General features: G+C 36.5%; 3 protein-coding genes and 1 long non-coding RNA gene across 4 annotated transcripts; 1 reads left to right on the forward strand and 3 right to left on the reverse strand.

Moving 5' to 3' along the window:
* The first annotated feature begins 13742 nt into the window (after positions 1 to 13742).
* Positions 13743 to 14514, forward strand: LOC149846719 (putative calcium-binding protein CML29). The gene has a single exon (XM_089996522.1). It carries the CDS (start codon positions 13767 to 13769, stop codon positions 14232 to 14234), a length of 468 nt encoding a protein of 155 aa, XP_089852648.1. The 5' UTR covers positions 13743 to 13766; the 3' UTR covers positions 14235 to 14514.
* An 8504-nt stretch (positions 14515 to 23018) lies between these two features.
* LOC149846720 (partner of Y14 and mago-like) lies at positions 23019 to 31197 on the reverse strand. Its single transcript, XM_089998124.1, has 5 exons — positions 30775 to 31197; positions 30534 to 30647; positions 26539 to 26781; positions 23358 to 23502; positions 23019 to 23251 (listed from the first exon to the last, which is right to left on the reverse strand). Exons 1-4 carry the CDS (start codon positions 30943 to 30945, stop codon positions 23359 to 23361), a joined length of 672 nt encoding a protein of 223 aa, XP_089854250.1. The 5' UTR covers positions 30946 to 31197; the 3' UTR covers positions 23019 to 23251; position 23358.
* A 10017-nt stretch (positions 31198 to 41214) lies between these two features.
* LOC149846721 (uncharacterized) lies at positions 41215 to 50058 on the reverse strand. The gene is made up of 5 exons (XM_089996521.1): positions 49720 to 50058; positions 47233 to 48169; positions 47027 to 47122; positions 42127 to 42263; positions 41215 to 41630 (listed from the first exon to the last, which is right to left on the reverse strand). Exons 1-5 carry the CDS (start codon positions 49926 to 49928, stop codon positions 41456 to 41458), a joined length of 1554 nt encoding a protein of 517 aa, XP_089852647.1. The 5' UTR covers positions 49929 to 50058; the 3' UTR covers positions 41215 to 41455.
* A 10497-nt stretch (positions 50059 to 60555) lies between these two features.
* On the reverse strand, positions 60556 to 66249 carry LOC149846722 (uncharacterized). The gene is made up of 3 exons (XR_016430312.1): positions 66180 to 66249; positions 64407 to 64775; positions 60556 to 60857 (listed from the first exon to the last, which is right to left on the reverse strand). It is a non-coding gene; the product is annotated as an uncharacterized LOC149846722 (long non-coding RNA).
* Between the last annotated feature and the right edge of the window lie 5840 nt (positions 66250 to 72089).

Genomic DNA, 72089 nt, shown 5'->3' on the forward strand with positions numbered 1-72089 from the left:
AACATATATGGTCAGCCACAAGTTCCAAAAGCATCTCAGAAAATTGCTGCTGAAGTTGATTAAGAGATTCTTCCTCTACAAAGACAAGGAGATTGGGATGCAAGAGATTCTTCCTCTACAAAGAGGAGGAGATTGGGATGCAGCAGTACAATTGCTTGAGAAAGCTGGGGACCCTAAAGCTCATCTTTTGCCTTCAAATGATTTTTTTATTCGGAGAAACCGCTCCAGGCACAGAGACCAAACTGCTTTGGCCCAACCTGCTGTATTTATGGTCTCTGTCCATGTCAACGTAAAACTTTGAGGGCTTACCCCTTGACCCCAGGGAGTCGCCAAGCTTGGCAGGGGTGACGCCTGTGGGATTTGAACCTAGACTGCCCGTCAAACGGTCTAGGCATCTGCTGTTGGTGTGTCTTATTTGTTATGCAGTCTACTGGCTTGCTGCCATCTGCTTTTCATGTACCATAAGATTTATTTAGGGAGCAGTTGGAATCCAGTGTATCCTGTTCTTCAAATGGACTATCTGAGGATTTGGACTATGACTTCATATGTTTTTTTTCCTTTCAAGTCAAAGAACGGAACTTTACCGGATGATTGATTTGCGCTGTGAAGAGATACTAAAAGGTGCTCAAACTGAGTAATTGCCAACTCTATTGTATGAAAGTAACCAAGTAAATCTTAAGCTATCTCCTCAACTCCCTAAATGCCTTGTCAACTCCTTTCTTCCAAAAAGTGATTGTGGGAGGAGTTTGACCCTAACTCCAACCACAACTACCAGGTTGTAAGCAGAGTCTATCTTAAGGTAAGTTAAGAAAATTAGCCCTTATCCCTGCCCCCACTTGAATTAATTAACTGGAAACTTTAGAAACAAGCATATAAACCACATTTATACGGTTATTTACTAAACGACATTGGAAATCTAATAGCATATTTCATTTAGCACTGTACTCATTTAGTAGGTTCTCATTTCACACACATACACACACACACATATATATATATATATATATATATATATATATATATATATATATATATATATTGATTAAGATTTGCTACAATTGTGCAAACGACTTAGCAAATAGAGTGGAACTCCATTGTGTGTATTTTTCTCACATCTAACTTCATAGATTTGATCTTCATGTTTTATTTAGTGGGAACCAGCTTTTGGATTGTCGGAATCCGATCTTTATATAGTTTTTTCTGGCGATCCAGAAATCAATGGCTATGAAGGCATTGCCTTTTTTTTACTCATAAAAATATATTTTTTCATAAAAAAATGATCTAAGAGTCTCTTCCTACTAAATCGAGCATGTTGAACACATCTATTAGGTTAGATTGTGTCAAAACAACTCGCATTGTGAGATTCAAACTAGATTCTAGGTACAATTGATCGCACACGGTAATTTATAAGTTAAACGAGATATTTATGTTTTTATCCTATATTTATCATGAAAATGTATGGTTTTTTATTTTTAAATATTTTTTAATTTATATTTCTTGTAAAAAAACAATTTTTATATTTTTAATTCATTTTTATTGCAGAGATGTTATCAAAATTCGAGAATTAAAAAAAATTCAATTTCTTATGAGTTTTTGGCTGCTGTTATTTTGCCATTTTAAACTTTTGTCACTATGATTGTACCAAATATAAGCCTATATAAATATATATTTATACATGTATATATATAGAGAGAGAGGGGGTAGCTGCTAACTGCCCAGCTAATTGGGTTTTAAAAGGGTTTTTCTCATGTTTTACCTAAAATTGATTGTACAAGCCTCTTTGGCATGATCAGATTATTAGGAAACAATACTTGGATCATGTTTTTTCAATAAAAATCTTAGACCGTCCATTTTTTAAGCCTTATAAAAAACTACATGTGTATCAAAATCAGATGACCAAAGAGTCGGTTCCTATAAAATCAAGCATGTAGAACACATGTAAGGTCGGATCTAAGGAAAACACAGAAAAACATTTCAAAAGCTCAGTTAACTGAACGGTTTGCTAGAAAAGTGATTAACTACCACCACCTCTCTCTCTCTCTATCTATCTATCTATATATATATATAGATAGATAGATAGAGAGAGAGAGAGAGAGAGGTTTTAGACTGTTGAACAGCCCTCCTCATGCATCTAATCCAAGGCTGCTATTATTTGGTTGATAATCTCAATTCAACCAAAAAAAATGATCGAATTTGCCAAGGCCCTATATACCCTGCATTAAACCAGAAAAGCTGTCAACTTGATTTGAATCAGCCTGAATCAATCTTGATAACTTTCGTATCAAATTCAAAGGCGGGAAGTCAGACTTAGTAAGGATGTAAATGGTGAACTGGGCTTGAGCACGGGAATTAGTGATTCGACCGAATTGGATTCAGATTCAATCATATATGATAATACTGAATATGGATTCGTCCGATTACCAATAGGATTAAAATTTGGAAGATGCATACGGAATCTCAAAGTATTAATTTTATAGTACCTGTTTATCTAATTTGACTAGGCTAATAGGAATTCAATTAAATATTTGTCTCGAAATCCAATCCATTGACGGCCACTTGTAATCACACTAAAATAAAACTTGATGAGGGGGAAGCAGATCAGGTCATGCTGAACATGAGCTTTTTGCTCATGCCAACATCGTGGCCGTCTGTTTGCATTTTGGATGAATGCCACTTAGCATATAACTGTTGTGTTGACTTTTTAACTTTTCAAAATACAAAACGGACGACCACGATGTTGGCACGAGCAAAAAAGCTCATGATCAGCATGACCTGATATGCTTCCCAATGAGGGTGGTGCGAGGGTTATCGTCTCCATGATAAATTTTATTACTTTTAAGTAATGCCCTCGAACAAAACTTTGCACAATTAGCTTACTTAGAAAATTGTCTTCTTTTAGGCTCTATTTGGGAGGTTGAAAAAGGTGATGGAATGGAGAAAAAAAATGGGTGATGAGAATAGAGCAGAAAAACTCAACACATGATATTAACGTGGTTCGGTGAGCGATCACCTACATTCGCGATACTCCACTCAACAAATCATGTGGAGTTTTTCACTATTTAATTATATTACACGGCTATCGACTTTACTTAGTCAATTTTCTAGATTCTTCTTTTCTTTGTTACATTTGATAAGATTGATATCGTGATCTCTTTCAATTCTAACAGTATTATCTCCTTTTGTATTATCAATAATCCTGATATTATTGATAATCTTGGTCTCCATCATATTAGCTCCACATTTGGCATTGTTGATTATCTTGGTCTCCACCGTATTAGCCTCACATTTGGCCTTATCATAACCACCTGTTAGAGTCTCATTATCGTGCCCGATATTATTGTGATCTCCATGGTCATCGTAACCGCCTGTTAGAGTCACATTGTCAACATTATTGTGCCGGATACTATCGTCATGATCTCTATTGTTAACATCAATAACATCCTTTTTAGGTTGTAGTTGAAATTGGAAGATGGGAGTCCCATCTCCATTCTCATCTCAACTTTGATCACCATTTCCATATCTCAAATCCAATCTTCAAAACAATAGTATGGATAGGTGGGATTTACTAATCTCCATCTTTTTTCCCATCTCCTGCTCCCAAACTGAGTTAGATGCATTTTCATGTAGGTGGGTAGTTGGTCAACCATAGAGGGCCTAGAAGCTCTATCTAGGAAACCAACCAACATGCATAATTTGAATGCTTAGACAGATGCGACCGCAAAGAGTCCATGTTTAAAAGAATTAAATACAAAATATGATCATGAAGCTATTGGATATACTATCCTTGCTTGATGACAACTTTTTTTTAAGTAATTAATGACAAATGCTTGGGGTTTAAGGTTGAATCATAGTTATGACATATGAATTGGGTGCAAGAAATGATTGTCTAAAAACTGTCTTATTGTGTAAAGCATGAAGCGTTTAGGAAGCATAAGAGAAAAAAACAAGTAACAAATGTTAATTCAGTCATGGTCATTTCAGCTGTCGGAGACAAAGAATGGAAGTGGTGGAGAGTGTTATTGAGAGAAGAGGATTTTTTCTGAATCATCATTGAGTCCTGAAGAAAGAATATTGGGGAGGCTTTTGAATAGGTTTTAGAGATTTTCCTTTCTTTCAAAAAAAAAAAACAGGTTTTAGAGGATCATCATCAAAGAGTAAGGATAGAGGAGGGTGTCATTGATTTTCTAAATTGTTTTTCTAGAATTTAAAGAATGTAACTGTTGAAAATTTTATGTGATCGTGATTATGATCATGAACTGTTGTTCTGGTATTGCATGTAAGTATGACTTGTGCAAGATCTTATTATGGTTTTATGTTTTGGTTGCATGATGAGCTCATCTGAAAACTTTTATAATTATGTCAATTTGGACCCGAGAAAAAACCCTAGCCTCAGAACTTTGGTTACACTGCATTTAATATCTCGCAAATCAGGTTAGAAGTATAATCTTGGGTGAGTTGGGGTGATGCAATGTATCTTATTCTTTTTTTTTGCAGTAAAGTTTCTTGAAGATGAGGCCTTCAAGAGATGGACCTACTTACGACACCAATATGGAAAAATCATTCGAAGAATCGGCAGAAACTATGGAGCATGCGACACACATGCTTGCAGTAGACCAAACATTGTCTCTCTTCTAGTTAGACAATTTGATATGTACGGGGGTAGGTAGCTTTATTGAGAGACAATGGTTAATAATTACACTCGTTAGAAGTCTTCAAGATATGATTGGCTACGTGAACTTTGGTCTTAGACAATCAATGTGCCTTATATTGGTATTGTATATTTATGTACTAGGTGAGCAAAACTTTTCTGATGCTCGTAATGGTAACTAACATTAGTGCATTATATTAAAGTCAAACCTTTAGTACATTTTTTAATGTGGTCTTCAAAGGTATACTAGTAAATATAAATATATTAAATCAAAGTCATAAATTTTTAAATAAATTTTTGTGTAAATTTTGTTTTTGAGACATATTTGTAATTATCAAATTTATAATCAATTTGGTTTTGGTATCTCTAAAATCTCTGTAATTGTTAGATATTTTAATTAAAAATATTACCTAATGAGAGATGACCTTGTTAATTAAGAAAATGTGGTTGAAAGTTGGCATCAACTGAAACTCTTTTTCTTAATGAAAGGTTGGAGTCTTCATACTCTATAAATAGAGGATGCCACCCTAAAGAAGAACAATTGAGAAATCCTTCTAGGTAGCCTTGTGCTATGTTGCCAAGAGGCAAGCTCATATTTGCACTATTCGGTGTACTCTTAAACCTAGTGTGAACACAAAAGCTCGAGCCCAATTCTATTTTGATGGTGGTTCAAGTTAAAGTAAGTTGATATAAGCTTGTGCCTTGTTTTTTTTCAATCAACATGGATTAGAAAGCTTTGGCTAGTTAAATGTACACTTTCTTTTTTTCTTTTTTATTGTTATTATTGTTTTATGTATATTATTTATTCAAATTCGCACTTGAATCCTATACATATTTTTTGTATCATACCTGAAATCAAATAACACTTAACATAGTAAGCTTGTGAAAGCCATAATATTGCAACCATGTATCATAATTTTGTGGTTTTTGATGTGTTGAAAAGCTTATTCAATTCTTTAAATTCTAACTTTTTAATCAAAAAAAAAAAATCCCCCTCTATATTGTTCAAAATTGCATGATAATTAAATGATTTCTGTGTTGAGTGCTTATTTAAATAAGCTTGGTTATATTTTTTATCTTCACAAAAATAATATTTATAATTATTGATTATAATTACATATTTATTTTTAATTGCCAGTATCTATTATTTGAATTTTGATTCATCTAAATAAGCTTAGATATTTCAATTGATTATTTATGATTATATATACTAATTTAGAACATTGATTTGGTCATGAAGATTTCATTATCATATTTAAATTGGTATGTCATATGGATCATGTATAAAAAAGTGTATAGTTAATTTATTACCATAATTTTGTTAAATAAAAAATATATTTATTTCTTATATAAAAAAGTAATGAAATTTTATACTTAATTGTAATCATGTGAACATGTCACACTCAAATGATAATATTCCTTGTAGTATTTAAATTTTATAAAGTTTATAGGTTATTTTTTAGATTTTGTCTTACCACATTTTTCAACAGTAACTATTTGCAACGAGTGAATCTTGGAGTCCTGGATTATGATAGGTTTTGGAAGGAAAACCTACAAGATTGGTCTTGTTCAGTGTCAGATGTTTGATTGTTATGAAATCCTTGTAATTTGTAATTTGGTAGAGGGGTCTGTCTAACCCCAAGCTTGCTAATCCCAAAAAAACATGGAGGAATATAAAAAGGGGAAAAACATATAAAGTAGGGTAAATGAAAACACTATAAGAGAGTCGGAAATGTTCTTTCCAAGAAACCATTTTAGAAACGAGAAACACTGTGTTTCTGAAACGTTTGGGAAACACCAAAAAATTCATGGGAAATGTGTTTCTCATGATGTGGGAAATGCATTTTCTACCCCATGAGAAATTGCTTCCCAAGTGTTTCCCTTTTGAATACATTTTTTTATTTTATAAATTTATTATATTACTTTTTCTTAAAATTTTCTCATGTATTTTCTGGTTCATTTCCTATGCATTTACCATCCATTTTCTGGTTTGTTTCCCATTTCCCATTTTACATGCACCTGAAAAGCCTCATTTCTTGTTTCTGTTTCCCAAGACGTTTCTCATTTCCGTTTCCTTTCCTGACAACCTTGATACAGAGCCTATGTTTTACTTACATAGATATTTTCTGAATATTTACTTGAATAAATCTTTGATAAAAGAAAAATCATCACCATATATTGGTTTTGCAATAAAAATATTGTTTAAAAAAGAAAAACAAGTCTTCTAACCTGAGAAGCGCATTTCCAACGTCATTCTAAACAAACTGAGTTTGAGCTGGCTCTTTACAATAAATACATAATTTCAAAGCTGAAAGTAATAGGATTTGAACTCTAAACCCATTTAGCTAGGTTCAAATTGACTCACATACAGAAAAAATACATGGCAACTCAAAACCTGTTGCTTGAAAGCTAGACACTTTGACTATTTATTTCAGTACTACATTGTATGATATATAGTATATATGAAATATATTCACTGCTACGTGAAAAAAAATGTTCATTGCTACTTAATGAGAGCTGAGCCAAACACCTATTGTTTATGTTTGGCTTGCTGAGTTTACTTTACGAGTTTGAACAAGGGTTTTAAAAGTCAAACATGAGGAACGACTCATCTTGTTTCCTAGCCCTAGCTAGGTGTTATGACATAAGATTACTTACATTAGGAACCCTTTGAGAGAGAATGAAATCAATAAGTTTTTACTCTATTGGTGGTCCTAGAGTGCATGATGCAGACCAAAGTATATATGAGTGGGCAAACAGAATAGTGCCTATTTAAAATAGCTTTCAGAGGTAGGCTAGGTAAAGGAGGGTGATCGTGAGGCCCCATCCAGGGTTTTCCTCGCTTCGGCAAGGGTTCCTAGTCTTAAAAAAAATAGTGAGATAGAATCTTAGTGCCTATTTAAAACAACTTTCATAGGTGGGTCAGGTAAAGGAGGGTGATCGTGAGGCCCCATCCGGGGTTTTTCTCGCTCCGGCAAGGGTTCCTAGTCTTAAAAAAAATAGTGAGCTAGGATCTTTGTGCATATCCAAAGATTAAGTCAACAGGGTTATCTTCATGCCACAATGCAAAAATCATAAACATATGAAAGCCATAGAAAGAGAAAGGTGGCAAAAAAATCATCTTATGCAAAACAATCTCTTCACTGGCTGGCTTTTTATGTCCAATATGATAGCCAGGTGACTTTAATTTCATTAAAAATATGTTCAAAATACTGTAGATGACCACATATATCTAGTTGAGTAAGGGATCAATGCAATTCACAAAGAGGGAAGGGATGTTATTGGTTAATCACGCCTTTGGGCTTTCCCCCTCTGATAAATTTTAACAAGTTTTATATAATGATATATATTTTCTACGGTCGACTGCATGTACAATCTTTTCGATATAAAAAATACAAAAAAGTTCACACGCACAACGCACTCATTTACCTGGTTCGGCCAACAGATGCCTACATCCACGATGAGCTTGCTCCTGATAATTTCTCATTGCTACATAGAGAGGAGGATACAACAAATATATAATGCCTTTTCATATGTGCAGAAAGGCAAGAGAACAAATGGATTAGGAATCAATCCTAACCACTTAACAAAAAAAATGATAAGGATAGACCTTATCAAGGAGGGAATCAACATACCTTTTTGGATAGGTCCTCTTTCCAAGGATCACATCCCTCTACAATCTTTTACACTCCCCCTCAAGTTGGTGAGTTGATATCAATTAGCCCCAACTTGTCATATATTCCTTTGAATTTGTCCTTGACAAGAGCTTTAGTGAATATGGCTGCCAATTGATCATCACTTCTAACAAATAGAGTTGATATCACTTTGTTTTAAACTTTTTCTCTTACTACATGATAGCCCACCTCAATATGTTTGGTCCTTTCATGAAATACTGGGTTTTCCCCAATATGTATGGCTGCTTGGTTATCACACCTCATTCCCATTGGCTTTGTAACTCTGATCCCCATATCTTGAAGAAGTTGTTTCACCCAAACTAACTCACAAGTGGTTGACATCATAGCTTTGTATTCTACCTCGACACTTGAATGAGCTACAACACTTTGTTTTTTACTTCTCCATGTAACGAGTTTTTTTTTCAACTATAGTATAATAACCCGTAGTAGATCTTCTATCACTTGTATCTTCAGCCCAATCTGCATCACTATATCCAACAATACTACGATCGTTATTTTGACCCATGAGAATTCCTTTACCAGGAGTAGTTTTGAGATACCTCAGTACTCTGTTAGCCACTTCCAAGTGTGAGGTTTGAAGAGAATGCATATACTGACTAATAACATTGATGAAATATGTTATGTCTGGCCAAGTGATAGTCAAATAAATAAGTTTGCTTATCAACCTTTGAAAACTTGAAACATCATTAATGAGTTCTCCATTATCCTTTTTCAATTTTAGATTGACCTCAATAAGAGTCTCAGATGGCTTACATCCTAACATACCAGTTTTTTTTAAGAGATCTAAAGTATACTTCCATTGACATATGAAAATCCCTTTTTCGGAGTGAGCAACCTCAATTCCCAAAAAATATCTTAATTTTCTTAAATCTTTAATTTCAAATTTTTTATGTAGATACTCTTTGGGATCGGCGATCAAAGACTCATCATCACCTGTGAGGATTATGTCGTCGACATAAACCAATGCAATAGTGGTCTTGTTGTGTCATTTTATAACAAACATTGAATGATCAACTTCACTTTTAACAAAGCCAAAAGAAATAAGAGCTTCACTAAGTTTAGTGAACCACGCCCGAGGAGATTGTTTTAGTTCATACAAGGACTTTTTGAGTTTACAAAACAAATTTTTACCTGAGTACTGAAGACCCTGAGGGATTTCCACATACACTTCTTCTAGATGATCGTCATGGAGAAAGGCAATGTTTATATCAAGTTGATATGTTTTCCAACTTTTATTTGCAGCGATGGAAAGTAAAATTCGTATAGAACTCATCTTTGCCACGAGAGCAAAAGTCTCTGTATAGTCGACACCCTCAACTTGGGTGTAACCTTTAGCAACCAATCTGACTTTGTACCTTTCAATTGAACCATCACTATTATACTTAATCGTGTAAATCCATCTACACCCTACGGGTTTTTTCCTCAGAAGGTAAATAAACGATGTCCCATGTATCATTTTTCTCAAGAGCTTTTAATTCTTCCTTCATTGCATTCTTCCAATTTTGGTCTCTTTTAGCCTCTGGATAATTTTGTGGTTCACTTTGTGAATATATTTTGCAAAGAAAGGCAAAATGGTTGTCTAAATTTTTTGAAAAATCAATGCAACTTTCAATAGAATGAGTGTCAGGACTTCTTGCAAGATATGTATAAAAATCCCTTAGATGCACAGGAGCTCGTATAACTCTAGATGATCTGCAAGGTTGCTCGGTAATTTGGTCATTATCAACATTGGTACTAATTTCAAGAAGTTGACCTTCATCAGCGTTTTTGGGATTATCTATTTCAAGACTATCAACTATATGGTAAAACAATATTATCTCTCAACACATGCTCCCCCTGAATCTCATCCATTATTTCATTTTCTTTAGCTTGAAAATAAGTCTCTTTTTTGAAAAATTCTACATCTCTGGACGTGTAGAGTGTTTTATTTTTTGGATCATAATATTTGAGACCTTTCTTAACAGTGAAATATCTCCCAAAAATGATTTTGATAGCCCATTTGTCTAATTTGCTTAAATGGCCTTCTTGGATATGAACATAGCATTTGCAACCAAATACTTTAAGATGAGTTAAGGACATTTTCTTTCCCCAAATCAACTTCATGGGAGTTTGATTTCCAATTGTTGAGCTGGGTATTCGGTTAATAATATATGCAGCAGTGGCAATGGCCTCGTTCCAAAAATATTTTGGCATATTGCTTTGAAACATGAGGGCACGTGCAATATTAAGTAGTTGTCAATTTTTTCTTTTGGCAGTTCCATCCTGTTGTGGCATGCCTAAGCATGTATTTTGTGGTAAAATGCCTTCTTGAGCCATATATTCTCTGAAGGCTTCATTAACATACTCCCCACCATTATCAGACCTCAAATTTTTTACTTTGACATTGAATTGAGTATGAACCATGACACAAAAATTCTTGAAGGCATTTAAAACTTCACTCTTATTTTTCAAAAAATAAATCCACGTAGCACGAGAATATATTCGTCAATAAGGGTAGTAAAATATCTGAATCCTAAATAAGAAGAGTTTGGGGCTGGCCCCTAGACATTTGAGTGAACAAGTCCAAATGCCTTATAGCACCAATTTTCAGAGGTATCAAAAGGGCTTCTTGTTTGTTTTGCATATTGACAGACATCACATGAGCTACTATCAATAGGTAATGACGGGAAAATAGTTTTTAAAACTTTGTCAGATGGATGACCTAATCTCTGATGCCATAACCTGTGAGAATTACCTGATTTATGCACATTAAAGACCATGGGGTTACTTTCAAGTATGTATAACCCATTCTGCTGTTGACCTTTACCAATCACCTTCTTACTTTGTATGTCCTGAAACACAACTTTGTATGTCCTGAAACACAACTTGATCAACTGAGAAAATCGTCAAACAATTATAAGACTTAGTTATTTTACTAATAGAGATCAAGTTAGCTGGAAAATCGAATAGCAATAGAACTTCTTCCCTAGTTTTTCCTTCAAGAAATGAGGCATGACCTATTCCTCGAACCGGCACAAGAGTATCATTAGCAATGCAAACAAGACTCTTATAAACATAATGAACATTATTGATCCACTTATCATGACCAATCATATGATCAGTAGCTTCTGAATCAAGTATCCATTTATTTGAACAAGAAACAACATTATAAGCTATAGAAGTACATGAGGTTTCTTCTTTACTAGCATGTTGGTCAATGTTAGACGATATGGACAAATTTGAACGAGTGAGTTGCTGAAGCAGTTTGGCAAGATCATCCATATTGGTAACTAGTGGACCTTCCTTTTTTTCACTGTTTTTACTTTTAGCCAGTTTTCCATAAGTCTCCCAACATCAATCCCTAGTGTGACCATTTTTTTTTGCAGTAGCTGCACTTAAACTTTGGTCTATTCCTATTATGATCACTGTTAATTTTGAACTTAAAACCAACAGGATTTGCAACAGTGAAAGTAAATTTATCATGAGTTTCCTCCTTAATTTTTTGTTGGGTTCCCATAACAGTCTTACGAGTTTCTTCCCTTTGAATTATAGAGCAAATGATGTTTAATGAAAGGAGAGTAGTAGTCATCAAAATTTGACTTTGTATGCTCTCATATTCTTGACTCAATCCAGCAAAAAATTTAAAAACCTTATCTTTTTATTCTCTTTCTTTCAACACATTAACGCCATTAGTAATAGGACGATAATGGTTGAGCTCATCCCACGTACCTCTTAAGGTATTTAAATAGCTATGAAAGGGTTTATCACCCTTTTGAAGTTGGGTAATTTGTTGTTGAAATTGATAAATTCTAGCAACATTATTTTGTTGCCCATAAAGTTCTTTCAAGGCATTCCATAAATCCATAGCGGTTTCAATGAATAAATAACCTTATGCGATGTTGGCTTCTATGGAATTCAGAAGCCACGCCATCACTAGATGGTCTGAAAATTGCCAGTCATCATAAGTAGCGTCAGATGTATCAGGTTTGGGAGTTTTACCTGCAATATGTCCCAACTTTCCTTTGCTACTCAAAAATAGCGTAGCAGCCTTAGACCAAGGTAGATAGTTATTTTCATTGAGCAAAGTTGAGGTGATCTTCAGGATGAAATTTTGTTCTTGAACCAACATTTTTTCTGAGTTGGATGAGATGTTAGTTGAGATGCCATCACTAGCCATTACTCTAGTAGGAGAGATACACCACATAGAACTATGGTTGGTTCTTTAGCTTTGATACCGTGTTCAATATAAAAAATGCAGAAAGGTTCATACACACAAAGTAATTTCTCATTGCTACATAGAGAGGAGGATACAACAAATATATAATGCCTTTTCATATGTGCAGAAAGGCAAGAGAACAAATGGATTAGGAATCAATCCTACACTTAACAAAAAAAAATGATAAGGATAATCAACATTCCTTTTTGGATAGATCCTCTTTCCAAGGATTGTATCCCTCTATAATCTTTTACACAATCGAGCTAGGATCTCACGGGTGCAGGTTATTCCAACTTAGTCAAACACCGTAAATGTGTTTGTTATGATTGATTTGCTGGGATCAACCCTCAAATCATGTTTCTTGAATGAAAATATATATTTGAAATAAAAAATGTTGGTGTATTTTAGGCTGTTGATTTTTTAATTATAAAACAACTTTCACACATCCGGCAATTCAAATGTCAATAATATATATATATATATATATATATATATATATATATATATATATATATATATATATATATATATATATATATATATATATATATATATATATATATATATATATGAGTAATGCATTCCTTAGGCCCCTTTTCGTTAAGTTTTAGGCCACGTCAAAATTTGTAGTTTTAAGTATTTTTCTCAGGTCTAACACCGTAGATGTGATCTATAGGTTTTGCTTAGTGGGAACCGGCTTTTGGATCACCGGAATGTGACGTGTATACAGGTTTTTCCGGTGATCCAAAATCAATGGCTATGAAGGTACCAGTTTTCCCAACTTATAAAAATATGTTTTTTCATCAAAAAAAGATAGATTCAAGAGTAGATTCACACTAATTAGAGCATGCTAAACACATCTAACGGTTCAGATCTTTCATTAAACACATAAAACCTAATGGGTAGAATGAGAAATGAGGCCTAATATGTTCATCTCTCTCTCTCTCTCTCTCTCTCTCTCTCTCTATATATATATATATATATATATATATATATATATATATATATATATATATATATATATATATATATATATATATATATAACACATTTGTCTGCACTCTGCACATGAGAGAGAGAGAGAGCACTAAAAGTAAAAGGATGAGCTCGCATATAGAATGAGAATCCTTCTTTTTCTTTTAGCAAGGACCACCAATTCTAGATTCCTAAACATAGCATAAAAGCACAAGGCCAGTGAGGGAGGTTCATCCACGAGTTGCTTCAAGCCATGGCATCAAGAACCTCACCTAACCCTGATATCCTAATCCATGTCCAGGAGCTACTGGAGGCATTCACAGCCTTCGACAATGATGATGACGGCCTTATATCAGCAGCAGAGCTGGGAGGCATCCTGTCGTCGATCGGTTACACGACCACCGAGCAAGAGGTGAGGGAGATGATCAGGCAGGGAGACACAAATGGTGATGGACTGCTAAGCTTAGACGAGTTTCTAGAGGTTGGCCTTAAGGACGTGGACTTGGGGAGCTTGGCCTCTGTGCTCAAGTCTGCTCTTGAGATGTTGGATGCAAAAGAGGGTGGTGAGATCACAGGTGCTATGCTGTATGAGCTTGTGAATAAGCTGGGTGATGGGGTGACCAAAGAAGAGTGTGAGGCCTCTATAGCTGCACTGGATGTGGATGATGATGAGATGGTAGGGTTGGATCACTTCAAGATTATAGCAAATGCCCTTCTTTAGATGATGTAATAAGAACAATTATAACCCAAAAGCATCTAAGTAGGCCTAATTAGTTGTAGTATTAATCTAAGTTGTCCTTTTCTGTCTTTTAATGTACTGTATCTTGGTTGGCTTGCTTTTGTAATATGTTTGCATAGAAACCATGATACTTTGGGGTTCATGAACTAAATGTCAGGTTTAGCTAATACAAAACTCGTAACTCATGTGAACGGTGGTAGAAATGTTGATCATGATCACTATTTCTCATCATAATGAAAGACTAGACTAAGCTTATGGTCAATTCTTCTCTGTTGTCTGTGGATAAAAATCGTGGTAGAAATGTTGATCATGATCACTATTTCTCATCATAATGAAAGACTAGACAAAGCTTATCGTCAATTCTCATCTATTGTACGTGGAATGTGGATAAAACTCTCTCTCTCTCTCTCTCTCTCTCTCTCTCTCTCTCGATCGATCGATCGATCGATGGTGGCAATTCTGTCAAAGGCCCCACAATCGTATTCAGAGTTTAGAGAGGCAGAGGATGTGGTGAACATTTTTTTTGTTTTTCTAAGTCAAGGGAAGACCCAAACCCTCGTGGGAACACCAGTAAAACTCTCTAAGTCCTTCCCGACGTCATGAGGTACACCCAGCTTTGGATTCTGCAAGAGCGCACACGCTTCTGTTCGAACTTGGAATGCAGGGTTACCACTACCTTCTGCCCTCTCCAGCTACCGTGTGAGCAGGTACTAGAACCTCTAAATCACAGGATGAACTTTGATTTTTGGTATTGAAAAAGTTTCAAAATAAATTATTTTCTATTATGGGAATGTACATAATACATTTGTTCATGTATTGTTTCCCACAAATAACCTTTGAAATGGGTTTAGTCGTATATGTAAGAGAAACGTTTGGTGGTTTAAATGGAATCTTTTTACTATTTCTAATATTTTGGAAACCCTTGTTTCTTAAGGTGGTTTACAGTCACTACGCATACGCAACACACAAGAACAGATGTGCCGGTTGTCCACACGCACGCACGCATGCCTCTAAGGGCGCTTGAGGCACAATGTAGGGATTTGATGGTGCACTAAGTCCGTTTTGCCCAAACCAAACCCACCTCGACTTTTTGGCTGAGAAAACTTTGATTTTCAGTTTCTCACATTGATTTGACCCGTTTGAGAGCATTTAAATGGCGATTATGAGTCCTTTCAAGATCATTTTCATCTATTTTTTAAAACATTGGATTTATGATGATTCAATTTCATTTATCACCCAAAACATTGTTAGCCATGTGAACCTACTACTTATGCTATGTGAAGCACGCAAGGTCTCAATAAAAAGAATATTTGCATTAACATTTTGCGGACCCGATGAAAGTTGCATAAAGTTTCGCATATGAAATGCACAAATCTTCTAAGATTCTTAAGCCTTGTGTGAACCTTCTAGAATTTAAAAATTCAAGTTCAACGAGTTCACTTCTTACATTTGTGGCAGTCTTAACATTTGCGTAGATGTCATGCAAACCTTCTTTAATTAAAAACTCGCTTAAAGTCAAGATGCACGTGCGCAAATGTTTATATGAAATTTACAAATATTAGTTGTTAATGTTCTTGTTTTTTCATGTTTCCTGACTGATTGCAAGTTCACATCACACTACTCATTAGAGTTAATTTTCTGTAAAAAGTCAAGCTAAAAATAAAATTATCGCTTTCAGGACTCACTGATAACCATGCATTAAGTTAAATGGTCTTTGGTAATTATTTTTCTATTGTCTCATCTTGTATTTGGATGGGTTATCCCGGTAATTAAATTTAAATCAATCTACATATAAACCTAACAAATATGTAAATCTGCTAATACTTACATCATTATTCAACAATGTCTCCATGCCAAAATCATTCATTATTCAACAATGTCTCCATGTCAAAATTATACTCGTGCTCTTGTTGTTGTTGTTGCTCATCGAGTTGGTTGTCATCTAGCTGTTTTCATAGCCAATTACAATTGAATATAAATAAATACATATAATATAAATAAATATATAAACACAACTTATTTTATTATATTATAGTAGTTTTTCTATCATATTTTTATTTATGTGATTTATCTATTTCTCAAATAACTAAGATATACATAGAAGACATAAGAATTATAAATTTAAATTCATCAACTCTTAATAATGACATTTGAGTATTTTATTGAAAATCTCTTGATAAATACATAAAAGCAATTCATTCAATAATTCTTAAAAATATATACACAGACAAAGAAAAACATACATAATTTAGCAACAAGAAATACCCAAACATATTGTTATGTGTTCTTTCTCTTGTGATCAATCTCACCACATATATTGCACTTGGATGGCACAATATCACCTTAGGTTGCCCTAGTTTACGCATCACCTTTGGTGGATAGACTGAAATAAGAATTGTAAAAGGATTGTGTACGACATTATCCGTCATTAGCAAGAATAAAAATGTATGATATGCAGTTATATATGAATCAACTTTGAAGTGTTTGCTACAGTAATTTTCTGGCAGCTTGCCCCCATATAAAAATTATTTAATTACATATTCACATGGAATCTCACTCACTTGCCAAAGGTTACAAGAACATTCTCTATTTTCAAGTTTAACGTTGTAATTGTGAGATCAATCATGGGCCTCATATAGACGTTGATGGTAATCTACGACAACCATACATAATTGTTATGTATTTTTCTCAATGCCTCTATATTTTCTTTTACCTCAGACACAACAATGCCTGATATTTTTTTTTCTCAAATAGTGACATTATTATGATACAAAGCATCTTAAAAAGAGTCACTAGGGGCTTGTTACATATGAAGAGAATTCAAGAATATAAATTCTCTACTATATTAGATATTAAACACCCATATATTTTTTTTCTGAAAAGTGAAATATAACCCAAATCATTGGTTTCATATCTATGTTAATATAATCATGTGGCTTGTTCTAGATCCTAGATTGTTTCAAGAAAATATTTGCATTATTGTCATATGGTTGCGCTCTATGAGTGATGCACCAAAACTTTTAGCAAAATTCATTGTCAAGTGCTTCATGTAATATCCAATATCACAATTATGACATGTGTAGGGAACAACATACAAGAGCCCTAAGTGTCTACATGATATAACTATTAATTTTTTTTCTTTCTAAACTTTTCACAACATATGAATTTTTGTTTCATACAATTCAAAAACCATGTTTATGACTTCTTATCTATAACTACAAATGCTACAGAAAACATCACAGTAGAATGATTAATATTGTGCACTGACAATAATATACTCATGTATTTTTCTTTTAGGAATGTATCATCCACCATAAGAACTAAATGACACCCTTTTAAAAACTCATTGATGCATAGATTAAATGATAAGAAAAGGTACTTAGATGGATCTCTCATATCAATCTCAATGGCCCCAAGAGTTCATGGGTTTGCCTTTATCAAATGATCCAAATAGGCAGAACATGTCTTAAATGATTCTTTATATGTACCAAATACTGCTTTTATGTATTTTTATCAACACCATGGATGTTTATAATTAATCTACACATCTTTCGCGTGAGTAATGTCATTAATGATTTTTTTTGGAGTAATATTTGGATTATCATGTGTTTGTAAATAACACCTAAAATCTATGCAAAAATAAATTTTTTTACTCTAAAATTGTTCAATGAACTACCACATATATGCCTTCTTTCGTACGTCTTCACTTGAATCAATGATACTTTGTGCACCTTTATGTAATTATTCTTTTAAGGGTAATCACTTATAGTATATGGGTTCTTTTTCATGCATACAAGAGACATTATATTACTACAACTCTTTAAGAATTTTGTTTTATAGTTCTAGCATATTACATGATCTTTCAAAATTTTACAATATTGTTTTAGATCATGAAACCTTCGATCGACAACAATGACTTTGTTGTTTGAGTTTGTTGTTAGCCACTAAAAAGATTCTCGGTCAATGAGTTTTTTGTTACAAAACTCGTCAATCATTTCAAATGTCTTTGTTTCAATGATTTTTCATTACTCTTATTGTATGAGAATCCACTAAACCAGAACCATTTCAACAATATCTTATTAGTAGGAAAAAAAATTCTACTACCCAATAAATGCTCATATGGCTTAGACAACATACCAAGAGTTTGACTTTTCAATTGTCATTTGTATGTCATTAATTATTTCATGTCATTTGTGCCTTGGTCATCTCCTATACTTTCAGAGTCACCCTCAATCGACACAGTATAATGATCTTCATCATCCGATTTTTTGTTGTCTTCATGATTGTTGCTACCACTAATTAGATGTTTGAATATACAAACTAGATTACAAGGCATCATTTTTATCTCTTCATTTACTTGCATATATGTATCATTCTCGCATTTCTAAATTTCATAATTAACCATAAAATTAATACCTACATCTTAAGCATAAATTATACAATCCAACAACTTGTACCTAGTTATATCATCTCTTTTAAAAGACTGAATGTTATCTGCATTATTGTAATAAATGTCAATAGCACTGGTTTAGTGGTGTAGCTGCATATTCTCTACACACACCTCTGATCATGTATAATGGTGCAAGTTGTTCATTATATGCACATATATCTATATCCCTAATTGGTTGGGGCAACTGCATGTCCTTCACGTGTATATTATGAACATCAATATTGCCAATCGTTTGAGAGAGTTGGATACTTGTCTCATGATTGTCCTCAATAGATATTAGTTGAAATAAATCAACTGCTTCTTGCAAGTCACTTCTAACTGTTTTTTTGTTTCACTTTGTCATATTGTCCAATCAAAATTATTGAGTAATCACTATTAAATAACAAAGTCTACATCATTGTCATCCAAAACAACAATCAATCTTTACTAAATTCTTATGTTCACAATTTTCATCTTGAAAGCTCAGATATTCTTCGACATATCCAGTTTTACAAGACATCAAAGTTATAAATTCTTTAAAGCTACTATTTTTTGGCACCATTATAGATCTTAAAAAAAAAATCATCACTGAGACAGTAATGTATTTAAACCCTTTTTGAGGCCATCATTAAGTGCATACACCAATCACACAACATATCATCCATCAAATAAAAATATCATGTAATAAAATATCATCCATATATCCTTCATACATTCAATTAACACAACTTCCTACACCAACCATGGTTGTTATCTCACACACTGACATGCAATCACTTCAACATTAATCCCATTACTCCAATTGAATGCTTGTTCATAGTCAATCTCAACCCCATTACCAAAAAAAATTATCAAATATCAAATAAAAAACAATCAAACAAACATAAATCAAAGGCAACAACCAAACACAATTACTATAAAGCCAACAAATTTTATATATATATAACCCTAAACTTAGATAATCCTAGACGTATAATCTAGTGTCAAATATTGAATAAAAAACAAACAAACAAACATAAATCAATGACAACAACTAAACACAAATACTACAAGGCCAACAAATATATATATATACACAAAAAAACCCTTAAAAAATATATGAAACTCACTTTTCTTTTGTCTAAAGTTTTTAAGGATCGAAAGACGAAAAAACTAACCAAAAAGCTATTGCAACATCACCAGAATGTTGCAAGATGAATTGCACAGAAATCACAGCAATGAGAGAAGGAGAATGGTTAGGGTTCTGACAAGAAACAAAAAAATATACAAAAAAAGAACAATCAATGACTTATATATGAATCAGAAGAAAAAAAAACAATGGTAAGGAGGTTCACAACATATGTTTATAAAAGTTAGGACACACATTTGTGGATGTATGTCCAGATTTTATGTGAGTTTTTAGTTAAACGAAGATTGTATGATATTCACAGAATGTGAACGTACATTTGCATATGTACATCCAGACTTTTGTGAGTTTTTAGTTAAAGAATGTTGGTATAGTATTTAAGTAAAGGTTGTGACGTTTGCAAATGCGTAATGCAAACTTACAATCAATCACTAAATATGCGAAGGTAAGAACATTCACAACTAATATTTGCAAGACATTTGTAGATGTACGGCTTGACTTTAAACAAATTTTTAATTAGAGGGTCACATGACATATATGTGAATGTCTAGACTGCCATAAATGTATGGAGTGAATATGCTGATCTTGAACTTTTAAATTTAAGGTTTGCACAAAGCTTGCAAATCTCAGAAAATTTGAGTATTTCCATATACGAATCTCTTATGTTGAGATTCAAGTTAGCCAAGTTCGCAAATACTTTATGTAAATTCTATTAAGTCTACAAATGTTCATGCAAATTTCACTGTTATTGAGATGTTGCATGCTTCCCACAACATATACATATATCACACAAACGTTTGCTAAAGCAGAAGAGTAAAAATATCCTAAAAAAATCGGGAAACAAAATTTTAAACATGGAGGGGTTTGGCAAATTGCAAGGCATTTTGGAAATCACACCATTTTACTAAGATAGTAGTCATTTTTTGTTTGCTAAATCCATGACTATTATAGAATCAACTTTTTCGTCAGCAAGAGTCAATTTTCAAACATAGCTTTAATTTTCTTGGATTTGAGTTTAATTTAAGCACGACTGCATGCAACAGTTTATTTCAATGACACCAAAGTTCCAGAACGTTTTGGAATTTCAGAAAAAAAAAATTATTTGAAAGGCAAGCTGGGGTTAGGCAGATCCCCACCAGTTATTATTCAAATCGTACCACTGGGGTTTGATCCTACAACGTCTCACAAGGAGACGTGCACTGACAGCTCCTACCGACCAGGCAGAACCCCCGTTTGTAGAATTTCAGATTTCTGCTACCAGTAGAAATGAAAAATAAAAACAATCTAGTGATCTTCTGAGAAGCACGAATAATTAGTTTACATATTAAAAAAGAATGCAAGGAAACATGGAAATATGTATTTTGCAAAATTAACCTTGTATTAGTCTTTAAACAGCTAAAAGATTCAGCTCTCATGTGATTTATAGTGTAGTCTAATTCTTTGGCGTTGTTTGTAATCATCAGTTTTAAGGAATTTTGCTAGTTAGATTAATTGAACAGGGTTTTCAGTTCAGATACAAGTGCTAATAAAATCAAATCCAATTAGATCTAGCATGATCTGATTCAAAATTAGATTTGGGTAACATCGGTAGAACCTTTACCAGATACTGATCTTATGAGCTCCCTATCCATGGATCAAAGTCCTCATGGTCTCAGGATCTTTATCATGTTCAGATATATTTGAAATTCTTTATAAGATTCAGATATGAAATTCCACCACCAAAACCAGAAAATTTGGGTTGAGATCAAAGGAGCGGCTAAGTGCCATGGGTATGGGTCATGGCTACAGAAGTATAGTGCAGGCTCCACATGAAATGCTGTTATGTCATTGCCTGTGTCAAATAGGCATGGCATTTACCCGCTCCCTGGATCCCTGCTCAGGAACTAACTGATTCAACTCACGCATTCGTTTGGATGTCCTACCTGTGAAGATAAACAGGATAAATGGGGAACTTGCATTGCGTTCCATAGTGCAATTGGATGATCTGCTTATTAAGATAAACAGGAAAAATTTGGGACCTTGTATGCTATCCACAATGCAGATTTTCCACTTATCCCACTTTTTTGGATAAATGGATGTTGAAATTGCTGTGATTTTACTGTAATATATTCAAACAAATGATATTTTCTCAAAAAAGTAATAATTTTCACACCACCACCTATTTTGGGAGTTCCGTGTTTTGTCACAAAAATAATAAAAACACTTGTTGATATTTTTAGGAGAAAATTTCATTCAGATAAACTTTTTGCCTGATTTCCTAAAAGAGCCTCCCCTTCCTGAAACAGAAATTTCAGGCCCAACTTCTCACTGAAACAGTCAAATAGAGACCTTAGAGTAATTCAAGTTAATGTGACTGTATAACGAAATTATCAAACTACCCTATTGCATAACAAAATAGGGAAAACACGTTTTCGAGCCAAAGGTTAAAAATGATATTTTATCAGAATTTAAAAAAAAAAATTTATCAAATCTCATTCTTTATAATTTTTTTTAAGGCAAGCTGGGGTCAGGCAGACCCCTACCAGATATCATTTAAGCCCCATGTGGCAGAGGGATTCGAACCTGGGCCTTCAGCTTGGCACAGCACCCTGCTTACCACATGGGATACCACCTTGTGTTTTTTAAAGCACATTCTTTATATATGTTGAATTTTTTTTTGAGATTTTCAATAAACCCTTTATATTGAGAAATATGTCCCACAGGGGAGTACACCAAGCTTCTCCTTGCGGCCATGGATGCCATTAGTGAGTTTCAAACTTGTGGCATCCGGTCAACTTGGTGACATTCACAAGTCGACCCTACCAGATGAGCAGAGGGAGGCATGAACCAACAAGGAAAGGCCAAAGAAAAGGGGGATGACCTCGTTTTGGGGGCAGAGTAGGGATCACAGTGACACCTTTTAAAGGACAGCCATGAAAATATCATTTTTTAAGCTTTTCTCGCAGCCGAAAAAATATAAGGAAAAAGAGCAAGATATTAAATAATGTGAAGAAATCAAAAAATGATACCGATTCCCAATCATACAAAATGGCCTGGGACAAAACTCTGGCCCGTCTGCAACCATAGGGCTCTGACAGACCTAAGCCACATAGGCGTCCGCATCCCGGCAAGTTATCCAAGTCCAGGTTAAAACATCCAAAAGCCGAGACACAGAGTCCATGCAGCACTGAATTGAACTACATTGAGATTCACTCAAGCTCAGATAAGAACATTTTTACCAAAAACAGATCTTGGATTGAAAACTAGTTGATGACCAAGAATGCATAGCATCAAGTTTCATAATGTGAGTACAATTTGTACCACATACATTGCCTGAGATGGACACCTAGCTCATGAAGAGGCTCATACAAGATGGGAATCAGGTGGAGGAAGGCCTGAACAAATGTTTTGACACTAAACTGCGACTAGAACTCACCACCATTACGAGGTTTATGGCTCAGTTTACTTCACAGAAGATTGACAGAATTAGCATCTAGCAAGCCACGGTCTAGAGTACTTAACCAGATCTAGCACCTTACCAGGAGAAATGAAGCAAAAGAAGAGCACAGACCTCATGAAACAGAAGCGGCTTTTCCGTTCTCCAGTTCCGCTAGCTCTTTTCGCCACCCTTCCAATTTTGCCAGTTTCTCTAATTGCTCTGGCTTAAGATTATCTTTCTCACTGGCAACTTTCTGCAGCGCCTCTGTCAGCCGAATCTGTCATACGCGTAATATTTGAGTAAATAACCACTTAACTCATCATAGAAGCAACCAAGTAATATCCGAGTGAATAACCAGTAAACCCATCATAAGAGCAACCAAGTATGAAAAGAGATCCACCCTGCCATCTTAGAACATCACTTGGCCATTTTCACAGGGGAACACTTCCATCAATAGAAATAAAACCTGCAAAATCCTAACTAAAACAGTAGGGCCACGTTAAAACACAGAAACCCACAAGGAAATGATTCCATTAGCGTAACAATCCATGGCATGCAAATCTGAACCATGATTCAGCTTTTACACAGATCCGTTTCTACAGCCACTAACGTACAAATGGAACACCAATGTTTTACCTTTCCCGTTTATCATAGACAGCTAAACTACAGGCTTTATAATCTTTCTGTTTCATTGCATCAAGCGGCTGTGAAAACTAAAGGCCTAAAGACACCATGATCCACTTCCCAGCACAACAAAAATGCCTCAGAAAAAACAAGCCAAATACCTTTAATGCAAAACCTCAATCAATAATCATGGAAAAAAACAAACTCAAAACCTAGGGCAAAGCAGCAATCAAGATTCCAATGCTACTTTTTACAAAATAAGCATCATCTCCAAATCAAGATCCCAATCCCTAATATCATTTTATCCCTGCAAAGCACTTTAAGTCAATTTCTTAAAACCATCTAAGAGTGAATCGTTGACAACAGATGCACAGGAATTGTAGCAGGAGCTCTGTTCTTTTGGACAACCTGGATTCACAATGGCATCGTCTGGGCTAGGTTTTCAATTATGCCCTGAAAAAAAAAAATCTTTACATGTGTGCGTGTGTTGGCAGGGGCTTCAGATCAATCCACTTATCAAGAAAAGATAAGATAAAATAATGTGTGAGTGCTCCGTAATGCATTCAATGCATTATATTAGCCCATCTCTCTTTCGGGAAAAGTTGGCACGCCCAAAGTACCCACTAACAGTAGAAATTTTAAGGAATCCCTTTTTTCATTTTTAACTTCTTTAACAACACATAAACAAGTCTTAGTAATCCTACTTGAAATAGTCAAACATAGGCCGAGCTAAAAATTCATATGGAATATTATACAGTGACTTCCAGTATACTTTATAATCAAGTGCTTGTTAGCACACTGCCATGCACAAAGTTGAACTAGAACTCAAAGAAAATCTTCAATTGATTTTTAAAATTTCAAAAGGTCACCCAACTTGAACACGGCAACATGCCATAAGTGGGTTGATTTTGATGGAGCTGGCATAAATTCAAGTACTCTATAATATCAAGTAGAATTTCCAAAAAGAAAATAAAAAATTAATTGACAATGTTAAATTTTCTCACAATAACTTCTAGACATGCAGCTATTATTAATAAGCTGGAAGATTTATTTAAGGCCCTTCTATGGCAAGATGAAGTATATGTAGACCCAAGTCAGAGGGTGAGACCAGCCTTAGGTGCACAAGCCTAGCAAATATAGAAATGGACGTGTATGTGAAATATTCACTGTGATCTACTATTCTCAGAGGTCAGTACCTTTCAAGAAGAAGCACTCGGACATTTACTATGTTTTTATAGGATCCCATTTATGGTGAAGCATTGTTCGGGGCTGGAAAGGTATTCAGGAAGGAGTTTCTTGGAGAAACTGTAATCTATTAATATCGAAATTTTAGACAGATTCTTGGTGTGGACCCGCCTTGTCATCCTTATTCTTACATCATTTAAAGCAAAGCATTGTGTTCCGGCTTGGATGTTCCATTAAAGTGTTCTACATGCCCTGGAGAACCCTCCTTTCGCCTCTTTTACTGGTGTGAAGCTGCATTGGATCTTTGATGCTTCATGATGAGGAGGATTGCTTGATTTTGGAAAGGCTATCTTCCTGCCAAGGCATGTTCAAGGAAAATGCTGTGGAACTTTGTAACAAGTTCCCAACTGCGAGTTAGCCCAACTTTATCTGGATTAAAAATCATTTTCCAAGAGCTGCTTGGACCGTACATATAGCTGTAGCCAATAGATTTCTGACTGACAGGCTCAAGAAAATAGGTTTGGTCTTTCCTAATCAATGTCATTTATGTGTCTGTGCTGAGGAAGATCATGATCACATCCTTTTCAAGTGTAATATGCCTCCTAATATTTGGCAGACACTACAAAAATTTGGAAGAACCAGAGCCCAAACAGCTCAATAATTCTGGAACTAAAGTGGGGGTTTCTATTCAGTGTCATTGGGGTTAGATCGAGAGATGTTGGAAATTGAGTTTTCACATTATTACTTGGAACATTTGGTGAAAAGAAATAGGATATGTCACGATGGACAATCTCTCCGAGTAGCATCAAGAAAGAAGTGTGGCCAGCTTGTAAAGATAGAATACTATCAGTGGAGATGGATGATAGGAACACAGCTATGTGTAATATCTGGATCGATGGCAGGTCTGATCATCCCCCTTGTTGGTCTACCTTAGGTTTTTCATGGCAGGTTCAATTTGTAATTTGGGAGAAGAATGATGGGGTTGCTGTATTAGAATGCTTCTAGAGGTGCTCTTTTTGAGCTCTATCTATTCTCAAGCTGATCTCCTACATCCCAAATCATGTATCTTGAGTTCTGCAATTGAGGTGATCTCCAATATGACTGGCAAGTATTTTGTCTGCTCCAATGGTAGAAGATGGGTTTTTGTTTCACCTTCCACTCTATCAAAGTTTAATAAAACAGTGAAAAACTGTGAGATAGGTTTAGAGATCCTGAGGCTGAGTTTTGTAAAGCATTGGTCTCTCTTCATAATATTGGTGACGAAGTGGTTTGGAAACATAAACTACCAGACTGAACTCCATCTTGTGGCACTCAAAAATTGCATGGAATGTAACATTATACTGAATGAAATGAAATCAGAGGGGGCTGTATCAAACGGTATTCTTATAAAAAACTTCCACAAATGGAAACATGCAACCTCAAAACAATAGTATATACTAAAATCAAACAGGATTCCAGTTACCAAGAACAAACTAGAACTGATGTAGAAGAATTGCACAGGCACCTTCTTTTTCAGTGCACGAATTCGTTTATCAAGATCTGGACCTGATCCCCCTGGATTTATATTCTCTATTGAACCTGGTGATGCAGTAGGCATTGCTTGAGTAGAAAGGGCAAGCTTATCCATTTGATTTTCTAGTTCATCGACATTCTGTGACCGGGAAACCTCTTCGGCTGAAGCCCTCTCTCTGACTTCTTTTGCATCCACACTCTTTCCTTTATCAGAAGCTGATGAAGCAAGAGCAGCCTAGCAGAAAACCAAAAATACATGTCAAACAAAAACAAATATTCAGAAAAGAAACCAAGACGAGGTACATTGATTGATCACAATCCCCTCCACATAGAACCATAAAGTGAAATGTCAAAGGAAAAGGAAGAAAATGCATAAGCTAGGCCTTTCAATAATGTGAAGACATTCTAAGGGTGAGACAAAGGCAGGTCCTAATCCAACTAGATCCCAATTTCTTGGATACAGAAATAACACTATACCAAAGTCCATCGACTTAGAAATGGATCAGATGCAGTATAATCCAAATCCGTCCAGACTGGAATGTGTCATGCACGTGACCAGGGATGTGAACCAATCAGGAAGGGGATTCAAACTCAAAACCAGTGACAACAGACATTCTTAGCCCCAAGTTAACACACACACACACACACACACACACACACACACACACACACATATCCAGCAACTACAGTTATTTGGTCAGGTCAGACTAGGATCAAACCAAATCCAAGCCAATTAAACACAGCATTATCTTTCTCCACTTACACCACACAAATCTGATTACCTGCACAAATACATATTGAGAAGAAAAGATAGGGTACCTTCAATCAAATTCATAATTTCATACCCTTAATGATCGAGAAAGTCTGTCAATACCATGCTGGAATAAATTAGGTGGCAAAAATTGCATGTGTAGTTGTTTTAGGTGACATGAAAATCAGGACAAAAGCACTATAATTAGCCCATGAAAATCACACATTTGTATAAGTAGAAAACTAGTGGACATTGGCACATGGCACCAACACCATACACTCCATTAACAAGAAAAGGCACCACAACTCAGCCATGTCATAAATGTAAAAATAGCTGCTGCAAACCTCCTCCACCTCCTCCTACTTCCGCCATAGCATTTTAGAGCAAGAATGCAATAGAAAAAGAAGAAAGAAGAGAGCAAGTAAAGAAATGAAGAAGAAACTTCATTAGATTCAAAAGAATGAGGCTACGGCATAAAAGGAGACGTCCCTTTAGGGTTCCACGAGAAGACAAAAAATAGTTGACTATAATGCCTATGACTATGTTACAGAAATACCCCTCAACAATAAACATATGTACAGCTTAGAGAGGGCAGCATACACACATTGGTAAGATGCATATTGCATTCCTACACAACTTTCAGTTCCAACCATTATCAGTATCGGTGTGTATCAGCCGATACACATCGTATCGGCAGAAAATCGATACGCTTCACCCCTGAATCAGCAATTTTTAATAAATGTAAAAATATTAAAAATATATTTTTTAATATTATTTTAATGGTTTTAACACGTGTCACGTTATGATTGACAATAATTTTTTATTGTTTTTTTGGCTGATACAGAACAATTCACTTGAGTAACAGTATTGGCTGATACAGCTGAATTGATGGCGAGATGATTCGGGTCCGATACCGATACTAACAACATTGGTTCCAACAAACGTAGGCTTCAAATCTTGATTCCAAGCAACCTTCAGTACTCATACTTGTACAACTCTTAAAGATACTATCCACTGTATACATCCTCCTAGACATCAAACCCCAAAATCTCCCGACAACAACCCATAAGAAATCAAGTCAACCAACACTGTGATAATTGCAGGAGACCCCAATACAGAAAAACCCAGAAAACAATATAGGTGTTTCAAAATAATTGTTACCCATGTTGAACCTATTCTAGCAACCCAGCATGTCCATTCCAAAGCCTCAATCCCCTATCCAACACCAGAAGTGACCATTTAGCACCTTCATGTTCCTATGTGACATGCAACATCAGCCATAAAGTACAGCATTCTGTTTCTTAGTCAACTTTGATAGTTCTAAGGTAACGCTCATGTGAATAAACCAAGTGAAATAAGGATGATTGGCCACCAAGTGCTGTCAAACCACAGATAATTTTCACTTACTAATATCAGAATATGCCATCCAGATCTAGAACTGAGGCAAAGTATCATTCAATTGAACATGCCAGCACATTGGTTGTTTACATAGCAGTGAATAACATCGACAGCTTTTTAATGTTCTCCATAAACGAGGCTGACCAGCCAGGCTTATTATCATAATATGGAGTTTTCTATTTGTTAAAACTCAAAAGCAATCCACAGCCTAGTGCACCTCAGCAAGCTAAAGGCCCATATAGTTCAAATTGTCCTGTCCTACAGCAGGAAGATCTCTGGCACTCATAATACAGATCAATACCTAAGCAAGTATATGGTTAATGAGAGTTGTTTGTAGAGCCCAGCAAGCAGTCAATGTGTCACCTATGACAAATGCCTTGAGAGTAGATGCATGACCAATCAAAGCCACGGCTGAAAAAGGTACCAGACTTAGTGAGTAGGACGTGACAAAACCAATGTTTTCTATGTTCCAGCATTTAACAGAGTATGAAAGCAAGTAACGGCATGTTGTGGTACACATTGAACAGAATTCTGATGTTTGTATCATATGCTATATTGAAGCAAAAGCAGCAGTAATGGTGTGTAAAAAGTTTTCTCCATAGAAACTAATCTTAGATGGCATCTTCTTCCCATGTGTCTAGAGTTGACCTTTAAAATTGTTTATGAAATTACACCTTTTCTTAGAAAAGATCACTCTACTTACATGGCATTTGAGTAATATACGTTCAACAAGGTAACTTTTTACAGATATTATCCAAAATCCAGCATTTAACTTGCATTACTCTTATTTGTGTGCGTGTGAAGTTTGAAATTTGAACTAAGCTTGGATTTGGTCAAGCATAGCTTAAGGTTTCTTGCCCCCAAAAGTCAGTAATCCTGGCTTCATCATAATCCACCTTCTCTCACCACTCTGTCAACCCAGTTGGTTCCAAATATATCTATTCTATTTTTTTTAATTTACATTATATATGGAGACAGTAATGATAAAGGAGTTCTTTTATTTTCTCACATGAACCCATTCTCATGTTAAGACATGTATTAGTTACCGGTTGATTGTGATGCTTGATAAACTAGTTCAGTTGCTCATAAATATGATGAATCTACACCATAAAAGTCTGTACTTATGTACTATTTAGATAACTAAATGTCGTTTAATTCTTGCATAAACATTAATCATGATGTAATAGGCATTTCTGCATTGTATACAAAATTTTTATATTTAGACAATGTATTATTACTATCTATACACAAGAAAAGTAAGCACAAGCCAGCAAGAACCACGGGTTGACCTGAGCAAGTCCCAAGTCATGTAACTCAACAATGCAAAACCAACAAAAGGGGAGAGCAGCACTTCTGCAAGAGAAGGCGAAGTGGACGAACATAACTCCATCGAATGTTTTCCGACACAAACAGTGCTTGTGATCGCAGACCACCCGCAAACTTGCATGATGGAATGTCAGGTACATCTCTATTTGATCCTATTTTTCAGAATGCAAAAAGAGGAAATCGCACCATGAAAATCTACGGCCTTCTTCGTCACAATTTCCACAGATCGGGTATCCACCTCAATTCAATATTTTCTTCGCTAAATTTCAAACCAAAAACTCCGAAATTTCGACCAAACAACAGAAATCAAAATTTCACCTAACCAAAACTTCTAATGTTCACCAAACAGAAGAAATCAGAAACATACCAACAGAATTGAAAGTAAAAAACAAATCCAAAAACTTCAAAACAGAATGAACTACGAAAAGCGCCCTAAATCTCTCAGGACATGGAAGAAAGGGAAAGAAAATTTGAATAAAGAAAGAAATAAGCGAAACAAAGCAAGAGAGGACCTGTTGATGCTTCTTCTCCTTCTTCCTCTCGTTCCTCTTCGCCGACTTCGTCTTCTGCTTCGCATCCAGCTCCGGATCGCAGCCCAGCGGCACCTCCGGCATCGCCTTCCTCAACTACACCCAATCCGTCGAAGATCAAACCCCAAATTTCGTTATACTTCTCAGCGAAAAGAAGAGAGAAAGAAACAACAAGAACGACGACGGAGCTCAAATTTCAGAGGGTAAAGAAGAGAAATCGCACCAGGGCGCCCTTGGATTGATAGATAGCAACCTCGTCCTGGGGAACGTAGCCAGCCCTGATCCTGATGGGCTTCCTGAGGGTGCCGTCGGGTCTCCTGGTGGGGGCCAGGACCCTCTCCCCTTCCTTTAGGGCTATTCCGAAGAAGGCCACCTCCTCCTCCGCGCTGGCCATTGTAGGGCAACCCTCCCGCCGAACCCGACTGTCTCCTGTGGGGCGCAATGGTTTCTTTTCCTTTTTTAGGGGACGCCCAGGCGCATGCTGCCTCTCAAAGTGAACGCTGGAACTATTTCTTTCTTTCTTTCTTTCTTTCACTATTTAAGTAAGAAATGCGTTCGGTGTCGTCCTTCTTCCTTTTTTGAGCTCCAAATCCTCCTTCTGCTTCTTCTTCTTCTTCTTCTTCTGGTTCTGCAAAGAAAGAACACAGCCGTCCCCCGATGTCCGGTGGGATTGTTTCTCGGGGACTTGATGAAGTGAAATCTCCAGAATGCCCTTTTGAGACGGGTGACGCCGACCCCTCGTCCTTCTACCGTTCCTAATCATAGTCACAGATGGGTAACTTCGTAAAAAGGTTAACATTCGGTCATATCGACCTGACCATCCGAATGAGCTGCGTATCATGGGCTCGGGTTGTGTTGAGTCGACCCAACCAAATTTCCTTTTAAATGGATTCAACCTGGTCCAAATGCTAGGAATCGATTCTTGGATCGCATGTTTTGTACGAACAAAATTTGATTTTGAGAACCAAAAAAAATAATATTGCAACCCCATGTTTTTTTCATACAATTTTGTCTACATGTCGTTGATCCAACGGGAGATTCACGCTAACCGAACCATAATTACATGATATTTTGATGCACTGCTAGCCGTTGGATTTTGAAAAAAATTGCTTAGATTTTGATCACATCGTTTTCCTACTCAATAGATCAGGTAGACCACCTTTATAGGGTCTGATGTAAAAATAATAATAATAAAAATAAAATCTGAAAATACCGTGACTTTTTAATCAACAGTTTCGTACCTTCATTAGTAGAAAATCTTTACTCATCACAAATATCCTTAATATTATTGTGCTATTTTAAAAAGGTTAATATTTGGTGCCTTTGAAGACACCAATTATTCCAAACTATTGAACTGAAAATCATAAGTTTCGCGCTTTATCAAATCAATTTGACCACATATATCTGTTGAGGAAGGTTTGTTTGCTAAGGATCAAGCCTTAGTTTTGTGTTGTTTCTATTTAAAAATATGTTTTTTAGTCATGAAATTCTAGTGAGTTTTAAACCGGTCCATGTTTGGAGCCTTTAAAAAAACTGCTCATGTGTCCCAATCATATGATTGAAAACTTATTTTCTATTAAACAAGCATTGTAGATCACATCCGTAATATTTAATTTTTAAATATAAAAATTAAAACCTATGATTTTCAGCTCAATAGATCCATATAATTTGGCACCTTCAAAGGCATTGAAATTTAACCCATTTTAAAAAACCAATGAGAAACAAAACAACTTTTAAAATATTAGTTAGACTCAATTCTTGAAGGAGCATGCCTTGTATCGTCAAGTGTAACCATGTCTTTTGGATTTCAACATAAAAGCCTGATGAATTTTTAGTGGATTGTTTACCAACGGCGGCTATGCTTCTCGTAGGAGCAGCCAGTGCATGTCACCTTTTGTTGGGACGTTGCAAGTTCAAATCCCAAAATGGTATGTTGTATAATTGCCTTTCCAAAAAAAGATTGTAGATTGTTGATTTTTTAAGCTTTTAAAAGAACTTCAATATGGAAGAAGAATTTGCGATGCTGACCTTCAATTGGAAGAGAGAGATGAATAAGTGTTTATGCTAGATTGACATAGTGATGCAAATCGAAAGAAAAGGACCAAAGGAATGAGTGTAATATCAGTAAATTTTTAGAAATATTTAATAAAATTGGGCTATACTGGTAAATTTCAAGTACTTAACGATTTATGACTATTCATGTTTATTTAAACAATTAATTATTAATTATTATTTGGATTTATGAAGTTTGAAATCAGTATTTGGGGTTTGGATCTTGATGGAGGATCAAAGAGGGTAACCCACGTGAACTAGAGTTTGAAATATTCGGGATTCATTGGATCTTAAAACTGTTCAAATTTGAATATAAGAGGAGATCCAGATTGATCGATTGAGATTGGATTCATTTGGTGGAACAAATCCAAAGTGAAACTAATTGGGTTTGGACATCAATAGAGGATCCAAAATTTTAATAGGATCTACATTTGATTTTTTGAGACTTTGAATCCACACTGTATGGATCTTCAAAGGATTTGAGTTAAATAGGCCAACCTGAATGGGTTTGGATAGGAATTTAGACCCATATTGGGGTTTAAACTAGATATAATCTACTTGAGACTTAAATGAATCTCATAAAAAGTAAACTAGGATTTAGATATATTTAAGACCCAAATGGATCTCATTAAGAGTAAATGGGGATTTAAATTCATTTGAAACCTAAAGAGATCTCACTAAAAGTAAATGAAGATTAGGATCTATTTGAGACCCAAATAAATCTCACTAAAAATAAATAAGGATTTAGATCCATTTGAAACTCAAATGGATTTCACTAGGGTAAATAAAATTTGAGTCCAGATCCAAATAAATTATATTAAATATATATACATGTTATTGAATGGATTTGATTTGGATTCTATGAGACCGTAATCAACTTCTCCAAATCCACACTTTTCCCTCCCAAAATTCAAATAAATTCAAACATCTAAAATCTAGAATTTGAATTCCCCTATCTACCCGCCCCCATTTGCTTTTCCGCCCCCCTCCTAAAATCCCCTATAAATACACATTACCGCTTTTACTCATCTTTATCTTGGTTCACGGAGGCCATCCTGTGACCGCCTGATTACCCCATCGTCTCTCTTCTGTGAACCCAGTCAGGACACCTGAGCCGCCCCCCACTCTTTCTCCTTCGTTTCTGCCGGAGGGAAGGAGCGACGTCGGTGCCCTCCCTTGTCATCTTCCCCCTTTTTGTCTCCTTTTTATGTCGGACGAGAGAGGGCCAACCGGAGCCTCTCGGTTGCCACTGCCTCTTCCAGCCCGCGAACCCCGAAGCCCACCTCCTGCTCCTCCTTTGTCCAGTTCCCAGTTGGTGCCCGCCTGAAAACCGTCCGGCCGTCCGGATGCCTCCTTGTTCTTCTGCTGGGTTTTCTGATGAAAAACCGTGCCACAACCGGCGCCACTTCACTGCAGCCAGTTGACGCCTCTCTCCTCTCGGTTGCTGCCTCTTGAGCAGTTGCACCACATGGGTGCCGCCACCTCTTCACTCGTTTTACTGCACAGTGTTGGGTCCAGCCCTATCCCTTCATTAATGACGTGGGGAAGTAGAATAGCCACCTAACTCCCATTAATGTAGGAAGTTGAAGGGTTAAAACCCCTTCGGTTTCTGGAATGAGTCTAGAAGGCTTACTTCTAGAAGGTTCATATCTAGAAGACTCTATGTCATCTATAAATAGGGGTGCAGAGACTGTGTGCTAGAGAGAGAAGGGTAGAGTGGTTGTGTGCAGTGTGCAGAGAGAGAGAGAGTAGAAAGAAGAAAAGGAAGGAAGAAGGTTCGTCACCACACATTGATTCTCAGAGAGAGGTGTTGGTTGTGGTGTGGGTTTTTGACTCGGGTTGTGCACCCAAGAGGTAATCTTGTATTCATTTCTTCCTGTGATTTCTTTGTTGTTATTATATTTAGCTTTAGGCAAGCTATTGGACGTTGTACTCTCTACATTGTACTCTCTACTTTCATTATAGTGGATTATTCTCTTTGTGCCCCATGGATGTAGGTCGTGTTGACCAAACCACGTAAACCCTTGTATTGTGATTTGATTGTGTCTTTGTTAGATCCTATATTGCTTCTGCATATTTTTTTTGTTATCTTAATTTCTCTACAAGTGGTATCAGAGCTGGTTCGTGGAAAATCATGTCTTCTAAGTCAGTTAGCTCTAAGTTTGAGGTGGAGAGGTTTGATGGCAAAAGAAACTTTTCCTTATGGCAAAGAAGGGTGAAAGCTCTACTTGCACAGCAAGGGTTGCACAAGGCTCTTATCGGGAAGACGAATAATCCAGAAAGCATGACTGATGATGAATGTGATGATCTTGACTTGAGGGTTGCTGGTGTGATTGAGTTGTGTCTATCAGATGAAGTCATGTGTAACGTGATGGAAAAGATGACAACAGCGGGATTGTGGTTGCGGCTAGAGAGCCTCTATATGACCAAGAACTTATCCAACAAGTTACACCTCAAGAAACAACTTTATAGTCTTCGTATGAAGGAAGGTACTCCCATTCTTGACCATCTTAGTATGTTTAATAAGATTATTGTTGGTCTGTTTAGTCTGGATGTTAAACTTGAAGATGAGGATAAAGCTTTGTTGTTACTAACCTCATTGTCACCATCTTATGAACATCTTGTGACAACCATAATTTATGAAAAAGAAACATTGGATATGGAAGATGACACAAGTATGCTTATTTCCAATGAAATTAGGAGAAGACCATCACCGAATGAGGATTCTGGTGAAAGATTGATGGTGAGTTCATCCAAAGGCAGGGGTCGATCAAAGGACAGAAAAAATGACCGCAGATATAGAAGCAAGTCCAGGTCAAGGAAGGACATCACTTGCTACAATTGTGGAAAGAAAGGGCACTTTCAGAATCAGTGCAAAGAGCCAAAGAAAAACCAGAAAAAAGGAAAAGAGATAGAATCATCAGAAACCAAAAAAGATACCACAACCAGAGTTGAAGGTGGGCTTGTGATTTTGTCTAATACTAATGATCTATGTATCTGTGTATGTCAGGATACAGATTGGGTCATAGACACAGGAGCCTCGTACCATGCCACACCATGAAGAGAATATTTCAGTACATACAGGACCGATAATTTTTGTGTTGTCCGAATGGGAAACACAAGAACGTCAGAAATTGTAGGTATTAGAGATATTCATCTTCAGTCCAGTCTTGGGTACATGTTGGTGCTCAAGGATGTCAGACATGTTCCAGACTTGAGGTTGAATTTGCTTTCAGTAAGAAAGCTTGATGAAGAGGGCAAAAGCAGTATTTTTAGCCAAGGACAGTGGAAACTCAACAGCGGGTCATTGGTTCAGGCCAGAGGAAAGAGATGTTATACTCTTTACAAGATGCAAGGCAAGGTATGTAAGGGACAGTGGAATACAACTGAGGACTCTTCTATTGATTTGTGGTACAGTCGATTAGGCCACATGAGTGAGAAGGGCTTGCAGATTCTTGTTAAGAGGGAGCAACTCCCAGAGTTAAAAGGTACACATCTAAACCTGTGTGTTCATTGCTTAGTTGGTAAGCAACATAGAGTATCCTTTGTTAGAAATGTTTTTCATAGAAAATCTCACATTCTGGAGCGAGTTTATACTGATGTTTGTAGTCCTCTGAGAACAAAAACTGTTAATGGTTTTACTGATGTGAAAACTTTCAGTGGTGCACTTTATTTTGTTACTTTTATAGATGACTTTTCCAGGAAGGTTTGGGCATACTCTCTGAAAACCAATGATCAGGTTCTTGATGTATTCAAGCAATTCCATGCTATGGTTGAGAGAGAAACAGGAAAATAACTGAAATGCATTAGGTCAGATAATGGTGGCGAGTACACAGGTTCATTCCATGAATATTGTAAAATTCATGGAATTCGCCATGAGTTGACAGTTCCCGGTACCCCACAACACAATGCAATTGCAGAAAGAATGAATCGTACAATTGTAGAAAGAATCAGGTGTATGCTTGCACAGTCCAAGCTGCCAAAGAAATTCTGGGGCGAGGCCTTAAGGACAACAATTGATGTGATCAACTTGTCTCTTGCTCATGCTTTAGCAAATGATGTTGCAGATAGGGTATGGTCAAGAAAGGATGTGTCTTACAAGCACCTGAGGGTATTTGGATGTAGGGCATTTGCACATATCCCCAAGGAGGAGAGGTCCAAGCTTGATGATAAGACGAGGCAATGCATTTTTCTGGGATATGGTGATGCCGAATTTGGCTACAGGCTATGGGATCCAGAGAAGGCTTTAAAGTCAAAAGTAAAGAAAATCTTGAAAATCTTGTATGCAGGTTCAAAAAGAGCTTGTATGGGTTGAAGCAAGCTCCAAGACAGTGGTACAAGAAATTTGATTCATTTATGGTTGAAAATGGATACAATAGATCGACTGCAGATCATTGTGTCTACATAAAATGGTTCGGTGAGAATTTTATTATTCTCTTGTTATATGTTGATGATATGCTTATCCTTGGAAAAAATATGTCTATAATTGACAGGCTTAAAAAGGAACTGAGTAAGACCTTTGCAATGAAAGACATGTGACCAACAAAGGAAATATTGGACATGCAGATCTCTCGTGATAGAAAAACCAAGAAGATATGGTTATCACAGGAGAAATACATCGAAAAGGTGTTGGACAGGTTCAGTATGAACAATGCAAAGCTAGTTGGTTCTCCTTTTGCAGGTCACTTTAAGCTAAACTCGGAGCAGAGTCCATCAAGTGACGTGGAGAAAGAGAAAATGAAGAAAGTTCCTTATGCTTCAGTAGTCGGAAGCTTGATGTACGCGATGGTATGTATGAGACCAGACATCGCATATGCAGTAGGTGTTGCTAGTAGATTCCTTGCAAATCCAAGAAAAGAGCATTGGGCAGCAGTAAAGTGGATCTTTAGATATCTCAGAGGGAGCTCCAAAGTTTGTTTAAGCTTTGGTGGTGGATCACCTGTCTTGGCAGGTTACACAGATGCAGATATAGCTGGAGATATTGATACGAGGAAGTCCACATCTGGTTTTGTACTCACTTTTGCAGGGGGAGCTATATCATGGTAGTCAAAATTGCAAAGGTGTATTGCTTTGTCTACTACTGAGGCAGAGTACATTGCTCTTACAGAAGCTTGCAAAAAGATGTTATGGATGAAAAGATTCTTGATGGAGTTGGGTTTTGAGCAAGACAAGTACTTGGTGTACTACGACAGTCAGAGTGCCATTCAACTCGCCAAGAATCCAAGTTTTCACTGAAAGTCAAAGCATATAGATATCAGGTACCATTGGATCCGAGATGTGTTTGAGAAAAATTTGCTTCATCTTGCAAAGATCTCTACAAATGATAATGGTGCAGATATGCTGACAAAGGCCTTACCGATGGAGAAACAAAATACATGTTGGCAACTGGCCGACATGAACTTCAGTTGATTAGTTGATTGGAGTATCCCCTAGGGCTGGAGGGGGAGATTGTTGGGTCCAGCCCTATCCCCTCATTAATGACGTGGGGAAGTGGAATAGCCACCTAACTCCCATTAATGCAGGAAGTTGAAGGGTTAAAACCCCTTCGGTTTCTGGAATGAGTCTAAAAGGCTCACTTCTATAAGGTTCATATCTAGAAGACTCTATGCCATCTATAAATAGGGATGCAGATGTTGTGTGCTAGAGGGAGAAGGGTAAAGTGGTTGTGTGCAGTGTGCAGAGAGAGAAGAAGTAAGAGAGAGAGAGAGAGTAGAAAGAAGAAAAGGAAGGAAGAAGGTTCGTCACCACGCATTGATCCTCAGAGAGAGGTGTTGGTTGTGGTGTGGGCTTTTGACTCGGGTTGTGCACCCGAGAGGTAATCTTATATTCATTTCTTCCTGTGATTTCTTTGTTGTTATTATATTTAGCTTTGAGCAAGCTATTGGACGTTGTACTCTCTACATTGTACTATCTACTTTCATTATAGTGGATTATTCTCTTCATGCCCCGTGGATGTAGGTCGTGTTGACCGAACCACGTAAACCCTTGTGTTGTGATTTGATTGTGCCTTTGTTAGATCCTATATTGCTTCTGCATATTTTTTTTTGTTATCTTAATTTCTCTACACACAGCCGCTCCAGTCTTCTTCTTGATTGCAGATAATCGGAGGTTCCCAATATGCTCACAACCCCAAATTGAGATCATCAAGGAATGGACAAAGTGAGCCAAACTCTCAAATAACAAAAAAAGGATAGGCGATATATCTCTCGCTAATTCACCAGCCACAAGAAATAAAAACCCAATGTTTTTTTTTGTGAAAAATAACAGAATATAGAGATAAATTAGGGCGATGGTGTTGGGGACTCGCAGGAGCAAGCAGAGATTTTGGCTTCTCTTTGGAGAGAGAGAGAGAGAGAGACCCACCTTTCATCATTATGAATAAAAGAAGAAAAGCTGATAGGACCAACTGGGAGTCCGCTTGTCTGGCAGGAACAGTTAGTGCACGTCACTTGGGACGTTGCAAGTTCGAACCCCAAATGGTATGGCTTTATAACTTCTAGTGGTTGCTTAGTGAGAGAGGATGGAAAAGTAAAAGCGTGGGATTTTTTTTTCATTATTGTTATTTTTGAACCGAGCTAACCCTGTTAACAAAGAGCTTCCGTTATTGTTCGATGTGGAGAGTTGTCTCAACGGGCAGGATTTATTGGGTTCAACGGTTGAGATTGACATAGGATGGTGAACGTGGATGGGATCCTTTCGCGTTTCTTCAACTTTTTTCTTGTCTCCTCAACGGGTTTTGTTTGGACACAGGTAGAATCAGACTTGCATCAGTTTTTCAGGTATGGTATTGGGTTTGGACTTGTGTCTAATTGGGTATATTCTAAGAAAAACCATACCCAAACCTGATAAGAACTACATGAACCAAACCTGGACCATACTTGTTTAAACCATATTTTTTATCATTTTTACATTGAAAATTTGTGGGTCTTAATGAGAACTCGGGTGTATAAAATTTCACAAACTATACCTGGGTTCATGAATTAATCGAACTTTCAAGTTTGGACTTGGGTCTTCTTATTTGTCACCATACTTGAACGCTATAGAGTTTGGTTTGGATCGGGTCTGGGTAGACCAGGCTTGTTGACACCCCTAGTCTCCTCTAGGGGTGGCAAAATCTGACTCGACCCGTCAACCCGCTTCTTAGCTGGGTTAGGGTTTGGCTTAAATGGGTCGACCCACCTAACCCGTTTATTAAGAGGGTTGTGTTTGTGTTAGGGGTATGCCAACCTGTTTGACCCTTTTAATAAATGGGTTAGGCGGGTGGGTCAACCCATTTACACGAACCCATCAACCCGCAACCCATTTATATAAAGGCTTTAAAAATTAATATGTTGTGTCAACTAGTCAACCCCCACTTATTACATGAACCCGCAACCGGTGTCGTGTAAACTTGACCCGTTTATTAATAAATGGGTTGTGTTCGTGTTTACCACATCTCACATCCGACCCGTTTAATAAATGGGTCATGTTAGTGTTGAGGTATTCTGACCTGCCAACCCGACCCTATTGCCACCCCTAGTCTGCTCCCCTCTTGAGATAGTAACATCTTTTGTTTGTTTCTTTCATAGTCCCGTATGGAAAATAGGCTGCAAGGGTTACACCTAAACTGGTAAACTACATGGGATGCCGGGAACAATGCTCTCTCTAAAAAACATAAATACCACAATTTAAGCATGATATTTACGTTTTAAATGGCTATTTATCATAAAAAAATTTGTGTTTTAATTTTAAGTAAATTTTATTAATATTTTCTTATAAAAAATGTTTTTTTATAATTTGTTTTTTTAGCTGAAAAAATGCAAGATTTATGAAAAATTTTAAGTTCTCCCAAGTTTTTGAAAAATGATATTTTGCCTGTTTTAACTTTTGTCACTATGATTGAAGTATGAATTGAGATTTTTATGATTTTTTCTTAGACTTCACCATACAAATGTAATTTAGATGTTTGGTTTTATAGAAACAAACTCTTTGATCATCTGATTATAATACATAAAAAGAATCTTTTAAGGCTTGAAAATCAACGGTTCAAAATTTTCATAGATATTCAAATGTCTAAAAATCATATTTTCCATCGAAATTACATGATCTTGCAGTCGATTCTTAACAAATAGACCATAGTGAATGCATTGTAGGGTTGAATTTGCAAAAAAAAAGTCAAAAAATGAATGCTAAAAAGTTGGAAATGCCTCTGGTTCACATATTTCTAGTTAACATATCCTAGTGACCAGGAGAAAAGAAAGAGGGAGCCAACTGGCCTTGTGTGACCTATTATAGATGATGGTGGCACTCCAAATTGGTGGAATGTGAGAGAAGATGGGCTGCTCTGACTGCTTTGTTTGTTTGTTAGCTCCACTATGATGGGTCACCCTGATATGACCCATCTTTGTCTACCCTTTGCTCTCTCTCTCTTTCACTCACGGTTAGGGATGGCAGTGGACTAGAAAAAAACAAGGATCCGTCCGAACCGATACCATTTGGACCGGGGATGGAGGATATAAAATGGACCAACGATGAAAATGAAAATTAAAACCCATACGGGGATGAACCTACCAATACCAATTTTTATACACAAAGTTGGAGAACACTGAAGAATCCCTGAATGAAATTTTCCTTTGAATGGGATCTTCTTCAGCCAATATGAAAACATGAAAGATGATGAAACATGATATTCCTTCAAAGAGAAAAAAGAGATGCTTCAAAATGACCTAACAATGATATTCTGATGAAATTCCATTTTGTATCCCGCGATGCCCCCAGTGCCACACACAATAGAGAGAAATGGTTCTGCAAACATTGTTCGTAAACTCTCAAAATACTCGTACAGATTTTGCAAAACTTAGTCAAATTAACTGTCATTCCCTCTTATCTTCCTCTGCATCATCATCCAGGCTGAAAACATCTGCGTGGGATGAATGCTTATCAGCCTCTTGCTTAACTAAACCAATATCACCTTCAGTCACTACTTTGTTTAGAGACACAGCTTCCTCATCGTCGGCTTCTTCTCCAATTTCTTCTGAGTATGCATACCTGGTTAAACAGATAGAGAAATCAAAATTCTGGACTTATCTATATGCTTAGATCCGAGACATTTACCATGTCAAATGAAAAAGAACAAGGGGCACTATCCCCTTCTGTTCATTTTATAAAATGAATTGAAGTTTCTGTAAGGATGATCACAGTAGTTCTCTTCAGATCAAGATGACCGAGCCTCAGATATAGGCCACAGTTTCTTTTTAAGGGAACATGAAATATTATTAAAAAGGTGACAAAACATTTACCAAAGAGGAGAGAGAGAGAGAGGTCCCAGACTATGAAGATTGTAAGCAACTAAAGGTGAATGAGATATTCAATAACAAAACAAACGGGGTCAGTTACTAAACTAAAAGCAGAAAGGGATATATTTGCTCTCCAGGATTAAACCTTCACACATTTGAAAATTATCTTTCTAAAAGAAATTTTATATCAAAACCAAACACTTGCAAGCAATTAGAGGGCAGTGCTTCAGCAATTCAAGAGAGATTACCGCTTTGAGTTCTGGGATGGAGCCCACAGATAACAGATAACACAGAGTACCGCAAATGCAAGAACATCCCAAAACGCAGTAATGATCCAGGCACTCTGCCACCGCTCACTGAATGGATCAGTTGCTTTGAAGTAAACCTGTATAAAAGCTGATGTGTTAATTACTTTTCCCAGCAGAGAAAACTATGCATGTCCAAATGATGATCGTTTTCTTGCATGTGGCATAATTGTGAAACCACAAAGGTGGCCAATAAGGATCAAACCCTGCAGATGCAGATGCAGCTAAAGCCAAAACATTATAAAGAAGGATCATAACTTTTGCATGTGGCATGATTGGGTAAACCACAGGTTGCAAATAAGGATCAAACCTTGCAGGCTTGCAGCTGCAGATGTAGTTAAGGCCATAACACTATACAGAAGGATCATAATTTTAGCATGTGGCATAATTGTGTAAACCACAAAGGTTGCAAATAAGGATCAAACCTTGCAGCTGCAGATGCAGCTAAAACCAATAACTACTAAAGCAAAATGACAACTGAAACAAGCAGAAATTTGTATGTCAAGAGCAACCAATATTTGTAGTATGTATAAAGTGGTGTAAACCATGACTGATCCAACAGCAACAAATCATAAACAGGAAATCTCAACACTGATTTACAAATAAATGTCCAGTGATGTCTGCCTGAGTAAAGACCAACTAGTCCAATTGAACTCTTTTGGGTTACCCAATCCCTTAATGAAATGTCCAGCATATTAGACATCCTTAAGAATCCATTGAAAAAAAAGGCTTTTCTCAGTTGAATTCAGCATCAGAAAAAGGTACAGAACAAGTAGTGTCAACTCCTCCTTGTTCAGCAAGCAACATGTTCCATTGCAACATTGAGATTCTTGAGACATTCATTGACTTTGGTTCAAAACGGGACAAAATTGTTGAACATATCCATACTACAAAAGCTCAACCCAATGCCCATATAACCAATATAATTCTCAAGACCATTCCACCAATGTATGAGCCCTTGATGGATTTCATAGATATGACCTCGAATCCTTCGTAAAGTGCCAGCATCTATGATCTTGATAAGGCATTGGTGGAACTCAATCAGTGCCTAGCAACAGATCCTCATCTCCCAAAACTTGGGAAGAAACTAATTGATTTTGTAATGGTATTACAAAGGTATAACATCTACAATACGACTATAAGTCTCAAGTGAATGACAACATAGTCATCGTGTGGTTTGCATATCAAAAGAAGCTCTTATAGAGAATGTTGTGCATGAAACACCTCTTATGCATGAGGAAGATTCAGATGTCGAGCCTCCAAAAGAGCCTTCTACAGTCCATCAAATCGTAAATGTAGTTGAAAATGTGCATGTAAAGAAAGTGTCTAGTAAGCGCATGCAATTAGGCAATGTCTATGTTGTCAGTGTGATGAAAAGTGGCATCTGGGGCCACAAATACAAAATTATATATATAGCAGCAGAGATGCGTTACATATTCTACTGACAAAGAACAGGTCCGCATCCACTGCAGCAAGATGGCAAAGAACAGGTTTTCAAGCAGGAAAGTAAAAATGTATCATTCATTTATTGGACCACTAAATGGCTATAGAACTTGTAAGATCCTCACCAATAGAGGATCAGATGTCCCCCCTATGTATCTTGCTTGTGTGATGGCCATCAGCCTATGCCTTTTTTGGTGTCAATCTATGTAACATAGACACGTCAATGCACCTGCCATACCATTGTCAACATGGGAACGGGTACTGGACATGGTGCAGTTCAACCCTGACCCGATCCAAATAACACAGTTCCTTTTTTGTGTTTTGACCCTGGGTCAAAGGGCAGGGCCATTTTGGTCCCCACCTTGACTGCAATAAACCCTACTCCCCTTCATTCTTATTGAATTTTGAGTAAGCTAATCTTGTTTGTTGTTAGTTTGTTATTAAAATGTTAAATTAATTTATTGTTGTTGGAATTTGATTCTTTCAAATTTGTATTTATGTGAAATATCTTGTAATATATATATATATAGCTGTGTCCCCATACCCACATTTTTTTGAATTGCCATGTTGTACCATCCATACCTGCACCTTCACCCATACCCATGTGACAGATGTCAATCCCTTATCAAGCCAGATGAATGAGTACTCTGTTTTATGTTCTACCAAATTACTTGGTCACCCGGCACTCCCACCACTTGTGTATAAGCAAGAGCCCTCCTGCAACCTCCATATGTCCCAGAACTCCATTCTAGTTTATTGATAATATGACAATACCACCACCTTCATCAGCCTAGGAGCAAGTATGGTGTTTTAGTTGCTGTCTTGGTGCTTGTTTGCGATTTTAGACCATGGAAGAGCCTTCTAGCAAAGTATTAATTATTGTTTCCCTGCTTTATTTGTTACAGTACAATATGACACTTGTAGAAGATATTTAGCTCCTAATGGCAGCTAACAATTGCGGTTAACTTTGTATGGTTATACTGTGTAAGCATAATAAAAGTATAGAAATACAAAAACAAGAATCCTCATGACGTGCAATAAAGGTACATGTAGTATTACTGTTTCAAACACAATATGAGAGATTGTAATAACATATGCAACAGTTGATGTGCATATTTTTAACTTGTAACAGATTATTTGGTGATGTTTAGAATGTTCTATAGAGGTTATTAGGTATGGAATAAATTCTTTATAAGAGATGGATTTTGGCATTGCTTGCATTCAGCTCAACAGGGAAAGAGTGTTCGAAGTTGAGATCAAAGTAGGGATTAAGGCAAGGAGAGCTACTAACAACCATTCCCCTCAACTTGGTGGATAAACCTCAACCACCATTACAAAATAGTAAGAAAGGGAATTCAAAGAGGTCATTGATGTACTTGGCATCCTTCAGGACAACAATACACATATGATAAGGGCTCTTCGTACCAAGCAAATTAACAATACACATCAATTATCTTGGTAAAATCCTATGTCACATCGATACAGGTGCATGTACAGGGAATGACACGTGCAAAGGATATAGAAATTTCTAAAAAGATCGGTACATGTGCGTATATTTATATTTATATTTGTATATCCCTAGAAACTAATAGGTGCAAGTTGTTTTGACTCAATCTGATCCCATAGATGTGTTCAACATGGACAATTTGCTAGGGGTCAATTTTTTTTTTCTTACAAAAAAATTTGTGTTTTGTTAAATCTTTAATCACCAGAAAAACCCGCTTACACGCCGGAAGTACCTATCTCAACACAATACAACACAGGTTTTGGTAGAAGTACCCATGTTACATGGGTAAAACTCTGTTATGTATCCCTAACGGAACCTTCAATATAATGCGTACCCAAAAGACTATAGGGAGGGGCATTGCCAAGAACCATGTTTTTTGCATCTTCACATTTGTATGGCACAAAAAGATTACACACCCTCAAGGATTTTGATACATATAGAGCTCACTTTGTGAAGATAAATGCAGATTAGAGGAAAGAAATGGGGCAAATTTTGACAATAGCTGGCATCAACCAAATTGTGGGGAGCACATAACAATATATTAAAACTTCACAATGATATATGCCAACTGGTGACCACATTCAATGGGAGATCCACATATAAATGACATCAAAAGGCATGGTTTTGTATCATTTTTGGATTCTTTCTTGTAGGATAGGACAGAAACAGTTTTTTCCTAAAAATCAAGAAGATCCTTTTTGGATATTGATCATTGGCTCTTCATTTTTTCTTCTTTTTCTTTTTCCCCTTTTTACCCATTTTTGTACCATGTTGGGACACTTTAAATAACTAAAATTTTCTTTTGACCTTCCATGACAAAAATATGAAATTTGTGTTTAGATTTTTCCCTGAAGAGTTGAATTTTAGGGATTTTTTTTATATGAACATGGTTCTCTGTGAAATCAGAGACCTCAAGCAACAGTAATTTATCTCCTCTAGCAGGGTGGCTTCTTACCTAGCTTTAGTTGCCTTGCTCCCAATATCTCCATTAACAGTACATACATCTGAATCTATGTCACATGGGTGTGGGTGTGGGTGCGGGGTGCGGCACTTTAAAAAAACTTGGGTGCAGGGGTGTGGCAATATATATATATATATATATAAAGTCCAAAAGTTGGACATAAATGACCCTGGGTGCAGTCAACGCACCCAGGGTCAGGTTGACCGCACTGGGTGCCGCACCCGCACGCGCACCTGCATCGCGTCGATGCGGCACCCAGTTGGCTGAGTCCCTGTGACATAGATCTGAATCCTTTTTCACTTACAAATACAGTTCACATCACCAGAAAAGGTCACTATCTCTATGATCTAATGGATACTGAATAAAAACAAGTTATTGAAAAGGACCTCAATCCGGTGGATGGAGAAAATAGGCAAGCAATAGGTATCGTAATTGAAACTCTGGAGCACAAACTCTAAGTTCATTAATTTCAGAACTAAACAAAACCACCAAATCGTTTGAGTATGGATAAACGAAAAACAATGCTATACTAGTTCAAAACTTATCCTAGAAAAGTAGTACTGATATGTTTAAGAACATTTATTTATGGGAAAAAAATTAAGAAATGAAAGAAGGACGAAAAAAGGGTTAAAAGAGGCATCTATGAGTCTAGAAACAGCATAACATATATGCACAAGGGGGACAAGATCAACATCAAGGAAAGAAAAATGGTCCTTTTCCAGCCCTGTAGTGATAACCAAATGAAGTCAAATAAACTTCATCTCCTAGTTAGATTAGCGTATTTAAATAAATAAAAATCCACTCAAATATATGTGCATTTAGAGGCAACATCTGACAAACAAGTGCTCCTTGTCATGATGAAAAATGATAACTAGGATAACAATATTGTTTATTACTTTGTCAGATTCAAGGATGGGAATAAGACTACATACCTCATACCCAATCCAGGCCACAGAAGCCACCACGGCCACTGTTAAAGCATTGGCAAATTTCCTGTAAGTGTCCAACTTGATCGAACTCCTCCTTGCCTAGAAACGGTAAAATTAGCATCAAAGGCATGCAAACAAATACAAACAACTGTCTATCAAGCAAATAATCCACAAAACCATACAATGAATGTATTGGAGAACTTTCATACCTGCAGTTTTTCAAGTGTTTTTGATAGAGAAGTAAAGATCCATAATATCAGGAATGCATCCAGGAATGCATCTGGGATTACAAGGAAGAGCCTTGCTTTCCCTGAAATATCATTGATGCTGCCAACATTCTCTGAAATATCCAGTAACTCATTTGCCAAGAAATATGTAAAACCAAGGAGAAGCACTTTGGACGTGAGACCACCAAGCGTAGGCCTTACAACACCATAACCCATAGAAACACAAAGTATAAGAATGCGAGAAACTGTTTTCCTGACAGCTCCAATAGTCACAACCCAAACTGTAATACCAACAGGCCTAACTCCAGTTCTATTGAAATTTGTGTACTCAAAGTACCATAAAGTCATTTCAAATAAACCAAGAACAATGACAAGGGTGATACAGTTCTGAAGCTGCAGAATCTCCCTCCAGAATCGTAAATACTGGAAAAACCAAATGAGACCAAGCAGCAAATAGGCAAGTGACATGAAGATATAGAATGTCATTAGTGAAGCCATCCTTCCAGGCAAATAACCTGTTGGATTTCTCCACAAGGTTTTGCCACGCATCATTAGCCCCTTCAATCTTGGATCACAGAAAATAAAGAACAAATTATACATTCCAGTCTTTGTTATGGGAACCACCTCTGCTGGCAACTTCACGGATAAGTCGTCCCCATTGAATTGTGCATTTAACACATAAGGCCAGTTAATATCCCCAGAAGAAGGCCGCCGCAGAACTTCACCCTGTCTACAACCTTCTAGCTTTGCAAGATCTGGAGTGCAACATAAGGACCTCTGTCCGCCATAAGCAGAACCACCAATATTGTCTCGATCAGAAGCCTCAAAAATTATAGCTTGGACCAATCCTGTGCTCTGTTGCATGCTTATATAGTGGGAAGCAGCTTCCTTAGTCCTCCAGAAAGTAATGTTCTCAAACCTATTAAGAAATTTTCATGCTGTTTTAATTGGTAAGGAGAACTAAAAACAAAGTAAAGTTGCAGAAGCTGAAAAACAATAAAAGCCTACTAGTAAGCATAACAAGTTTGAAACTTTGAAAGAAGAAACCCATGTTGTTTATTGGAATGCAAATTTGGTGAAAAAAAAAGATCAAAAGTTACAAGCCATCACTCCTAACTATACTATGAGGATAAAAACAAGGATCATTTATTATATCAAAATTATGATTCTTAGATCTTAGAAACACGAAAGTGCAGGTTCAAGTCCTGAGAGAGAGGTCGCTTCATGAGAAAGGCAGAAGGTTAGGATACACTGGAAATATGGGACTGCACTGCGTAATGTTCGCCACCATCAAGGTACCATAGAATATTCCATCATGATAATCAAGAAGCCTTGTTCCATAATCCTTTTAGGGTCTCTTGTCATTTCAATATATGATTAAATAGGGTTTCCCACATTCCTTCCAAAAAGGATCCAGTCCCTTGACATAGGATGGGTTCCATCCTATGTTGATCCTAGCCATCCAGCTGAAGCATCTGGACGGCTAGGATTAGTCCACATCCAGATGAAAATGTGGACCAATCCTAGCCGTTCATTGGACGGCTAGGATTGAATGTAGGATGGAACTCATCCTATGTCAAAGGACTGGATCCGTACTCCATTCCTTCGTTTCACCCCTTTTTGCCTTCTACCACATTTCATTTCGCCTTCCCCTTCTCCTGGTTCCTTAAACCTGCCGCACATCCATCCTCATATTCAACCAAAACATTTATCTTAATTAACATATTTCCCAGATGACTAACATGATAAGAGACCAAATCCTTAAAACAGACTTTTCCAAAAAGACAGTCATCTATCACAATACGAATGTTCAGTACTTCAGTTATAGCGAGCTCGTTTCTCTTGATCATTTCAAGTATAACCTAATTCTTATCATCAACACAAAGCCTCTGGACTGCTCGAGGTTAAATCTAAGCCAAAAATCTTATTAAAGCACTTTATTAAACTCCAAATGCTTTTACTAAATTTGTCTAATACTCTTTGAAAGCGTTCATTCCATATACTTCCATTACTTTTCAACTGAACGTTCATTTCTTACAGTTTTTATTACCTTGCAATCCAATTCTGCCAAGTTCGGAGATTAGTTTGGCGATCTCCCATGATTCCGGTAATCGCATTCCCGTTAAAATGCTAATTCCTGCAGCCTTGAGGAATTACCCGTTCCTTTCGACTTATGTGTGGCCAAACATTTCTCTCAAACCGGTTTAACCCCTCATTTTTCACATTAAACAAATTCAATCTAAAAAATTTCTATCCAAATCCCAATTGCTCGTAGTTTCTAAGCAAAACTTGAAAAGTAATGACTACTAAATTAGTGCAATTCAAGAAGACACAGTGATCATTAACCAGAAACTCTTCCGCATCATCTACCATTAACCAGAACACCACAGAACATAAAAATTCGCACTCCGTCCACATCTTTACCGAATTCCCTAGCCCTTAAACAAAAGAGATGAAGAGAAGAACCACCTGATGTAAGATCTGCCATTTCCGATCCCGCCCTCGCCAGCGGCGACGATCCCTTCGCTCCCACCAGGAAGAAGGTAAGCGTTCCCGTTCTCCCTGAAGGTTTCCTGATCGTAGATGTGGATCGAACCCCTAACCCTAGCTGAGAGAGCGAGGAGGAGGAGGAGGAGGAGAAGAAGAAACGGCACCGAACTGGATCGAAGAACGCCCATCGCCGCCCCGGTTAACGAGAGGAACGAAGAAAAACCCTAGACCGATCTCAGAGATCGGAGCATTCCGATCGGAAGGAGGAAGACGGAGGGCGCAGAAAAACCCTAAGAGTGGGGCTTCTTCGTGACGCCGTGAGGGGATTCGCGCTTCCCCGTTATGAAAGAGAGCTCGCGCGATGATTGGATGGTGTAGCGTGTTGAATGACTATGATGCCCTTATGAATTAGTAAATGATCGTGCAATAATTTTGTCTTCTAAGTCATTTCTGCATTTTCGTGTCTCTGAACAGTGAAAAAAATTGGTTTGGGTTTTGCCAGCGTTTCGGTTGGTCGGTCGATGTCGACTGTTGGGTTGTGACTTGTTTGTGAGAGTGAAGGAATAGCTGATGAGAGATTGTGTGATTAGGTGATGAATTCTAAAATCAAGGCACCAATAAAACAGATAGTAGCTGCCTTGAGTTGGGATTAAGGATGTAAACGGCTTGGACTCCGGTCCGAATCAGACTTAATGGGTTTGACCTGATCAGATTCAGATTCAGATTCAAGTGAAAAAAGATAAAACCAAACCTGGAACCAGCTAGTTTAAAACCCTGTATTTACACTTAATTTTGTTTGGGTTTTTAGTTGGATACAGATTTTAGTCAGATTCAGGTATGGGTTTGAATGCAAAACTTAATACCAAATCCAGATCTGGTTATTAATGGGATTCAGATTTAATTACTATACCCGACTAATCGGATTTGGATTTTAGTCAGATGGGTTACATCCAATCCATTGACATCGTTACTTGGAAAGTGTAGTCAGGTGACAGTCGTGTGAACACATTGTAATCTAAAAAACAAGTCCTCGTACAGAAAAAAAAAGTTGTTTCGAAGGCACAAATCTGGGTATCAAGGTTTTGTTGGCAAGGGAAGATTTTTTTTTCTTATTTGACATAAAATGGAAAAATTTACCAATTCAATGGCCATGTTTTGCATATTGAATAAACAAAAAAATCATTCTTATTCATTATTAATCTTCATGCATGCACAAAAACCTTTTCTTCAACATGAGCAGCTTAGTTGTCATGGAGGCCTAGGCCACTAAGCAGGCGGTCTAGGTTCAAATATCATGGGCATCACTTCTTGCAAAAACCGAAGTGTGCTGACTTTCTCAAGTTTTGAGTTATCAAGACAATGATTGTAAGTATAGTAGGCAGAGCCAGCCTCGATGACATTTTTTCCATATAAATATAAAAAAAAACATGAGCAACTTAGTTGTGATGGAGAGTGTGGCATCAGTAGATCCAACATCTTGCATTGAGAACTAATTATTCAAGGATAATTGACTCTAGAAAATACGGCACTGAAAATGGTTCTATTTTATAATATATACTTTTTTGATAGAACACAAATTCACATTATTGTGAAAATATTGTCCAAAAAAAAGGAAGGCGTTAAAAAAAAAAAGAAAAAAATTCATTTGTGAGCCAACCTTTGCCCGTAATTCCAAAGAAAAACGAATAGATTGCCCAACTAGCTAATTTGAACACAAAATAAATCAAGTAAAACTAAAAAAATAAAAAATTGATGAAGGCAAGAATTGCATCTTGTATCTAAGAGTCCAAAGGAACCAATTCATCTGTAAATTGCCATATAATTCATATCTTAGTTGGATCGGTTCGACCAACCTAACCCTTCCCAGCCCTTTTTCCATTTTTATGTACATAGTTAAGAAACCCCTTCTCACCAGGCGTTTTAGCTTTTCTTGAGAGAAAAAATGTCACATTTAGATTTCATGATGAAGGCCTTGACATGCCAATACCCCAATTTCATTGAACTGGGACCCGAACTGATAATTCCATCCCCCATCCTAACCCGATCCACAGCAACAACCTTCGCCACCACTAGCCTTGCAGCCACATTTAGCCATGTCGGGCTTGTGGAGTCCTCTGCTAAACACTAGCAAAAGGGTGATCACTGAGCCCAGCAGGGTCCTATGGATTTGAATATGGACCACCACCTCACCCACTCGTGCCATAATGCCCTAACTTATAATTCACGAATGAGATGGTTGGGTGGGTAGGTCTCACTATCATAACCGAAGGGTCTCGAGTTCAAATCTCATGGTGGTTATCCACCAGCTTGCCTATAAAAAACAAGTGTGCTTTTGCAAACGGCATGGCTCTTTTGTGACATTGGATTCCAATTCTAGCAAAATTCTTCTCTCCCATGTTTTATACAAATGAAGGAAAAAAAAGGTAGATTTTTTGTACCAATTCAACTTAAGGGTAGTTGTCTAAGTACACAATGATGAAATATAATTAGTTGGAGTTTCTCATTGAAGGTGAGACCGTTGGATTTGGATTTAGGAAAAGCATCTTATTGGATCCCTAAATTTATTCATGCTAAATCGTTGAAGATATTATAAATAAGCAAATAAAACATAATACGAAAGCGTACCCGAATTCATTATTACACCGATAGATCTTTCAAAACCTCTATAAGTGTTTTTTCCTTCTTCTCTAAACCTAATAAGAGAGTGACAAATTTCTTTATTGATGGGTTGGCAAAAGAGAACAATCACTATATATGGTTTTGGAGACCATAACCTAATTGTTACCACTTTATAGTTTTTTTTCAATTTAACCTATCATAAAATTGAAAATTAACATATGAGAGCATATAAGGTATCTACTCATTATAATAATCACACTTTATGTCATATGACCCAACCATATAAAATCACTTTAAATGAGCCTTCACCTTAGACAATTAATAATGAATTATTAAAACATATATTGGCCCAATTAAGATATTTAACAATCTCTCACTTGAGCCGCATATGTCACCTTACAATCACGCATTATAACCTTATGAGCTCAAAAAACATTGTTTTACCAGATGACATCTTTGCCAATCTGGTCCATTGACCATGTCAACATAAAATCAAGATAGTCTTCATTATAAACATCGAAATTAGAGCCATTAATGATAGCGTATATTGACATAACCAATGACAGGTCAAGTATGAATGTGAAGCATGAAAATTACAACTAATGTGATCCAAACATGCCTATTTTCAATTGATTCTGCTTTTTTTAGAGAGATTACAATAAATGAGTATAAAATGTGACTGAAACCTGAGCCTTATACTGAAGTAATAAAATAGAACTTTATTATATTTCAGAACATACGAATACAAACTCTCACTAAACCAGCATATCATTAAATGATATAACACCCATTCGAATAGTATACTCGTGAAAGACCTTGGGCGATAAACCTTTGATAAGCGAATCCGCAATCATAGAGTTTATGTCAATATGTTCAATATATATCTAATCATTTTGCACTCTTTCTTTAACAACAAGGAACTTGATGCCTATATATTTTGATTTTGATGAGCTTTTGTTATTGTTGGAATATAGCACTATCGAATTATTATCACAAAATAATTTAATGGTCTTTCAATATTATCCAAAATCCGCAATCCAGTGACAAAATTGTGCAACCATATTCTATGATTGAATGCCTTATAAAAGGCTACAAACTCTGCCGCCATAGTGGGGATGCAATGAGTGTCTACTTAACACTCCTCCAAGAAATAACTCATTCAGCCAACAGATAAGCATAACCTAATGTGGATCTATGACTTTCTTAGCACTCGACAAAGTCAGAATTAGAATACTCAATGATCTCTAACTAATTTGACTTCCTGTATGTGGCCATGTAATCCTTTCTTCTTTGTAAGTACCACATAACCCGTTTGGCTGCTTTCCAATGATTCATTAATAGGTTACTCATATATCTACCTTACATCACAATAATATATGTGATATCTGGATGTGTACACACTTGAGCATACATAAGAATCCCTACAATAGATGTATAAAAAATCTTTTCTATAGCCTTAACTTCAAACTGATTTTTGAGGCACTGAGCGAGACTAAACTAGTCTCCCTTAGCAACAGAGATGTCACTTGGTTTACAATCATTCATGTCAAATCTATCAAGAATCCTTTTGATGTAGCTCTTTTACGATAATCCAAGAATATATCGAGAACGATCTCGATGTATTTGAATCCCTAATATAAAAGAAGTGTCACCAAGATGTTTCATTTCAAATTTCTTTGTCAATTTTTTTTTAGTTTCGTACAACAAGCATATATCATTACTGGCAATCAATATGTCATCAACATATAAAACCAAGAAAATGTATTTACCCCTACTGAATTTATGGTATGTGCATTCATCAACCACATTCATCTCAAAACCAAATGAGAAGATGACTTGATGAAATTTATGATACCATTGACGGGAAGCCTATTTAAGTTTATAGATGGATTTCTTTAATTTGCAAACCATTTTTTTTCATCGCCTGAGACAAAATATTTTAGTTGCACCATATATATTGTTTCATCAATGTCACCATTAAAGAATGCAATCTTTATATTCATTTGATGTAGCTCCAAATCAAAATGAGCTACAAGTGTGATCATTATTCTGAAAGAGTCTTTCGTAGAAACTAGAGAGAAAGTCTTTCTATAGTCAATGTCTACCCTTTAAGTAAACCTTTTTGCAACAAGACATGTCTTGTATCTTTCCACATCACCCTTTGAATGTCTTTTAGTTTTAAATATCTCTGTGCAACTCTCTTGCAACAAGATGTGTCTTGCAACCAATAAGTTTAACACCTTCAGGTAATAGGGCAAGATCTCATACATTATTGTCTTTTATGAATTTAAACTTTTCATGCATGACATTTATCAACTTTTGAGAGTTAGAACTTTGTATAGCTTGCTGAAAGTTGATTAGATCATCTTCCTTTAAGCCAATATCACTCTCATGTTCTTGAAGAAAAATAATATAATTATATGAAATTTCCCTTCTCCTCTCTTTAGTGTATTTCCTTAATGACACTTGTTCTTAAGTTACTTGAGGTATTTCTTGAGGTGTTTTTTAAGGTTGTTGAGTTTGTACTCCAAGAGTAAAAACTTGATTTTGGATAGAAAGATCTTGAACATTGCATTGTTCTGGATTTGTTTGAACAATGTCATAAATTGAAATCTGATCATTGTTAACAACTATAGAAAGAAAAATAAATTCTTCTTCAAAAACAATGTCTTTTACCTTATCACCTTTTTCAAGCTCAGCAACCTCAAAGAAACAAGCATTTTCCATCTCAAAAAATGATTTATTCACAGTTATAAAATTTATAACCCCTAGATCTTTCAAAATATCTAACAAAATAACAGCTAATCATTTTTTAGTCTAGTTTCTTTTCACAATGCCTATATGATATTGCCTTGAATGGACATCCCCAAATATGAAAATGCTTCATACTAGGCTTATTGCATGTCCACATTTCATATGAGGTTTTGGTTACTGTTTTAGTTAATACTTTGTTCAGTATATAGGCTACAATTTTTAAAGCTTCTCCCAAGAGGGATTCTTGTAAAGTAGAATGCCAAATCGTACTCTTTATCATATCCTTTAAGGTCTTGTTTCGTCTCTCAGCAATACTATTCATGCTAGAAGTGTCTGACATGGTGTACTGATTAACGATACCACATTCCTCTAGAAATTTAGCAAATGACCCTAGACGTTGTTCACTTGATCCATCATATCGACCATAATATTCACTACCATAATCAAATCTGACGACTTTAATCATTTTGTCAAGTTGAGTTTCAACTTCAGCGTTAAATGAGTTGAACACATTTAGTGACTGAAACTTTTCATGAATCATATATACGTACCCACAACGAGAATAGTCGTCTATGAACATAATAACATATTATTGATCATTCCAAGAAGTTGTAAGGAATGATTCATAAATATCTGTATGAATAAGTTTTAATATGTCTGTTCTTTTGTCGGTACCTATTTTTCTTATGTTTGATTGTTTTCCTTTTATGCACTCAACACAAACTTGAAAGTCGGTAAAATCAAGAGAATCAAGAATTTTACTTGTTACAAGCCTTTTAATTCTTTGTTTACAAATCTGACATAAGTACATGTGCCATAATAAAGCAGAATTCTCATTGACTAATTTTTGTTTTATACCACGTGAACTTGAATGTAAGGTTTCATGATATGAGACAACAATATTAAGTAAATATAGGTTTTTAACCACATATAAAAAATCAAACCCAATAAGATTTGAATTAAAAAACAACTTAAACATACTATTTTCAAATAAACAAGAATAATCAAATTTGTCTAATGCGAAAATAAAAACCAAATTATGTCTAAATGATGGTACAATGCATGTTTCTTTCAAATATAAATAACAATCAATCTTTAATAATAACCTAAAAGTCCTTATTGCCTAAACTTGAACTGCTTTGTCATCGCCATATAGATGAATCTTTCAGCATCAATTGACATTCAACAACCCTTTCTTTTCATATCAAGTATGATATTTGGTACAATCCTTCTTCATGTCACCCTCGTTTTTGCAAAAGAAACTGAACTTTGCATCCTGATGTTTCTTCTGCGATGAAGGGTCCACTGCATCTTCTTTATCCCATTTTCTTTTCTTAAATTTGTCTTTAGAGGTAACTGCTAAGTGAGCACTTTCTATTTTTTCTTGCTCCATCCTTTGCTCTTCTTGCACACAATAAAAAATGAACTCATTTAAAGTTCATTTATCCTTTTTGGTAGTTATAATTGGCCTTTAATTGGCTGTATTCTGCAGGAAGAAATATCAGAACTAAATATACGAGTAAGTCCTCAGACAACTCTAACTTTAGTGCCTTTAATTTTGAAGAAAGATGAGACATTTTCATAGTGTATTCTCTTATGTTCCCTTTACCTTTATACCTCATTGAAACAAGACCTGAAAGAAGAATATTTGTCTCAGCCTTTTTATTTTTAAGAAAATATTTTTTTAATTTTCTTAAGGAGCTTCTTGGCATTAACCTCTTCAGACATAGCGCCCTTGAAGGTTTATGAAATTGCACGTTTTATGATTATAAGACTCATACGATTGGATTGATCTCATCTCTCATAGTTCATTTTATCCTCAGTGGAACTCCTATATACGAGAGCAGTGGGTTGATCCTCTCGAAATGCAAGATCCAAATCCATATACCCAAGAACATTCATAATGTATGCTTTCCAATTTTTGAAATTTGTGTCATTCAAAACATGGATTGAATTGATATTTATAGATATTGTAGAAGCAAAAGAATTTACTGAATCAAGAACAAAATAAATCACAGCAAGCTCACAATTAATATACATATTCACATGCATTAACATTAATCGACATATCTAACTGTGGTGAACAAGATTGACATTTAGTCTTTGGCCGAAAATATCAACTTATAAGTGGTACTCTAATCACAGTAATTAAACATATAAAATTAATCATGTCAAACAATAAGTTTTTCTTTGAACTAACTCATTGTTCACATAGAAAACTTGATAATCATCACATATTTATTACTGAAAGTATATTTAAGCTCAACCAAATAGTAATTTCATTTGAGTCGATCACTATTCGCATGAAACTCAAATATACAAACATCTCAATATTCCAAACAAATCAATCTTCACAAAAGATGCTACCTTGGTAATATGTTATTTCAATAAACTCATTTTATAATATTAGACCCTTATTCTGAAAAAGAATACCATAGTTAAAATATAATATGTGATTACGTGCATATGAACAAAAAAAAAGTCATAATCTAAATAGGGTCAAAAATATATCTAAAGTCAACCCTGTAAAGGGACCCAAAATGCATACTTAATGGCTTGGACCCAATAAAAAAATCCTTAAAAATTATATATATGAGTTTCAAGGCACAAGCGAAGGGGTTGAGTGAGACCCATCTGGCGGGTCAGGTCAGACCTGACCCAACACTGTCCCTACTAACCACTACCAGGGACGAGGCTAGACCATCGGGTCAGGTCTGACCAGGCCCGACATGGGTCAGGCCCCCACCCGACCCGGTTTGGTCCTCATAAACTGAATGAGGACCGAACCAGGCCACCCCCGGGGATAGAGACTAAACCTGATCCGTCCCTCCGGTGGAGACTGAATCTGACCCGACTGCCGCCCCTGGTCACTCTACGGTGGCTAGGCGAACTGAATGCCCAGACCATCATCATCGAGCACCAATCGGCGTCCAGTGAGGGTGATCAGTCGGTGGCCTGCCGACACTCACCTATTTGTTGGTCCAAAAAAAATCCCTTCCTCCACCCAACACCCACCGAAAACACAGGGGGAGGAGGGTTGTTTGACCTACCCCCGTCCGAGCGCAGTCGAACAACGCGAGGAGGGTCATTTGACCCTCCTTCGCCCATGCCCTAGCATCGAACAGAAAGGGGAGGGGATCCAACCCCTCATCGAAACTAGTGAGTGATAAGGGAGGATTGTTCATTCCTCTCCTCCCCACGATATCCATGTAGGCACTCGATGGTGCCTGCGCCAAAGATCGGACGACGTCCAACAAGCTGCCCAACACTGTTTGGTGGCCCACGGCCTCCGAAGGGGTGCACCACCCCTGTGGTGGATCACCGATTCCAACAAAACCCCAAACAACACTACCGATAATGGCAATTTTTTTTAACAACCCCTCATGTTGACTGTCGAAGGAGAAAATTGAATCCGATGGAATTCTGTCGATCCTAACAGAAAAACAATAATGACAAAATTAAATATTTCAACGATTCAACAAGAACAAGATGCTCTGATACCAATTATTGGATTTAGATTTTAAAAAAATATCTTATTTGATCCCTAAACTTGTTCATGCTAAATCATTGAAGACATCAGAAATAAGCAAATAAAACATAATGCAAAAATGTACCTGAATTCATTGTTGCAGTGGTAGATCTTGATGAGGTTAGATCTTCCAAAACCTCTATAGGTGATTTTTCCTTCTTCTCTAAACCTAATGAGAGATGAAAAATTTTCTTTCTTGATAGGGATATAAAAAAGAACAGGCACTATATATGTTTTGGGGGGCTATAACCTAATTGTAACCACCTTATAGTTTTTTTTTTTTCAATTTAGCTTATCATACAATCAGAAATTGACATATGAGGGCACATAAGGTATCTACACATTATAATAATCATACTTTATAAGATGGCATATGACCCAATCGTATAAAATCATTTTAAATGAATCTTCGCCTTAGACAGTTTATAATGAGTGATTAAAACATATGTAGGCCCATTTAAGATATCTAACATAACCTACATGTATTAAACTATTACTAAATGATCATTTTCACTAAAATTTTGTTGAAACAACATAACCAATGGGGTGCCTAACAAGAGCATGGCCACTTGATTGGCAAAGATTAGTACAATATTTGGTTGTTTTAGAGTAGTCAATGTTGCTTATGTTTTCAGTTGGTAACCTACAAAGTGAAACTTATGTGTAAGCAGAATCTACAGCATTAAAAAGCATATGGTTTTGGGGGCCATAACTTAATTGCAACCACCTTATAGTATTTTTCAATTTAGCCCATCATAAAATCAGAAATTGACATATGAGGGCACATAAGGTATCTAGACATTATAATAACCATACTTTATAAGATGTCATATGGCCCAACCGTATAAAATCACTTTAAATGAGTCTTCACTTTAAACAGTTTACAATGAGTGATTAAAACATATGTAGGCCCATATAAGAGATCTAACACAGACTACATGTATTAAACTATTACTAAAGGATCATTTTCACTAAAATTTTGCTGAAACAGCATAACCAGTGGGGTGCCTAATAAGAGCATGGCCACTTGATTGGCAAAGATTAGCACCACATTTGGTTGTTTCAGAGTAGTCAATGTTGCGTATGTTTTCAGCTGGTATCCTAAAAAGTGGACCTTATGTGTAAGCAGAATCTGCAGCATTAAGAAGCACACAACCTAGTGGATCTTATTGTCACTTGACTTGGAGAAGAATTTGGAAATTTTGATCAGAAATCGAGATTTTGGGATTGAATTGAGCTTTTGTGTCTGAATCCGTTACCCGTAAGTTTATCATGTGTCGAAACAGATTAATTTAGCAACTCAACACTGCTGTTTACAATCCAGGATTATGTGAGGTACTCTGCTACTTGTTTGCCAAATATCAAGAATGTGATGAATGATCAGCCAATGTTCATTTGATATTCTGTAATGTTATATTGATCTATGCCAGCTCCATGCAAATAAAAATTACGGATTATATGCATATGCCTGTTTCATCCAGAAGCAGATGGAAGCACAATGGTGTGACTAATATTCTAGACGTGATCAGTAGGGATATTAAATTTGCAAGAAAAACTATACCTGCAGAATCATGAGGGAAAACAAACAAGAGCAATGCTTGCATATTGTTGGCAGAGCATACACACACAGCCAGAACAGAAATAGAATGACTCCAAGAAAATTATTAGGCTCACCAGAAGAAAATAAAAGGTTCCTTTCAAATAAGCACAGTAGATACATGCATTGGTTAAACAAGCTCACCTGCATCAGCTTACAAAACTTTATTCACAAGAGCGATTTGTTTAGCATAATTTTCTTGGGACTGCTCCCTCTTCATTGTGATCTATTTCAGCCTATCTTTTGACACCCAGGTCGAACTAACTTCAAAATTTTCAGATTGTAAAGGAAGAAAGGGCAGCCCTGTATATGCCTCATTTTTCATAAAATGTTTGTTTTCAGATGTAAATGAGCTTCCTTCTGATTCTTCTTCTCCCACTGAATGTGGGTGCTTAATCAGAATACTGCCAAGGCCTATCTCAATAGAAACCATTGGAGCTGCAGTTTCAAAAAGCAAAACCTCCTCTGATAATTCAGACAGGTAGGACAAGTCTTGCTCATGCAGGATATCATAGAGGTCTTTATGGAGCTTTTCGACAGAAGATGGACTTTGGCGTTTAAGGCATGTCCTCTTTCTAGATGGAATTTTCAAGTCCCAGGCATGTGATCGTACTGAACCTGCAAAACCATGCTGAACCTAGTCAGAATCAGGATGATCTTCAAAATCCAGTGTCTGCAAGAGACAACATAATTGTAAAAGCAATATCACAGCAAACCAATGAAAAAAAAATCCCGTTTTTGGTGAGATACCAAAGTGAAACCTTAACCTATAATGAGAACCAATATGAGAGTTTTCCAGTTCAAGGAATGCAGTATTTAAACATGACCGCATATATTCCCCCTTTTTTTCTTTTCAGTACTTTCGTCATTGCAGAAGCCCTTATTTTGGATACTGCATGTGCAAAAGTTGCACAACTTTACATGGTTCAGAAACAACACTGTCGAACTTCCTGCCCCACGGAATGCTTGTAAAAATATAAGAAATTAATGCGTTAACAAATTCCAAGGCTGGTGTCATTATGAAGCTTTCAGCCAGCTAAGCTGTCTGGTTGATGATGGCAAACATAACTACTACATCAAATGCTTGTCCAAAAAAAAATTAACTCCATATCAGGATGCTATTTCTCTGCACTATTTTGTGTTTCTTCTTTTTCATAGAATGCCATTTGTGAGAATTGAGGCCAAGAAAGTTAAGATGCTGCAATTATACAACCTTGTATCTTTTTTCATACTTGCAGTCTAGGTTTCTATCAGCTTGGAGATGAACATTGGCGCTCCTGCATTCTGTTTATAGGTTAAATGCATGGAGGGAAAAATAGTAGTGCATGTAATTTCAAAGTGAAAAGTCAAAAGAATGAAGCAAGGACTTTTTGCACGCAATATCATTTCCAAATCCTCTATATGTGCAGAATATGTCTGCACATAAATAGCATCAATAGAAGTTAATGCCAATAATGGCATATACCACTAATAATAACTACTAGATGAGGATTAAGAGATCAACAAAACTACATGTAATTGTTTCGGACCAGTAAAAGGAAACAATTTATTAGATGCTTTTAAGATGTCAATGAAAACATCTCTCCCTTATCAGCTCAAACACAGCTGGATTTGTGGAGTCACACTATCTTAACCAAGATATCTCAAAGTTTGAACACACTGGCCATGTGAAAACTTGGTTATCAAAAGAAAAGTCAAACCAAAATCCCAGAAGGATAAGCTCCGAATCTGCATTATAACTAAAAGGGCACATGATTCGCTCCTTACAGCATACTGCTTACGAGGTTGGTACCAATTTAGTTCATTATAAAAAAAAGAAAAAGAAAAAAACAGCAATATAATATGTAAAAAGCATCAAATTATGTCATAAAATATATGACACCAATATGTGGCCTTGTCATGTTTTTTATTGCATCCACAATATATGACTTAACATACACTAGGAATACTCATGTTACTTTATATTATTTCCCCATCCCCCATTGGGGAAGGCTACCCTTCCATTTCATCATAGAAATTCTTAGAATGCCTCATCTTCTAACCTTTGATAATTCTTATTTTTGTACATACTGAAGCATCAGATGTTACAAAACAAAAGGTAAAACTCTTCCACTTGGCACAAGCTAATGCAGTTTCTTAATCTATTTGATAGAGAGAGTTCTTTGATCGTGATGAGCATACAAATGCTTAGAACAGTGGGTTTGACTTGCTTTTATTCCTAGACATATACAAACAAGTAATGACAATGAAGAATGCACTGCAGTATCACATTGCTAGATAAAAAAGATCCTCATACCTCAACTCTCCACAATAACTTCTAGGAGAGTGCATCTGATTGCTAGATGCCAATTCACATATCTTCCTAGTGCATCATCATGTCAATTTTATATGCCACTGATATTTTCTTTTCGCAAAAAGTAACTTGATCACCTTTATACACATGGAAAAGATTTTAGGCATGGATTTTCCAGCATGGTTCAGCCCTTTTCTGCAAACACACACGGTAAAAAATACTCGTGCAACTATAGATCTATATGCACCAGACTTCCCTAATGGACATAGTATCGTGTTCTCTACCTTGCATTCCATGGTCACAGTCATCTGGGACCTTGTGTTGATCATTACCAACAGGTTTCTACATCTTTTGTTCTGGAAGTATGCTTGATAATGTCATGGTATGGTGCTAGATGATCTAAAAATAAAGCCCAACATTCTATCATGATTCCACTCATGGTTGAAGTTGTGCAGATGCTGCAGAAAGGTCATTTTTTACCACTGTTGACATAACGAGTGTAATTCACCCCACTGCCAGTCCAGCACCTATGTTCATAAAGCATACTGAAGCAGATGTGTATTCAACCATAAAGAAACTTGAGCTCAGTGCAGTTAATGTTTCCATCTTTTCTCTTACCACTCGGTTACCTAATCCTTGACATATATTGCTATCATTCTAGTTTGCAAAGTCGTAGTCCAAAATGCTATGTGCTTTGTCACATGGATACATCTATTAAATCATTGAAGAGTTTTATTTTAGTGTAATTTTCTATTGATAATGTTTTGTAGAGACATCATGAGGGTAAAAATGGAGTATTTGTGGAAGAGTGCTTTGGAATTAACAATAACTAACATATACCATGCAGTCTTTCGACTCTTTACCTCGACAGAATTTTTAACATTAATAACAAAAATTCATAATAAAATGTAAACGAAAAACCTGCAACAACTATTTAAAAAATAAATCTGCCAAAAATGGAATAAACTAACTCTTTTGCCAGACATTGAGCTTCTTCTCAATGCATCTAAAAACCATGGCTCATGTGTTGAGTCCCAATATAGTGAAACACCCAAGAGTGTGTGTATGTGTGTGTGGTGGTGGTGGTGGTGGGGGGGGGGGGTGAATTGGATTTTAAAATTTTGCTTCACATAAGAGATGTTATATATATATATATATATATATATATATATATATATATATATATATGCATCTAAGACATTCAGGTCATTGCATCAATTTCATATGACTATGTTATGATAAGCATTTATATATTGTTAAACGCCACATATGCATGCCCTATGGCACAATAGAATTTGTGAAACAGTAACACCACTCCAGGAATCAAAATTTATCTGTATTATCATAGTTTGACATACTGATGGTTATGGGCCTCCATGTGCTCAGTCAGATATGCTAGCGTTATGATGTGCATGTGTAAGATTTCCTTCGTAGTGAAGCTTCAGGTCATAAATAAATAAATAAATAAAGAATATTTCTTGTTTGTCAATCATGTGATTTGGTAGAGACCCACATTTGGGATTTTCATGGTTCACTTGCCATGACCTTAAACAGAGAACTCAATAATAAAAGATAGTGCATTTCTCACAAAAAACATTGGAATAAATTAAGTACCCATTCCAAATTTATTTCTGCATATAAGCTGCCACGTGTGATCTGATCTGATGACCACTTCCTCAACGGACTAGTACAAAATAGATGGTAGATGTGAGCAAAGTGCAAACTTAGTCCCATGTGGAAATCAATGAAGTGCTTCCAAGATATGCAAATCTAAATTCATTATCAATGTCGTTTACAGAGAAAATTTAATGCACAAAACTAAGAGAAAAGATTTTGCATCAATTTTAATGCACAGGCAGCTATTTTGGTATCACCTGTGATTTCATTTCCATCTGTGCTGTCGAATTGGATACAACTCTCAGAATACGACATCCCTGATCCTGAGCTAGATATATGGACAGTGTTATCTTCAGAACTTTTTGAGCACATATCATTTTTGGGTATTTCTGGCACAGCTTCTAGTTTATCTTCAATCTGGTCAGTTATATTAAAGGCTTCTCGCTTGGTTTTGCATAATGGCCTATCCTCTCCAGAGCTGTTGCTGTTTTCGGCATCAACTGATGCAAATCCACGAGAATGCAGTGGTGCATAGTTTACCAGGGAGCCTTTTGTCCTCCACCTTGATCCACACGCATTACAGAGTATTGGCTTGTCAGGTGGCCCATTCCTCCACAGTGGAGTGCCTGTTCCATTACATCATTTTTCATCACTGGTCAGCTAACGGGAACAATTTCATCAAGTCACATTTAGATGATAGATAACTAATTCAATTGACTGATATCAAGTATAATTTGTTTCAACTAAAATCTATTTTAAATTTATGGTGTCTGATAGTAAGGTAAGCCCAAGAATACTGAGAAAAAAAGAAAAAAAATGCACTCAACTTCAATAGACCTAAATGTTAAAGTTTAACCAAAATCCAGAGAAATACACAAGCAACAACTGAACTGTTGATTAGGGTGCTACCAGGTGGGGTAGCACCCTGGTAGCACCCTGGTACAGAAATGGTCTCATGAAGACTCACATAAATTGCCATTTTAAGTTATATGAAATTTCATCATTTTGTTCCTCGGTAAATAGCTATTTTTTACAGTGTGGGGACTCATTCTTTCCAAAACATTTATCAAGAAGATTCAGTAGACTAGACCATGATTACATGATAAAGTAGAAAGTACGTTGTATCAAGTAGTCAAATACAAGAAATTTTAAATGAACATATAAACTTGATTTAAGGTGAAGATTTTAAATTCATCCTTTCTTTTACCAAAATATGAGATGAAATTTGCATTAAGGTGACATGCTACACTTGTCAACATTTCAATATACAAGATACGATCCACTTGATTTGTGCCTTCTTTATGCACATAGGCATGAGCATTGCCATAGGAAAAAGAGAGCTGCAAAGTCTAACCAAAAGCACACCTAGCATAACATTAAGAAAATAAGGTACTAGGAAAAGACCAAGACCAAAGAAGACTTGGAGGAAGACTGTAAGAGGAGACATGAGAGGTTGTGGGATGACTGAGGCTGTAGCTCTATAAAGGAAGGAATTGGGATACAGGATTTGTGAAGCCAACTCCATGTACTTGAGATAATGCTTCTTGATGATAATGATGATGATGGATGATCCAGCATAATAGTACACCTTGCAACAGCGCAACCGTCTTACTCATGTGAGCAATCCCACCAAACAATCCCTTGCAAAATGCAACCCAATAGCAAGACTGAAGGCCCATCATACCACCTGTTTTTTTTTTTTTGAAGCTTACAGTACCTCAATGAAAGCTTGGTGCCATTACTGGGGCATGGAGAAGGGATAATACTGAAATATAAAATAGTAAAAATTCTTCTCAGACATAGCACACAGAAATATCAGAAGCAGGGCAGGACAAAACACTCATCACTACTTCCCCATCATCTGGTATGCAATTATAACAGTATAATATAATACAATTACCTAATCCCAACTATAAATTACTAACGCACTACTTAGTTTAATTCCACTTGCAATCAGTGGAGATTAGAATAGATTGCTAGGATATAGAAATTGTACAATTGCAATGACACATTCTAGAAGGAGATAAAACCTCAGATGCCTCTTGACAAGCAACAAAATTCAGCATCAAATCACTGGAACAAATTTGGGCAAACCTGCAATTTGCAATTATGACAGTTGCAGCTTAGAGAGGGCAAATTTCCTGTAATTGATGCAATAATGTAACTTAACGCAAGCAAATGACTTCCGCTATTAACTCCAACATAATTTTGATTGCACCATCACTAAACTACATGGTGATTCACAAGTATGAACTTCATCTGGCCTGAAAATCAATCATGTCATGATCACCAATTGACCAATATTTATTTAATATTACAATCAAACATGCTTGATTGAAAAGATAATAGGACAATTAGTTCTTGATATGCCAATTGGAATCCTCAAATACAGTTTTTCTAATACTTGTAGTCTGCATGAAGTTAACAGAGTCGCTCTGTACAGAGAGTTCGGCGTGAACTCTAAAGCTCATCAAATGTCAAATTTTGAACCCACCAGAAATGATGTTTTTCATCAGTGAACAGAAAACCCATTGCAATAGCAAGGAAAGTGTTTTTTGCTAGCCCAGGAAAACCATTTTTATTAAATACACAAGGACACATACACACACACACATATTTTTGAACAAGGAAAAAAGTCAAAGCAAATGGAATGCAATAAGAACAGAGCAAGAAAGCGTCCCACAAGTAGAATTTCAAAAAAAGAAGACCAATAGCAATATATTGATAAAATCTTCGCCTTGTAATAGAGAATGAAAAGAGAAAATTCGAGACTAACTTGTAACCCCACAATGGCAGCAAGGACCCTGTTTGCCCATGAGGTTTCTTTGGGATTACCCTCAACTACACACAAAGCCTACACACTAATTATTGAACCAAACATAACGTTTATGGTCAGAAATACCAAATTAAACACGCTAGAATTAATACGCAACCCCAAGTGAACAAGAAGAAAAACCAACACCCATCAAAGAATCCATGATGAAACCACAAGCTCTTCACTTCTGCCAAAGACTTACAACAGAAAAGAAAGAACAAAATGGAAATTCCAAACACCACCAACGATTTACGGAAGGAAAATTCTAGTTTAGGTGAATATATGACAATTTAAATGGGACAGAGAGAATGAAACCAAAAATCAAAAGTGGGTCACACGGATAAAAGGATTTTCCAGCCAACTTTCTTTCTCTTTCTCCTCATTCACCCAAAAGCAAAGTGACTGCCATTATTGAGTCAGAGTCATGTTCAAAGCCATACTTAATTTTCTCTCTCTCTCTCTCTCTCTCTAAGGTAATGGTCAAGAGACTTAACAGGGAAGGAGAGAAACCAACTAGGGGCCATGGGCTCCTTGCTGACCACAACAACGAGGAGATCGGCTATTCTTTTATGAGATGGTAGGATCAACTTTTTGTGTAAAACAACATCCGCATAGTTTGTTTATTCATATATAACTTTTCTATTCACGTCAATTGGTAGAAAGATTACATTTGAAACAGTATTACATAAGAAATGCCAAGCCAAATGATGTCAATAAAAGGGAAGTGAAGACCAATTCGCTTAAAGAGAGATTTTAGGTGTCTGAGGCAAGAAGGATTTTGGTTTAGATATTTCCATTTTGGAAAAACTTCATTCATAAATCTGTTTGAACATATTTTCAATATCCTTCAGTTGTGGATAATTGTTTTTAATGCTAAAATGTAAGACATTTTCATTCAGACCCCTTCTGTAAAGTTTTTTTCTCCACACCCTTTTGTGTTCAATAAAACATGAGAAAGTGCAAACTATGATTATGATTCTCACCTGAGAATGCATCTCTTGAATCATGTGATTCTTGGTCAGAAGACTAGCCTTGTGACCAACAATTACAGCTTTCACTTTCTCGGCAGTGATTGCCCATCCCATCGTAACCAGCCCAAACTATATAGGAAGGTTGAAAAAAATGCTTTGTTATGTCAAAATTGGATTTGTTACATCGATATGGACACAATGTTCTTTTGTAATCTTGGTTAAGAATAATCTATAATTGGATTCTTCAAGGGAGTAACTTGAAGGGTTTCAGTGACCCGACTTGAGACGCTTGTGGATTTGAGCAAGTTGACTATAAACAAAGTTGGCTCAGGCGCTTGACTCATGAAATGTGAATGTTTTTGTTATGTCAATATCATGATATTCTAGGTGACCACAGGTGGAAACATTGGTCATACAAACCAAACCAAACCTTGGAACCATTTGGTTCAAGGGATTGACTCACAACTTAGATGGAGTCAAGGATGAGCACCAATTGAGATATTCTATAAGCTAAAAAATTTGTCCATTGAAGTCATCAATGTCATCATGTGTCCAAGTCTAAGAAGTACCTAACAGTATCTCTGTAATTTTCTTCTTTGGAAGGGTAATTGTGATATTTTGTAGTATTTGTGAAGCATTTTTTTAGGTCTATCCTTAATATTTTCCTTTTCATTTTTCAAACTAAAGATAATTGAAATCTCACTCTTTTTTTTTCTTTTTATGACAAAGAAAGCTAGGGCTAGGCATGTCCCTACCAGTTATACAACCATATATCATTGGGATTCGAACTTGCAAGGCCCCAACACAACGTAACGTGCACTAACTGCTCCTGCTAGACAAGTGGAGCCCCTCTTGGTTTGCATTTCACTCTTTCATCCCTCCCTTCACTTTTTTTTTACTCAGAGAAACTACCCTAAGATCAGAGACCTAGTCACGCTAGAGCGGATACAACCACAAAACCCACCTCTCAATACTGTAGCTCAGTTCAAGTGGGACCACCCACAGAGGGGTGGGTTGTGTGGTTGTAAACACTGATCTCACCCAGCGTTTGATTGCAGGATCCACTCTCTGTCTCTAGTCAGGCTGGCTCTGCCTAGGGCTGGCTGACTTCTTTGAGATTTAGGGCCACCGCCTAGGGCCTCAAATAAAAAAAAAGCATATATAGCGCTTATATTTCACATGTTAAGGCCCTCCAATGAAACATGGCAGGCAACAATGAAAAATTAAATATAGAGAATTATGGATCTCCAATGAAATATGCCTAAGGCATCAACTTCTCTTGAGCTGCCCCCTGACTCTGCCTGCTATACTTACGGTCGCTATCCTGGCAGCATAAAACTTTGAGGGTTCATGACATTTGAGCTTGAGCATGTGCTGCCCCTGGCTGCTATACTTACGGTCGCTATCCTGCTGCCCCTGGCTCTTCACTCCCAAAGAGTCACCACGTTTAAGCTTGAGCAAGGGGTGGCGTTCATGACATTTGAACTTAAAAAATTCGTCTAGCAGCCTAGGCCCCATCTCACTATTTTAAGGATCAGGCTGAGATCCGATCCAAAGAAGATCAGCTCCATAATAGCCACCGTAAGTCAAGGCCTGAATCAAGTGAAGATAGGGATATGCCAAAAGGAGCTGGAGATAAGGATGATGAATATGATCGAAACCAAGCTGGAGAAGATTGCATGGAATCGTGTGATAAATAAGATTTAATTAAGTTTTATCCAAAGGATTCTAATGCAACAAAATTAAGGGAAAACAAACCTTCCCTATCACAGTGTAATCTATTTAAAGGTGATAAATGAACCTCCCCAGTAATGTAGTAGAGAGGAGGAGGCCATAGTGGCTATCGTGGATGTAGGTTCTCCTTGAACTGAACCACGTACATCATTGCTCATCGTCTGTTGGTGGTGTATGTTTTGAGTGTGTCCACTTGCATATTTAGAATCTTGCATGATATCAGAGCAGTGTATCAAGTTTGAATCCCATGGTCCCAATTCTTCATGCACCATCAAACCTGCAATATTTTCTCACCACAAAATTATCTTTGGATAATTTTCTTTTATGGGAGTCACAATTCATGCCCTTACTCAAGAGTTATGACTTCATGGGCTTTGTTGATGGGAATATCAAATGCCCAAAAAATTTTCTTGGTGTTGATCCTGGCAAACATGCTTAAATTAATCCAGATTATGTCCAGTGGCATCGTCAAGACCAGCTACTGTTGAGCTGGTTATTATATGGTTGGTTTATCTCTCTCTCCTGAGGTATGGAATGCGCTTAAGAAAATGTTTCCAGCTTAGTCAAGATTCTACATTCAATAGCTAAAATCTCAGTTGATGAACCTTCACAAAGGGTCTGATTACCACAAACTTTTATAGAACCAGGTCTATCACCCATCAACTTGCTCTAGCCTCTGAACTGATACCAGAAGACGAATTAGTTCTTTACATTCTGTCTGGCCTTCTGACAATCGAATATGACTCCTTTCGAAACTCTGTTAACACTTGTAGTGAATAAGTTGGGTTAGGTGAACTACTTGGGTTACTCCTTGTCAGATCTCAATAATGTTGAGACATCTGAACCTTTGAATCCCTCAGCAAACCTATCTTAGTTTTCTTGCCAAAATAGAAGGTAATAGTAAAGAGAATCAGTATCAATCATAACAGGTAGAGGGGACGAGGAGATACTCTGGTCACAAGCCTGTGGCAAACAAGGCCATGGTGCGCTTAAATGTCGATTGTATAGGTTCCAAAAAGAACCATCTACAATAGCAAAAGCCTATCAATCAAATCAATTTGAGGATACGGGTTGGTATCCCAATTTTGGTACCTCACATCATGTCCAGCCTCTCTCTTCAACCAGATTATCATGGTGCAGATCATGTGAAGATTTGAAATAGATCAGGTTTGAGAATCTCTCACATTGACAATTCTTTCTTTACTTCTCCAAGTTCTAATTCTGAATTTGCTATGAATAACACGATGGTGGTGCTGAAAATCATAAAAAACTTCTTGTTAGTTCAACAATTTACTAGAGATAATAATGTGTTTTTCGAGTTTCACCCTTCATATTATATTATGTGAAGGATCGCAGGATGAGAAAACTCAGAATGCAGGGCACAAGTGATGGAGGACCATATAGGATGGAGTTTAATAAAGAAAGCAATCCAATAAAGTGGCATTAATTGGAGAACGAAAGTCAATTGATGGGTGAATAGAAGGTTGGGGCATCCAGCTATGCACATGGTTATGAATGTTATTCATAAATTTGAACTTCTTTTTGTTGATAAGATTGAAAATAAGGTGTGTGAGGCTTGCCAATGAGGCAAAATCCACTCTTTACCATTTTCTAAATCCACACACAAAGTAAATGGACCATTAGATTTAATTTTCTTAGATATTTGGGGACCTTCTCCTGTCCATTCTTCAGCAGTTCAGATGTTACATTCATTTTATAGATGCATTTTTGAAGTTCACGTGGATATATAATTATTGCCCAAAAATCTAAAGTTTTGTTTGTTTTTCAAAAGTTTAAATTGTTTGTCGAAAATAAATTGGATTGGAAGATAAAAGCCTTTCAAACTGATTATGGTGACGAGTACAGGTCCCTATACGTGTTTTTGAAGTCATGTGGAATCGATCACAAGGTTTCCTGTCCGCATACACACGAGCAAAATTGCTCGGATGAGCGTAAGCATCATCATGTGGTCGAAATTGGACTTACCGTCCTTGCCTAGTCAAAGGTGCCAACCAAATACTGGGGCTATGCATTTGTTACTGTTGTCTACTTGATAAATAGACCCCCTTCTTCTGTCATTAAGATAAAATTTCTGTATCAAATTTTATTTAAATCTGATCTAAATTATATTTTTTTGAAAATATTTAGATATGCATGCTTTCCTTGTCTAAGGTCGTTTAACAAGCAAAAACTTGATCAATTTTGGAGCATGAAGTGTGTTTTTGGGATAGTGGTCATCACAAAGGCTATTTGTGCCTTCACCAGCAAAGTGAAAAAATTGTGTCTCATGAAATGTCATATTTGATGAGCATGTCTTCCCGTTTAAACTTGAAGGCTCTGGGCAAGAACCAACCATGGCTCAAGTCATGTTACCACCACCTATGATTTCCTTGCCCCCACCACCTATCTATGCTCCTCCT

Source organism: Nuphar pumila, chromosome 2, assembly GCF_984573655.1.
Source record: "Nuphar pumila chromosome 2, dmNupPumi1.hap1.1, whole genome shotgun sequence".
NCBI classification, from domain to species: Eukaryota; Viridiplantae; Streptophyta; class Magnoliopsida; order Nymphaeales; family Nymphaeaceae; genus Nuphar; species Nuphar pumila.

Bases quoted from the DNA above. Each gene is read 5' to 3' on its own strand.
- LOC149846719 (XM_089996522.1), top strand. From the start codon at position 13,767: ATGGCATCAAGAACCTCACCTAACCCTGATATCCTAATCCATGTCCAG.
- LOC149846720 (XM_089998124.1), bottom strand. From the start codon at position 30,945: ATGGCCAGCGCGGAGGAGGAGGTGGCCTTCTTCGGAATAGCCCTAAAG. The intron at 30,648-30,774 runs GTGCGATTTCTC...GATTGGGTGTAG, and splicing joins ATCAATCCAAGGGCGCCCTG to TTGAGGAAGGCGATGCCGGA. The intron at 26,782-30,533 runs GTCCTCTCTTGC...GTTTTCTGCTAG, and splicing joins AGGAGAAGAAGCATCAACAG to GCTGCTCTTGCTTCATCAGC.
- LOC149846721 (XM_089996521.1), bottom strand. From the start codon at position 49,928: ATGGGCGTTCTTCGATCCAGTTCGGTGCCGTTTCTTCTTCTCCTCCTC. The intron at 48,170-49,719 runs GTGGTTCTTCTC...ATTTCTTAATAG, and splicing joins AATGGCAGATCTTACATCAG to GTTTGAGAACATTACTTTCT. The intron at 47,123-47,232 runs GTATGAAAGTTC...TACCGTTTCTAG, and splicing joins AAACACTTGAAAAACTGCAG to GCAAGGAGGAGTTCGATCAA.